We start from the raw sequence: 66,264 nt of genomic DNA, 5'->3' as shown, positions 1-66,264 counted from the left end.
CACAAATGTCATTTTTATTTATGATCATCCTTTTTTTTTAAGACTCGTTTATTAAAAAAGAATCATTATGCCACTGTAATATTAGAATAGGGTTGAATTTTTTAATTAATTTAAGATGTGTTATAATATAGTTAATAACCTAGTGCTGACTAATCAAAAAAGTAAGTGGACTCTTATTGGAAGATTAACGTTGTACAATGGATAAGAAATAATAAAGCAAAGGCTTTATCATAAAATAAAGATACAACGGAGTTAATTCATCAACAAATTCTGGTCGACTTCATTTATCTGTGGATTATATTTTTACGAAATAACTTAATTATTTTACCGCACAAAATAATAACATGTAATGTATTATAAATTATAAGCCATCGAATGAAACTGAGCGATGGTAAGTATGATAATATTATGTTCTTACTAATCTTACTTATTAATTATTAAAATACAATGAATCCGTTATTTGTTAAATGTTAAATAAGAAATTACCGTTTGTCAAAATAATTATGTGTGTTGTTTCACATTAAGTCATCATTATCAAAAAAAGAAATGACGAGCTAACATATCACAACTAGTCAGGCACGTATACAAGGGGGGGTTCAACCACTTCACCCCCCCCCCCCACCGAAATATTTTCGATTAACGAGGAAAAAATTGTTTTATTATGTTGCGGCATAATTTGTATTGCTAAATTTTGTATACTCCTCCGGAATTTTTTTTTGTGTACGTGCCTGCAACTACCTAGGTTTAAATATTATTGAGAAAATTTAAAATTATAGCTTACCATAATATTATAAAACTATAAAGTTCATGTTGTATCTATTTCTATATAAATAGTATTACACACACAAACACACAGGTATTATATTACAAAAAAAAAAAATCCATGACAACCAACTAAGGTATAACACTCTATTTCGATATAACCTTTACACTTTTTTGAACAGAGGTTTATACTAATATATTGAGTTCATTTTTCTAGTAAATTAAATATAAATAGGTAATTACTCCTAACTAACAGATACAGACATGCAACAGATTAATATCAATTTAAACTTTTAATTTTTGTTTCATAACATATTTTCTCTTAAGTTATAATTTTATCTTATTTTTCTTTCTTGAATCACTAAGTACGTAATTATAGAAATATAGGATGTATGACTTTGTTTAGTGAAATTTAAAAAAAACTACTCTACATAATATACACAGATGTGTTTTTTACAAAATGTTGTAACATAAATTTAAAAAAAACCTTGTCTCTAGAGGATGCAACTTATTTTAGTTTCTCACCACGAATCTTTTGAATTAAATTTAAAATTCTCGAGCGGTATTAATCTGTTTATATTTAAACATTTTAAACTCAAGTGAAATTTTTTTTAGAATATTTCATTAAAAAACAATACGATCATTACTAAAATAATTTTAATTATCAATGTATAGCATATTAGTTTTGAATAGATTATACGATTATTGATTATTACGATATCAAAATGAAATATGATACTTTATGGGTCACTATTAAAATATATTAATATTCATATTATATTGAACTTTAATTTTTTCAATGACAAAGTATCAGATGATTCAGTGGTTAAGTAGTAAATACGAGTATTCAATCTAAAATGAAATGAATAATTAAGTATTTAATAAGTAAGTAATAACTAATAACTGTTAGATTTTGATATTTTTTTTTATTTGTTTGTCTACATTATACCTACTTATGTATGAGGTACCACGTATATTATAATTATTTTTATAACAATATACATTCAATTATATTTGATTAGATTTTTATTTTTACACTGATTTTATTGTTATTGTTATTTTCATAATAATTATATTATGTTATAATATAGCCAATTATCACTGGGCACTTAGGTATCTATTAGATAATATTGCTATATGGCCTATTTGTTTTGAGTTAAGACTATATAAAAATTCCATCTACCAATAAAGATGGGGTGGGAGTTTGAGTGGCTTAAGTTCTTAAAGCGCTCATATAGCTATACAACGTTATTGTCAGTGCATGACGACGAACATTTGGTTTTTTTTCTTGTGGTACCTACCTATTCTAATTATTAAATACGATATATTATTATTATTTTTTGTTTAATTAATTATTCAAAAATGTATTAGGTTAGGCAACCTTACATAATATTCCATACTTAAGTACAGAAAAGCTTCTAAGATATTTTCCGGTACAATATAAATTATCTTCTCGATCGCTTAACTTGCACAACTTTTTGCGATGAATATTGTATTAAATGTGTTTTTACAAAGTTTTCAATGTACCTACATTGTATTTAAAATACCATTTATATTATAGGAGTGAATGTCAATATGACCTGTTTATTATGTAATACTTTATATATTGTAAAGCAGGACGTTTTGACAAACATACAACATAAAAGTGGTATTCTTGTTAAATATTTACATGACATATATAGGTACTTTATTTTATATTTTAAGATCAGCGTATGGCCATAATATATCTACATATATGATTGTGTTTTATGTAAATATGTTATTTTAGACACCCTATTAGTAATTTATGCCACTATTTGTGAACGTCATAAATCATAATTCTGTAGAAGTATTACGTTTAATAGGAATAGAAGAAGTTTTGTTTTTGTTTGTTATTAAGTTTGTTTTTTTTTTCTGAAATATAGATAATTTTTTTTTTACTTATCCATTAATAAGGTTATTAAAATTAAAATTAATGTTTTTATAATACTGCCTACTGGTTAATATATAAGTAATTAGTCTATTTAGTATGAATTATCGGTTTAAAGTGAATCACATAGTCAACTGTAGATATATTATTCTAAAAATTAAGAAAATTGTTTAAACAATTGTCGTTTAGAAGTGTCTTTGAATGCGAAGATTTATCATTCCTTTTATATTTATATTTATAACAATAAATCTTTATCTTGCACTGCGATGAAAGATAATTCGTGCCTATAACACCTGGATATCGGTATCCAATTAGTATCTTTTAAATGTTTGTCAACGTATAATGTAGAAAAAACCGTTACATAGGCGTAATTTAGAGGAGAGGGTGGGTTTCGGAGTTTCAGAATTGTTTGGAGTATATTCATTCCTGTGTATTCCAATGTGTACAAATAGTATTGCTAACACAATTTTGTTATACAATTTTAAATTATCTATTTATTGCATATGTTTAATATAAATTTACATAATTAACACAAAAATATTTAACAGTATTAAATGTATAATTGTGTGAGGGTGACTTTGTCAACATATATTTTTAGTAAAACTGTCAGGATTTTAAGCTACCTCCCCTCCGGCCAAAAAAAAAATGTAGGTCTAGTTTTGATAATACTTGTATAATATAGTATATACGTATAATGTTGTAATTTTTGTTTTTCAGTTGAATATAGATTAATAGCTATAACATTCAAATTCGCTTGTACACAACTATAATATGGTAATAGGCTTAAATTAACATTTAAAAATTTGATGTTAATTAATTTATAATATTATCTTGAATTTTTGTATAGCATATTAGCATAGAAATATGCTATATTTAAACCATCAACAGACATGTTTTTTCTTTAAAATTTATATGTACATTTTATTTTTGTTTATAAGCTTTTAAAATGTTAATTGATGACTACTATTTTTCTCGATTGAAAATAATAATTAATGAACTTGTTGCTACAACCTGATGGTACTGTTAACACTAGCTAATGATTTACTGCAGAATTGTACTTACTAAATGCCACAACTCTGAATTACTGTTCAGTATTTCTTGTTTTTGTATTACCTATATTTGCTGGTGTTTGGTAAATTGTATTGTTCAATTTTTGATGTAAATACGTACGTAATTTTCTTAGTGTGATTGTAACTAAAGTTTATTAAATTATATTGAATCATCTACTATGACTTTGAAATATTAAACATTATGTACCTACGTAAGCATGATTCATTATTTTTTATAATTATTTAATTTGATTTAGAAAAATTAAAAATGAGTATTTTATTTAATCTTTTCTATGATGTCACCCATTTGGTTTTTGTTATAGTTATAAATTATTATTATTATACTTTATAATTAAATTAGTATCAAAAACTGTATTTAAATATTGTATGATAGTATACCTTCAAGGTGCTATTATAATATTGTTTCTTTATTTCTTTATTTTGAAGTTATTTTAAAACATACATATTTTATATTATGAACATTTATAAGTTTTTATTTAATTTTTAAATGTAAATGTAGGACTATATTATTTTAATTTTCTTAATTGAGAAATATAGTAATTAATTAATTATTGTACAAGCTAATACCTTGATACGGGATTGATATCTGCAATGACCAGGATAGGTATATTATATTTTAGAATTTTGATATTTATGTATGAATTATGAAGCTATATGGATTTGCTCTAGATATTGTTTATAAAATTTTAATTTAAAATATAATATTCATATTTTTTCAGTTGTTATTAATCAAAGTTAAAATTTGAAGAATGCAGCAATATACTAGGTTTATTACAATTTAAGTGAGTTTATATAATATGTTTATTATTTTCTGATAAAATAAATAATAAATATTTTTTTCAAAGGATTATCTTTATTTCAGTCATAATTAATTTCATCTTAAATATAAAAATTATAAAATGATAAAAAATAGATACTATATATTTAAACTGTATTTATGATCCAATTTTCTATAAATAAAGCTAATAAACTTCAGTAAAATAGCTCAAAATTGTTAGTATAACTTCGAAATTTGAAGTTTTTCAATCCAGAAAGTCGCCTCAGGGATTTATCGACTTTTAAAAACTTTTATCCGTGTCGTATACCTACAGTAATCCTGTGCTCTTTTATATTGAAACTCTAACAAAAACTACTATATTTATTGTTTTATTTTTCATCTCTATCTACACTCTCTCTTATTTTTTACCCCCTGGAGTAAGAGAAAACTTATAAAATCGAAATTGGATTACTGTAAGCGGCCACCGATGACAATATAAACCGATATGTACTTAGAATAGAAAATATATGTAACATCTATCGAAAAACTATTGAATTGATTCCATAATTCAACCATTCATCATTGCCAAAATGTTAAACAGAAAAATAAACACATTTATTTGTTATCCGATGTTAAAGTACGTTAAAAATACTTGTTGCGATGGTACTAGTAAAAGTATTAGTTCACTCATAAAAAACTGTAACACTAAAATTATTAAGTGCTTCTTTTTCGTTTGGTATTTTCAATTTAAATAGAGAACATGTTTTTTTCTTAATTTTTATGTCAGCTACTTGTCGACTGCCAATTAAAGTTGAATTGTACATATTTTACATTGGATATATTTTGAAAAAGACTTCAATATAATTGTAATATCACGCAGTTGTGAAACCTTTAAACTTAAATGTTTTTTTCTTACTTGTGCGATTTTGATTCCATGTTAAATAATTTATTTTCCTTACATAAAGACAAATAACTTATGATTTCATTATAAAGAATTAAATGTTTGTAAATTTTTAACATATTAAGTACTTATATTAATTAAAAGAAAAATATATTTTTTATCAATTTTATAGGATATTCAAATAAATATTAAAGTTAATTAAACTTGGATCATAATTATAATTTATATGAGACTAATTAAATTAGACTTGATTAAATAAAAATGTATCTTAAAGAAGAAGAATTAATAAAATTCTATTAAATAGAATATATATATTTTTAAAAATATAATCCTTTGTTCTTAGTATTGTTTTGTCATTTTAATTTAAATGCTTCGATTTTTAAGCCAAGATGTTACTCATTATGTTTATAATAAATTACCTTCTTAAAACGTTATTTAAATAATATCAAGTTGATATTTTTATTTTATTTAAAGCAATTTCAACCATATTTTAAGTAGAACTGACAAGGAATAACGAGGATGGTATACATATATACATATATATATGTATAATATACATTGTATATATGTATACATTTTTTAAAAAACAACAATGTGAAGTAAAATAAATACACTTCAAATATTTATTGGTTATGAAATGAACTGTGTGTAATATTTCAATAAATATTTGAATGTGATTTACTTTACATATAATTTGGCTATACGTTTATATATATTTGTTGCTAATTTTTAGATATACAATACCTACTGTCTTATAATTTAAAACATAAATTATTAGTTACCAAAATTGCTATTATGTTGAAAGAAATTGTAAATTTTGATGTTAAAAAAACGTAGGTAACTGAAATAAATTTAAACTGATGAGTGATATATTTTTTTGAAATTTTATATTTAGTATTTAATTATATATGAATAATGAATTAAAGTGTAATGGATATGTTGTATAAAATAATATTGTTCTATAAACTATTATTAAAAATGAAATTATATGTATATGTTTAAAAAAAAATTAAAAACAATAAATGTATAGTTACAACTTACAACTCGTGCGGACAAAAAGTTTATTAAACAGTTTTGATAATATAACAAGATAACATACAATTTCGCATAATTTAAATGAAGGAGCCAAAATAATTGGATAACAATTTTTACCGTTTTCACGACGTATTTAGTAAAAACAATGTTGATGTTAATGTTATTAATGTTATTTTAAAGTTGAACGTTATGCACATCGCTACTGCTGATCCACGCACTGAAATCAAATATACAAAACGTAATTAATTAAACAATTTCAATTTTTATTTTCAATTATAAGCCATTTTTATTTTTTGATCAAGATTTAAAAAAATTAATAAATGTTTTATATCTAATATTTGATGTACTTACATTTCAGGGATTTAAAAACGTGAATTTAATTAACTTTAAGATGTGTATACTTTAAGCATAAAATCAATATGAAATCTTTTTTCTGTTTTCGAGTTAATTTATAAAATTGTGTTAATGCTACTAATGCTAGTTAGGTATACGTTACAAAAATGCAAGAAAATAAAGAAAGTACAAAGTAAAACGTTTAATACATAGGTCAGGTTAGTAATATTTTGTAATTTGTAAGAGCTTCTTTTATTTTTTTACACCATTACTATATTTTTTGCATTATTTTGTAAAGTATAAGTAGAGAATTAATGTTTGCGAAAGTACATTTATCTGTACAAAATTAAATTAGAATTTATGCATGCAATTTGACATTAATAATTATTAAATAAAACAAGTACAAAAAGGACAAAGAAAGGGTAATAGGTAGGTATATAAAAACATGCAAATATAAATAATTTACATGTTTTTTTTTCTAGGGTTCACACTATTATATTTGGTACGCGTTGTCCTCACGTATTATATACAGTTGTTTTTACTAAAGCACACTTACGTAAAATACACGAAATTAGTTTTATATGTATCTATGTAATATGTATTATCATATATCCTATGAGTAGTCTCGTTGAAAGAGAATAACTAAAAAAATATAGGTAATATATTAGTTGAACAAAAAGTAAAAAATAATGGTATATGTACATGATACGCATTGAAAATGAAATAGATTATTTGGTTGAACTAATATCATTTATTTAGTTTTCAAAAATCACTCTGTTGTATAGTAGGGGTGGAGATAAGGTTATTATTATAGTGACTATAGTGCATTATGCATGTGTTAAATTTGAATGCAATGATAGGTATCATTGAATACGAAAAACGATTCTGAACGGAGATGATTTGTCAGTCCAGGATAATATATTATATTACCTATATTTAAATTGTAATATATTTTTTTTTATACAAGTAATTTTTTCTTGTAATTTAAATTACATTTTCAATCCTAAGACTTTTATACAAAATTTTTAATACATTTTTAATTACAAAATAATAAGCAAATATTTGTGATTTTCACTAACTTTGTCAATATTTCAACTACAATAGCTTATATAAAAATAAAAATAGTTCATATGTATTTTTATAAGTATTGAATGATTATAAGACCAACTTTTGTAGAATCTTTTATTACATTTCAAGTACTTTGTTACAGCGAAAATTCTTTTATTTATATTTATAAAATAATAAATTAAAAAAATCGAATATTTCAAACGCCTATAATAACTGGCATAAAAATTAGTGAAATATTTTGAAAGAAAATTATGTAGAGAAAATGCCAATCTCAACTACTGGTAAAAGTTTCAAGTTTTTACGACTTATACTTTTTTAATAACAGCAAATATCATAAATCATTTTAGGATATATCGTTATTTTATCTAATTTCATACACTCATAAATTTTTTTCTATATTGATGCTCGAGTTTTTTTTTACAGTTATTTGAAGGAAAACTTATAGAGAACCTTGTATTGGTTTTTTCAACCTTTATGAATTTTAAACTTCAAAATTCCTTGCAAATTTTCGCGATTTTGACATATTTTGTAAACATTTGAACTTTAAAGTCACGATTTTTGATTTTTTTTTTTTACTACGACAAGTACAACTTATAATAAACCTTGTATTAAATTTTAAAGATTTTTTGGAATGCTAAATTTTTTTATCGGATTTTCAAAAAAAAAATTAAATTTAGAAAAATCGAAAATTTCAACTGTCTATAAATTGCTTAAAAAAGTCAAAATATTTTGAAAATTTAATCGTAAGCAGATAACGCTAATATAAATATTTGGTGAAAGTTTCAAGTATTTACAATGATTTGTTTTTGAGTTACAGCAAAGTAAAAACAATCGAATTTGCCGAAAACTGCTGGTTATGCGTGAAAAATCCCATTTTCTGTTACTTTTTTAGGGTTTTTTCTTGTTGCTTTTGAAAACTATATTGAAATTTTTTACTTTTGACCACCTAAAAGTATCAACTAGATTCAATTTCCTTTTAGAAACGGGGCTTAAATCAAAAATCAAATTACTATTACTACTACTCAAAAACGTGATGAGTGACACATAAAAAAACACACACACACATCATTGTAAAATTATACATTAATTAAAACTACTTAAATATCATATATCATGATATAATATAATACGAGTTAGCGACTTTTGTAATTCATAAAATATACTATATTTAGATAACATGTAACGTTTTTTGGTTGCAATAATAAACTATTATTATTAATTGATAGAAATGGTTATCCTAATATCTTATATATGTTGTTAATTATTATCAATTGGTATCTACAAGTACCTTAATTCTTAGATTACAAAATTTTATTTTTAATTTAATTTAATAATATTTAATTATTTTATAGTTTTATACTTTCCATAAAAGTAAAAATTCGTATAAACATTGGGAAAATATAATATTAGTATTTGCAATATAATACAAGTAGGTTGGTACATAGCTATCATTGATGTTTAATAATATAATTTAAGTACTAATTATGTAGTTGTAGTATATTTTAATAAAAAAAAAAAATAAACTACACGTTACTAACTTTTGAATAAAAAAAATAAAATAACCGTAAAAAATATTATCTCTTTTTTTGGTGTAGACAAAAATAATTTTTTCTGAAATTCTTTTTTTTTTTTTGAAAGAAAGAATTGCTGATTTTCATATTTTGTATTTATATGGTTTGAATCAATCAAAAATTACATGTTTCAGACAGAAGATTAAATTATATAGTTGTACATTACTGTCAGTTTCGGTTATCTTGTAATAGAACGAAAAAATATACTCCTTATTGTACAGTGGAGTAAAATTTTTTTTTTAGTATTTTGCAATTTTAAACCTCAATTGATCTATTAAGTGATGATTGACAATAATAAACAAATTAAAATTATATTTTTTAAATATTATTAAAAATAATAATGTTTAATAATGTCTTAGGTAAAGCATAAAATCGTAAATTCACAATTTTTGATGATCAACTTTACTGTATACATTGTCTGAACATAGGAAGTTAACAATGATCAATAATTAAATTTAAATGGGTAAAATAGAATATTATGATAACCAATAAATTAGAATAGATTTTTTAGATTTTACGTATTTTGTTTACATTGTAGAAGTTTTATATTAATGTTGATAAAACATTATCATATTAAAATCTTTTAATGGATATTATCCATTTTCAAACTTTTTTATAATCATTAATTTGGCTTTGTATTTTTCAATTTGTTTGTTTTTCATATAATCATAAAAAAAACAGAAATAAAGAAAATCTTGTTTATTTTCATTTATTATTCTTACTAAAGTGTTTTTTTTTGTTTTAATTTGATTTTTGTTACTGGTAGTTTTATTAAGTTGTATCAACGTTATTTTTTATAATCAATACTATTAAGACCCAATTTATAATAATAGTTTTTGCTTATTTAGGAATTTTTTGCTGTTGAATATATTTTTTTAAATGGAAATAATAAGTCATAATTAATAATACGTTTTTTGTTAAATTTGACAAAGATTATTTATAATCTTATACCTAATTAATTCTTCGCCATAAAAAAGTATTTTATGAAAATTAGGTTAGATTTGGTTATTTATATAGTTTGACATTTTTATTTTTTATTTTTTAAAGGTTTCAGTTAAACTGTCCAACTTGAATTCATATTTGTATTTTTATAGCTTAAAAATCTTATAAATTGTTATTGTCGTACACACTATATTATAATTATGTGGATAAAATGAATAGCTGTCATAGCTATAAATAATATAAATATTATTATAAACGTAATATATTATAAAATATATTAATATAAACGTATAGGTATTCAATATAATATACTCAAAATAATACGTATTATATGTAATATACTTACAAATTCATAATAGTGAGATATACAGATTGGTAAATGTTTATTTTAGATTAAACTAAAATAGATATTAAACTCAAATTTTAAAACTTATATCATGAATACGAAATATCAGCAAATAATAAAAACTGTGTATTTCTTTTTTTATTTATTAGAATTTATATTTAAAATATTTTAATTTTACTATTGGTTTGTAATGTACTCGTACATTTTGTATAATTTAAGTTCTGATCCCTTTCTATTCTGTACTCCATAGTGTATACTGTATATGTATATATTTAATCTAAATTGTTCTTTGAACATTTTATTAAAAATTTATTGAGTATTCTATTCACATTAGTAAAATTAAGGTAGATCATTAATATAAATCGATTTCATAGAAATTTCATAGGTATACTTTAATTTTAATTATGAAATACACTGTATTTAAATGAAACCAGATAATAGATCTTTACACTTACCCAAGAGTATTGCTTCACGTTTATATTCCTTAGGAGGTGGTAATGCCTTTGGACGACCTATATTGATGATGGATTGACATGTAACTTTCATTAAGCCATTGTTGAAGTGATCAGGAGATATTGATAAATTTAATTTGGATATGCTGATGTATAAACCGTTCCGTAATTTTTCTGAGCGGTCGTAATTAGAAATCACCTAACCAAAACATTTGTAATTTACGTTAATAATGTATTATTAATCAATCTACAATCATTTAAATTAAATATCTACTTTATTTATGGTTTTTAAATTACACAAGTGTATGAGCAATTTATTATTACTATATATTTAGTGTGTTTTGATTTTGAATGGATATTTCCATTTTATTTGTTTTTTAAAGCAAATATTTCGAAGAAAATTTAATCTTGATATTAAATAGTGCGGTTCCCAACTTTATTAGTTGTGCGGACAATCAATTTTGTAAAAAAATCTTTAAAACACACTATTAGTGTCTTATATATATACAGAGTGTCCCAAAAGAACGCTTTTTTATATTAGCTGAAAACACTTTATTTTTCAAAAAAAAAAAAAAAAATAATAAAAAAAAAGATATATAAGGTTTCGGTATAACATCCGGTTTACGTATGATAAATAATATTCGATTGTCCTCCCGTAGCTTGTCAGACCGAAGTGCGATAGAAAAAATTAACAATAACTACCTCTCAATTCTCTCTGGTGAGTTTCAGGAGGACACTTTAATACCTAACCAGGGCCCAGTTTTTTTCGATTTTTTTATTAGCCAACAAATAGATGACACATCGGGAGCAGCGTCCCATCCGAGTGAGATACAAAGTAGTCGCATAGTCTCCGCATCACTTTCGTTAAATTGATAAAAGGTCTTAACAACAAACACACGTGTTTCAATTGGAATTCGGTCTATGGCGACACTTGACAAAAACTGATTACACAACAACAAACCGGAATGATAGTAGATTAAAAAAATGATGAAAACAATTTTGTAAACGTAAAACCAAAAAAATGGCAACCAATTTAAAAAAGCGTTATTTTTGGGACACTCTGTATGTATACATATATCTACATGCATAAAACTATTGTTTATTAAGAAAAAAGCTGTATTAAACCTTTGAATTTAATCACAAGTTAAATAATTTAATGAGATTTTTAACATTGCTTGTATTTTATGAAAGAGTTAATATCTGGATTAAAACTGGACAGTTTAAATATTATTTTAACTAGAAATATATATGTTACTATATTAGTAATATTAATATTATATCATGATCTACGGCTCACGTGTGGGCCATACCAAAATATTGGGAACCACTGATATAGTTTACGAGAAGTATAATAGTTGTGGTGTTGACAGAATTTATTCAAAATGATTAGTTTCTGGGTCTATGTTTTTAAAATACATTTTTTAAAATTAATTCGTACAACTAATTAGAATTAAAATTATTCTATTTAATACGCTAGAATTTAAAGTTGCAAGACATTTTTTATTACAAAAGACTTCAATGTGAATAACTTTTAAAGGTCTTAAAATTCAAAACGACAATGTACTCTGTTGTAAGAACTTTTTTCCATAAATATTAGTTTGAATACAACTCATTAATTAAGTGTTGAATAATTAGCTACATTATTGTTGAAATTTACAGTATTTATACCAAATACTACATGGCTATAGTTTTACATAAATTCAGTTTTATTGATGTTTTTTCTTTTGATTTATAATATTATTAAGTGTCAAAACAAACCTAACTTACCATTTTGTCATTAATATACCACCGAAGTCTTGCGGCGGGAAATGATTCTCCCGACGTACAATTTAAATAAATAGTATCACTAGTCTGATAGACTCCAGAGCCTCCGTTGATTTTTGTTAAATCTTTTGGCTTTGGCAAACCTAAAATAAAGTTAATAATAATTAAATATTTTTCTAAGAATTTAATATAGGTAGTTAAAAGTTTAATGATTTTACTTTATATAATACGGTACATTGTTTTAATTAGTTCGTCAAATATTAGTTTATTTATAATTACTGAAACAAAAAAATCTGTACATTCAGTTTTGGTTTATTAGGTATTTAATTTTTTTTTTTTAAATATATTTATTTTAATAAAAATTTACAATCTATACGAAGTATAATAAGCAAATGAGTGGTAATATGATGTGAGGCAGTGAAAAATAAAACATTGAGTAGAAGTTTCATAATAGAAACTCTTGAAGATGAGTGGAATTTAAATGGTATATAATATAGATCATATAATTGTATAAAATTATTGAATTACAATAGTGCATAACGTATGTATTTACATAGTATACCTATGTTAATTTATACTTTATTTAAATGTAACGTGAAGACAAAACTGTTCAAATATTGAAAAACATTATTGTTTTAAGATATCTACTTCTCAATTTAATATTTTTATTTAAAAATATTTTCATTTTTCTATTTTATTTTCCATTTAAAAATTTGATTTTGTGAGTTAAGTTATCCTAATCCTCTGTTTAATAAATTAATTTTTCTATGCATTATTATATATATAGTATTTTTAATTTATTTATTTTATTATTGAAGAAACAAAATATATTTTTGTTAATATTACTGATGGTTCATTGAACAAATAGGTTATTTTGAGAGTATGCTTTTAGTATTCATATTATTAATCACTATTTAATTAATTAACAATAACCAATAGAAATAAGTGAGTGAAATGCATACGGTTTATTATTAATTTATTTAATAATTTGATTTAGATTATTATTGTTTCAATTCAAAAAATAATATTTTTAGATGTTAAAAATGTCTACCGATTATTTTTATTTTTAGTACCTAACGCTAACATAATACTATGAAAATTGAACACATTGTTTCTCTATTTTATAGACACGGACACGTTGTACCTATAAAGTTTTCACTGTTAGTTAAACACCCACAATGCTTAAAATTTAAATATCAGTTTGAAAATATTGAATTCAATACTAAAGACAAACTACTGTTTAACTGTTAAGTGGTTTGTATGTGACTAATGTATTGTGCGGAGAATTCAGTGGAAAAAAGCCCTGATCTATGTAGAAAAAAAGAGGCGTGTTAAAGTGTTTGTAATTCCCTAAAAAAAGGTAATTATAGTGTATGAAAAAATAATTATAGGTGAAACTCAAGACCTATAAATTCAATGTGGCCTATAGTTACGTGCCTTAGTTATGAATTTATATAAATTACCGTTATGGCCGATAGTAATAAAACGTATGTAGTATGTATATAATTAATAGTTGAATACAATTTATTTAAAAATTGTACGTTAAGATACTTAAATTATAATGCTTTCCTATTTTGCCAATTTGTCTATTACTTCTTTTGTTTATAGGGTTTTAGAATTATCACGTGGACATGGCTTAATAAGTATCACCATCGGTAATTAAATCTATGGTATATAATATATTATACTATACTGATAGAGTATAGACATTTGCACCACATCAAATTTGTTTATCGCTGCCAAGTATTTGTAATATACTATTATGTGAATTTAATTATATTTTAATGAAATAATCACACATTTTGTGAATGTGAAGAACTATATAAAATTTTTCTAAAAAAACATAATTTCTCAAATACTATTACAATAATTGAACTACATAAATCTTAATAGTTTGAGAAGATTTTTTTAAACCGTTAACCTACATAGCCTTACATGTATAATATAAAAGCAATTAAAAGCAAAATACCTATTTTATAAATAATAAACTCGTAAAATATTAAATAACTCTCGGCAATATTTTTAAAAACTGTTCATCGTTCATTCTTATTTGTTATCTAAGTAGAAATCTATATATTGCATTAGTACTACTGCTAATAACAGAGGAGATTCATGTTTATTTATTATCAATAATAATCGGATTAGAAAAATGAACATTAATTGTACCACACTGTGATAGTGTATTTGTTTAGTAATTTTAATTTTCAAACGCTTTGTAGGTATTTAATAATAGATAATAAAAATGTCCTATGATTATTTCAAAATTAAAATATAAAAATAATTCACCTCGGTTAAGCGTGTTTTTAATGCTTATCTATTATAGTCTGCAACACTACCTAGGTATATTCATATTCGGTGATACGCGTGCTTAAAACGGACAATGTGTAATGTGTACTACAGTAAAATACATATTTAATAGTTTGTTTATTTGCTTATGACAAGTTAACATTATTATGTTGTCTAAAATGTGCAAAAATATATATGTTCAACATTTTACAAGCTATTATGTAAACGACAATATCCTACACAACTCGTTTCATAAAAAATGTATACCTAAAATATACAAAAAAATAACCAAGTGGGGGTGGGAGTGTACCATGTGTGGCTTTAGTCAGGCAGGTAGACGGGATACACAATGAAGGTTTTGTTAAAGTGCAAAGTTACGTGTTTTTACTTAGTCATTTCGCCCATTTCGGACGTTTAATAGTAGCGCGTATACATTAGTTGTGAATGGGCTATTAAAATAATTGGGTAAGGGAAATCGACGTATTGTGTAGCGATGTTATGGCAGTGTAAGCCTGTGACCATTTTTCAAGGGGCCATCATAATAATAACAACGCTGTCAGGTCCCTATAGTAAGAAGGCGTCGCTGAAATACTTCGAGGACACACGATGTGTACACAGTGGAGGAGTACTAGAACATAATTAATATTAACGGCTCTATCCCAATGCGTTTTCTTCAAGACATTGATGTATTCGATTTCGCGTATAGCTTCCTTGTTTAAGGCGAAAAACTTTACTGATTCTCGTGATTAAGGTGAATCGTGTACATTCTTGTTTTATAAACACGGCTGTTATTATTTTAAGATAAAAGTAATACTGATTTTTAAAGTCGTTTTTATACCTATATATATATATTTATAAGGATTTAATTAAAAAATATTTAACTCAATATTAGGTAAAACTGTACAAATTATTGTGTGATCGTATATTAGTATGTAGTATGAAAGAAATGTATGAACAATATTTTTAATTCTCTAAAAGAAAATTAATCTAGAAATGCATACGTGTATATTATTTTTTAGTATTAAGTTTTAAATTAAGTGTTGTTTAAACAACTGAACCTAACATTTAGCAGAGGAACTTATTAATATGAATAATTAATAGTATTTACTTTATTGAAAACTATACAAGGACCAATCATAACTATTTTATTACCTATTTATAAATATTTTTGAAATTTCATACACTTTTGTTTTTTTTTAAGTATTTTATATTTTTCTATGTGCAATTACTTTAGTATTTAATCAATATACGTAAATATACACTACGTAAGATTATGTTGCTATGTTGTAGAAACATTTTTGATTGATTGATGAATTATTATTTTTTAATAATTGTTTCATTTATTTGATAATTAATTTTGCTAAAAATGCATGTTTATTATTATCGATGTATAATAAAATGTATGAATATAAACAGTAGGTTATAGCCATCCATAGACTTTCTTTGAAGCCAACATAATATTTATTTAGTTAAAATAAAAATAATAAATTTGGTTTATCTGATCTTAAAAATGTATAATGGCATTTTAAATTAATACCTCTATATTGCATCGTTTAGAAAATGTTATAATACAAATTAAGTGTTATTAGATTAAATATTTTGTTTTTGTAACTTTTAAAATGTTCCAAGTTTGTCAATTTAGATAAGAACAACAAAAATCTTTAATGGACCACGTAAAACTAATAATGACTTATCTCAATCAAATTTGAATAGATATATATATATATTATATTTTAGGTGAATATATTTGGCGTGTATTTATCATAAATAGTAACAAATTATATCTTAATTTGTGAAGGTCTTAAAACATTGTTAGCAATTAAATATTATATGTAAATACCTAGTTGTATAAGTTAAAAACTTTAGAATATAAATTTATAATTATTATTTATGCACATTTTTATTGTTCGAATGTATATAATATAATTTTATGAATAGCTTTAATTAAAAGATAATATAATTCTGTAAAGTTATGTAGGTAAAAATATTTACATATATATCAATATTTAAATATATATATATATATACATTTTGACCAGTTTAACAGTTAAAAATCGTTATTTGTTAATTTATACGTTTTAGTTTGAATTAAATAATTTTTGAAATTTTTGAAAAAAAATGACTTTTTATGTTTTACATTTTTATCAATGACAGCCTAATCGAAGAAAGTACATGTGTAGTTTAAAATAATGAGAATATTTACTCTTAATTGAGAATTAACATGGTCTATATTTGTAATATTACATCTTCCGAAAATTCTAGCAGAATAATAATTTAAATTTAATAAATTTTTGCCTAAGAATTTATTAGTTGGTGTATTAGTAAAAATATGTTAGTACATGTGGGTAAACATTTAATTCCTTTATATTTATGTATTTTATAAAATATATGAAAATAATATATATATATAAATATAAAATTTAAAACATTAATAATTATAAGTAATCAACTTAAGAGTACTTATTAACTATTTATTTATACGTAATGAATTTCATTTAAATCAATTAGTTAAAATTAAATTATATTTTATGAAGATATAAGGGAAAAGTGCACAAAATTATAATTGAATTCTGCAATTAATTTTTATCTAATCATTTTATATAAATATTTGGTTTAAAATTAATTAATTGACGTTTAAATGAGCTTACTTATTATGGCCATTTTGGATTCAGCGTGTACAGTCGTAAAGAACGGTGCTTCAGCAGATACTTCACACTTGTATTCGCCATTCATCAACAAATTAGCGTAACGTAAGGTGACTTTTTTGTTGTCCGAGTAAATATGCTGCAAATCATAATTTTAAATACCATTTAAGTATTTAGTTTAAAGATTTAACTACAGATTATAATTTGTGAAGACTAACATTAATTGTAAATCATCAAATATTCAATACATTTTTCATGAATGGACGGACTACGGATGACTCAATGTAATTAGTAATTTGATTAATTTTAATTTAGTTTACTATTAATTTAAACTTTGGAAGTCATTAGTACAACATTGTTGTCCTATTGTCATTGGATTTATACGACTTAAGTTATAAATTTATAAATAATAAAAAGTTATTTATTCAATAATTATTATTTATAATTTTATACCTTAGTATAATATTTAACTTAAAGTTATTTACTAAAAGTAACCATTTTTTTCCATTTCAGTTGTTGTTTTCATAAATAAAAAAATGTCCTTATAGCTTTATTGATCTGTACAATGTATTGATTAAAAACATAACATTTGTCGTTTTAGTATTTTATGATTTATTATTATAAAGATTATAATCGATACTATACGGCTAAGAGTTTTACAATGATATAATAAAATATATTATTTAAATGTTTATTTATCAATCGGAAATTAAAAGCTTCATCAGAAATATTTCTTTAAAGATCATGAAATAAATGCTATTAATCCTTTAACGACATTTTTAATATTTCAGTACCTACCTATAACCTATTTAGGTGTTAAATAATGTCACTGTTATCGAAACTGTAACTAATATGAAGTTATAAAAAAAAATACACTTGATAATGTTTCTTATTTTTTTTAGGTTTATTTTTGCGTTTTTGAATAGATAGTTCATTCTACAATGTGGATCCAGATGTTATCCAAGGAATGGGGTTGACGGAATTTAAAAAAATATAAAACGTAACAATAATGTTTTTCATGAAAAATTGTTTATTAATCTTGGTGGCATTTTTTCTATCCAATCAACATTTGATTTCCATTGCAGAAAAATGGTCGAATGAATACATGAAAATCGAAGCTGTTTAAATGTCTAAAAATGTGTGATTGAATAAACCTCGATATAAACACATAATTATTATGTGACTTATGTGCCTTTTATTAATTTAAAACCAATACAAGTAATAAATATTACGATAGAACTATATGTCAGAAATTAAAAAACAATAATATAAGTCTATTATTATGCATATTTTTTACTCAAGTTGAAAGCTCCCAAAACAATCAACCAATTCAGGTATTAATATAATAATAAATTGAGAAAGCTTAAAACGCTAATTTTTCTCTTGTTATTAATACTTACATTGTAACAATTTCTAGATTTTATTTATTAGATTATTTTTGCTTGATTTCATTATCATAATAAATTGATTGATTCACGGCAAAATTTAGGAATACGAATTTATTAAATACTTGTGATTTACAAATAGGTACCTAGTCATAAATATATTATATATGTAATTGCCAGTTGGAACATTATACTGAAAAACGATGATACTCTTAACGAAATAGTTTTATCGGTAATTGGTATAGTTGTAACAACCTGCACGGGTTAATGTGTTGAATTACATTGCGATGTCATCAGCAGACGTTACGGAGACGGAGTAGAGAGAGGGAGCCGTAATCACTTCTGCAGCAGCCCTCGTCATTTTAATATTATCACGTTGGTTTCTATAGTTAGGTGGTGACTAATTACACAAGCTTTGACAATTAAATTGTGGTTTTAGCCAGTAATAATAGACAAATAGATACCTCAGCTCTAGCTTCAGTTGCATAGGTTCAACTTGCATTAAAATATATTGATAGTTGTAAAACAAACATAAACGTTCGTAATTAATAATATAATTCCCTTGTTTCAGTGTTTTGTGCTATTAAAACTAAAACTGTATTCTAAAATTGAAACAAAACAACTCTCTAATGATACCTTATATTATTACTTATTCCATGGTTAGAAACAGGTAATACATTTATCATTATTAATTAATTATGGGAGGTAAGTAAACATTTTTAACCGCGAATTTCAGACTTCCTTTTGTATTTTTGGGGTTCGATTGATACGAAAATCAGTTTAAAATGTATTATTATAATCCAATAATCAAAGTGGATCATCTAAACAATTATTTACCTAGACAAAAAAAAATTGAAAATATACGTGTCTTGTGTGGATTTCATGTATGTAAATTTTTATTATTGGATAATATGTAGTCGAAGATCGCTTATAATAATAATTTATTTAGAAGACGCTATTTGACGTGTAGACGTATACCTATGGACGACGCGCAATTTATACAATGTTCAATCTCTAATTTATAATTGGTGAATTTTTAATTGAAGTGTATACTTAGCATATTTGATTACTGCGTCTTTTATCTTTTTACGCCTCATTGCGTTACCTATTATAAGCATAACAGTCGCTCGATCAAAATATAAGATATATAACTCATGAATGATGCGTACATCGCATGTTTGTTATGGTAAACAATAAAACCAACAAATACTATTTACTCATGTGAATAACTTCATATTCTATTTGTTTTTTTTTTAATCATTAATTTAATTGGTGGAAATATAACATTGTATAAATATGCGGGTAATTCAATACTTTCCAGAAATTAATTTCTGAAACGATATTAACAATATAATTTAAATTTTTATTACTACTCAATATTTAATTATTATGGAATACATTTATCAAACTCAAATATACCACCCACTAAAAATTAGTGATTGGGAAAATTGATTAGACTCTTTATGTACCTTACCATAAGTAAACCATACTTAAACATTAATTTCAATTTTTTGTTGTTTTGGTTTTTTATACCTATGTAAATAAAATATAATTGCTGTCATATCATTGATTTGTCATTTCTGTTGTTTCTAAATATATTTTGGTTTGATTTTTAATTTATTTAAGTTGTTAAGCTATATAAAACCCTCAAATTATTTGATCTATTTTAATGAATTTAATTTATCAACACAAAGTTATTAAATTTAATAAAATATTGATTTTTGTTTGTGTATGCACTGCGTCGTACAGGTACCTAACTAAAACTATTTACAAAGTACACAGTATATTTTAATATTAGTATTACCTAACTATGATATACAAAACTACACAAGTATAAGTTACCTTGGGCTATATCAACTGTTCGATTCTCACAACCGTTGCAATGTTAATTTAATTTACTGCTGTACAGGACATTTTACGAAATATTGAATACAATATACTATATTTATCATTTTTTGATTTTTAAACGTCAAACAATACTTATATTATTTTTAAATTCATAATCTGAAGAATAGGTAACAATTTTCTAAAAATGCTGCTTTAACTATAAATATCAAATATTTAACTAATAGTTTATGTTTATTTTTTGTATTTAAATTTTGAAGTTTAGATAGGCAAAGTTGTAGATCATAATTTTCGTGTGGTAGGTACTTCATTCTTTTCAACCAAATTTAAAAAAAATATGTATATACTTTATTTTTATATCGAATTAAAATATGTAAAGTACTGAAACAAATGGCACAAAGAGTTATTTATGATGGTATATATAAAAAAGACTTGAGAAAGCAGTAGGAATACTGACTTTGTGATTAATTTATAAAAATGTAATTTTTTCCTCTTATATTTTTTTAAATATTGAAAGGAATCTCTTCAATTCTTCATCTAGAGAAGATTTACAATGAGTGTAAGGGAGTAGAAATTGTCAGTGACAACATAAGAGCATTGGTATGTTAAGGAATTGATTATATTAAAGTTTTTATAACTGATTGTGGTATTCTCAATTAAACATTTTATGGTTTTGGGTTTTTTTTTAAGTATATAACATTTTAATTAATTTAAGAAAACTAAATAATCAAATTTATATAAGATTCCAATATCAGAAATACAATATTCAGTATAAAATAATTACAAACTAAAAATAAGTAAAAATATTGCTAATATAATTCTTGTATTTGCTAAAATTAACAAAATGATCGAAATTAATATTATATTTACGAAGCAAAGAAATTCCTTTAATTATTGGATTATGCGCTCTAAAATTAAAATGATTAAACGGTACGATTAAATTACAATTATTTTTAATTCATGTATTAAAACAATATGTAGGTTGAAATTTACTAATATTGACTTTTTACATGTATAGTAAAATCTGTCGTTCATAAGTTTGATTAAAAGTACGAACCTTAAATTCGGAATAAATTAAGTTAGAAGAATGTAATCTAGGTTTATTAAGAAATTAATGGTTATAGATAGAACAACAACTTCTAGAAGTAAAACTTATTACCTTTAATTATTCATGACTTTATGAGTGTTTGACTAAACTGATCAATTGAAAATAACGTTTTAAAATTTAATTTATAAATTTTTACTCTTTCTTTAAATTAAAAACTGTGAATATTGAATAATAGTTTTGGTTTTATTTTCATAATTAATGAAAATATATTTTAATGAATAACTATAATAACCGTTATTTATTGTTGGATGGGTACAGTATCAAAGGTAGGTATAGATATGGTATAGATATAGAAGGACGGAAGCATTGTTTAGTTATTTAAGTTTATTCACATAGTATCATTCAAATTGTACATCCCAACAATTGTGAACTATTTAAGCTATTAAAATTTAATATTCACTAATTTTGTAACTTTAAATTTTGAATGGCCATAAAATATGAAATACTTACATCAACTGTGATACCATCCATACTGAAACTGTGTTTGAGATGTTTAGATGTTGGAACGTATCGATAGAACTCTTCATTGTCTTTGTACCAGGTAACTGAATACAATTTGTCCATTTGCATATCATAATCACAAAATAACTGTACAGAGTCTCCCATAAATATATATGCAGGCACCTTTACACCAAGCATTTGAACTGCTTCACCAATGTCTAAATTATAAATAATAATAAATTAATTTTTGTAATCGTATCTTGACAATTCATTATCATCATATACATTGTGAATTTTCTAATTTTCTAATTCGTATTTGGATAATAATAATTAATAGTAGCCTTGCTTAAAGTGCAGTACCTATTTATATGAAGTTTTAAGTGATAACATTATTTTTGAAATTAAAATACTGTTAAAATCATTTAAATAAATAACATTTATATACTTCTATTCATTTTTCAAAGACGCTAATTCATGGTGAGGTAAGTATTTTGATAAATACTGGAGGCACATATTTTGCAAGTAAAATAGAACAATTTCAACGCGTAGAATGTAATTAAGTTAAAATCATTTTATAATTAAATATTGAAGTGTTTCTACCAAATAAATAAATATAATACTTAAATAAAGTAAACTACGTATTAAATAATAATTCATTATTTTCCTTCAATGACTACTGTAAGCTAAAAATATTATCAACTATAATTTTTATTCCAAGTATAAAATATAGTAATAAACATTAGATTTGTATTTTTGTTTGTATTTGTAGGTAATTAATTATTATTATTACTTTCAAAAGCTTATTAAAATAATTATAAGACACGTATGATATTTTTTCAAACTCTATTCTCGATAGTAATTTTGATGAAACATTATAAATTGTGATGCGTTTTTATGTTTGATAAATGTATATTGAATAGTGTCAAGTAATTTGTTTCATATTTAATTACCTACTTATTGTTATAAAAATAGGTTTATCAATAAATTTTAGAACTAATATATTACGAATAAAAAAAAATATGGTAGTTTAAAAAAAAAATCATTAAGCACAATGTCCAAGAACTGTTAATAACACCCATATTAAATATTTATAATATTAATTTTCTATTCATTATTTTATCGATTTTAACTTTTCAAATTTGATTATTTGTTCATTTTCTTAATATAAAATGTAGTTAAGACTTTAGATGATGAAATAATTGAGTTGTAACTCTGAGATAGGTACTACAATTAGAAATTAATATACAATTGTATAGATACTAATATTATATAAATATTTAAAATTTAAATATTTCAATATTTGTATGGTTTTAAGTTAATATTATTTAAAATTATGTCAATTGATAGTCATATTCTATGATTGTGTAATTAAAATTTAAAACAAATGAATGCTTAATTACGCTTTACGAAATTCGTGTAATTTGAGATAATTTTAATATTTATAATGTACAATGTTTAAGTATCTACATAGATTTTAATTAATATTAATAATGTTTTGATCATCTCTATACCATATTATAATTATTATAGTTTATAACTGATTTCAGTGTACTTTAAATTCTATAATACGAGATTATGAACTATAAAAATGTTTTTATAAATTATAACATCCACCATGATTTTCGTTTTGATCGAGTATCGACACATATTTAATTTTAATTTTAAATCACTATGAAATGAACTAATTGTATACATATTTCAATAATTGTATTAAAAATAATAAAATCAATGCGATACTTAAAAAATATTAATTATAAACGAGTAAAGGAAAGGAATTAGATCAGAAAACGGGCACGATGCAAGACTAGGGTGACTTGGGTATTATAGTGATGGCATCAGTGCGTCACCTAATGAGATGGCGTGTTCATTATTCGTTGTACCTGCGTGGGTAGAGGAAGTATCGAAATGAGAATTTATCAGCTCATTTTTACCAAAGAAGAGTAGACACGAATGTTCATGTGTCTTCTCATCGTCACGGTGCAGTGTGGGCATAAAAGTTCTTTAATATTGAGATGTAGGTGTTATTTACTTACTCATATTTAATTTACTATAAAACGTATTTACGTAAGAATTAAAAGTTAAGATATACTATAAAATTTAAAAGATTGTAAAACTATTCTAAAAGATATCTTTTATATTATAATACGCTGAGATTGAGGCTAGTGGATGAGTGGACGATACTATACATGTTAATATATGAAATATATATACATGCAAATAATATGAAAAGAGTAAATATATTTTGAAATTTATAAAATGTCTAGAAAATGCTAAGATTTTTAATATAAATAGGTATTTTTATATCCAAGGTTTCTAGTATTGACCGCTCTAAATAGATAGAATTTATTACAAGAAAACACTCACAAAGTTTAAGACTGAAGCATTTCTATTGTAAAAGTAATGTGACACAAAAAACACGTATCATTGTTAAACTAATATTTAACAGTGAACTAAGATAAATAGTATCATTAAAAAATATAAAATTAAAGTTGATAGTAATATATTTTTAATTTTTATTTCCAAAGATGATTTAATTCTTAAAAATTTAAAGTATATAATATTAAACATAAAAGTACAAAAAAACATTTATCTTAATACAAAAATGATATTATAGTATCTATAATATTTGACTTAATTTGTAACACATATTATAAGAAAATGTTTTAAATTGAGAATATCGAAAGTTGAGTGAAATAATAAAAATTTCAAATCACAAATAAAAAAAGTAATTTAGATATTTTATGACCATATTAAAGTACTCTAGAAATGGTAAATTTTAACTTTCCTATATTATAACTTTATTATAATATTATAGTATATTACACAACAAAATATGTATTTATGAAAAATAAGCGAACAATGATAGCTGAAATATTACCCTACGCTACATAATACCAATGTAATACAAGTTATGTATGGAATATTTCCTCAAAGTTTTAAAACAACATAATCATTGTTGTAAACTGAATTTGGTTTAGATTTGTTTTCAAATTGGATAAGTCACTTTAAAATTTAACATGACATACGCTATTGTATGGTTTGCCAAAAACGGTGGCCAATCCAGTAAGATGATGTAATGGCCTTCCTACCTTTTTAAAATGTTACTTTTCATCAATTAAAGTTATTGTTTTTTTGAATTATAGTTCACAAATATGTAAGGTATGTATGTAATGTATAGTATAATAATTATTTATTTAGTAGAATCGATTTTAAGAAGTTGGTTAAATTTTTTCTACGTATATTTTAGCTTAGATTTGATTTATAATAAATATTACCTAATAATTAAATGTTTATTCGAAATAATAAATTTTAATTGTGAATATTATAAGCAAAGAAATTAGGAAGCATAAGTTCTTAAGTATAATTAATAATTATTGAAATAAAGCTGTTTATTTATGAATTATAAGATTATTGTAAATTTATTTGCTAATGTTATCTAAATACTTTTGGTTAGTATAATTATGTAAGTACTGGATGTTTGCTAAATTTTAATAATTTTATATTAGTTTAGTTCTCTATTAATTTAAATTTTTAAATTTTTATTCTCTTTGTACGAAGGTAGGTAATTGATAATTTTCTGATTGACTATTTTAAATTCAGCATTCGTACGTTGAATCGTGTATGGAATACTATATGGTTTTCCAAAACCTTATGTGAATATATCAGAAAATATGAATTAATCCGACAATTTATTTTCCGTTAAATTAAGAAGAATTTTGTTGAAATACTATTTAATAGAATATTAGGTTCTAATGAATAGTATTTTAAAGATAACCCGCATGTGCATGTGTATTTAATTAATAGTAATACATAATAAGTAATGAACTTGAAAGTGATTATATAAGTACTTAAATGTATTTTATCGACAATAGTTGTAAATTATACTTTTTACTTACCGCAAGGATCTATTATCAAAAATAGTAATGCCATCATAATAGATGTAGTTTTTGTAGTTGATTTACATTCTCCCATGTTAATATTAGGTTTAAAATAAATTATGGTATTTTTATTCTCTCCATCGAATTTCCTGTAAAATAAAATATAATAAGATACTTATTAAATGATACTTTAGAAAAGTTTACTTAAAAAATAATACAATTATTAAATGTATGCTAATACTTTAGATGGGCAGTATTTATATATGTAATTATTATTTTTGATTATTTATTATACATTCATTTTAAATACATTCTGTACTTTGCGTTTAATTTTTAATAAGTTTTAAAATCATTTTACGCTTAAAATGTATTATATATGATTTTTTTAAGATTTAATAAAGTATTTCATTTCGAGTGAATCAAATATTGTATTTGGTTCTTTCTGCGATGTTGTTTAAATTTAAATTAATCTCAACTCGAGGACACTTTTTGGGTAGAAGTGATACCTAAAATATCTGCCTACAAGTACAATTTTAAATCGATTGAAATTTAAGAATATTTCTTTAAACGTTTAGATATTTAGATTGGACTGTTAAAGACATTTTATCAAGCACCAAATTTGGTTTCAAATTGATTTTTTAATATGATGATTTATTAGTTTGAAGATTTAACATCATAATATTAATTTTACGAAAACCAAAGTCACAAAATTCTAATTTTGATAAATAAAAAATTGTGTCATGTATTTTAAAATTTAAAAAGATAGGCAACTGGGTACCGCTTTGCTGTAAATTAGGTTCCCAGATGGTCATTATTGTTGGTATGATAAATTTGAATTCATTGATATATCAGTGTATACGAAAAACGATAGCAGAAATGATGGTCTCACATTCTTTATAACGAAGTTTATTATATTATGTTATGTTTTTTGATAAAGCGATTAAGTAATTTATTTTACTTTTAGTATTACGGTTGATTTATAACATTTTTTTCTGAAAATATTGCATTTATTAAATTATTAGAATTTAATTATTATAGTAATATGTATTCATACCATATTACATCAAGTCATCAACTTATAATATAGCTTAACATTTAATAACATCAATCTGTAATATCATCAAATAGTATAAATAGATATTATTTTAAAATAAATCAAAAATGTTATAGCGTATTGTAAAATTAATATTAATTTAACATTAATTTAACATACGTAACATTTTTAAGTAATTATATGATTCACGAATAATGTTTTAAAATTATAAAAAAATAATTTATTAATCGTTATTTATCGTTTAAACTAAGTATACAAAAATGAACTTATATTGTCTGTAAAATAATAATTGTCTTAATAAATTATTCAGATTGTATGATTTTAGTTTGATCTACTTTCGGGGAACTTAGTATTACATTTTTAAAACTTAAGTATAAAAATATTATTTTTTATGAATTTCAAATTTCAAAATGACGAATTTCGTTAAAATTCGAACTTCAAATACATTTAAAAAAATGATACTTATGTAATTTTAATGTATTTTTATATAGATGTAAGAAGTAATTTATGCGAAATTTTGAATTACATTTTCAAGAATTTTGCACCAATGAATAAGTTTTAATTGACATTTCTAAAAAAAAAAAATTGAAATTTGTAGGTATAAATGACACAAAATGAGTTAAAATATTTTGAAAATTTTATTGTATAATGAAAATAATAATATAAAAATTTGGTGAAAATTTAAAATATCTATGGTTATTCGTTTTGGAGTTTAATAAAAAAATAAAATCGATTTTGTAGAATATTAAATTTTCATAAAAATTGCTTTTTTTCTATTATAAAAAAAAAATACTGATAATTTTTAATTTTGACCAGTTTACATCAAAAAATAGATTTGATTTATAATTCAAAATCACCCTCGAATTTAAAAATTGCAGCATTTTGCCAACTACTGCTTTATCGTGTAAACAGTAAACACACACATACAAACAAATAATAAATAAAAAAAATCACACATCATTGTAAAATCAATACAATTCATCGCTCCACGCAGAATTTAAAATAGGAATATTTAATACATAAAAAAAAACTTAAAAAATAAGTATTAGTTAAACATTTATTCGTTAAGTTATAATGAAAAATATATTTTAATTTACCATTGACATGATTCAATTCATGCAATTAGGTTTAACTAATAAATTGGAAAATATTTTTTTTAATTTAGTGAATAATATATGTTATTGTAAGCAATTTATTGTTTATAACTCTAATGATTATTTTATCTACAGGTCGTATTCATATAATTTCACAATAATTTAATAGTAAGCTTAAACCAGACAAAAATGGTACTTTAACAGTTAAGCAATAACATTGTCCCTAATATGAATAAAAATTATTTTACCGCATTTTTTAAATTTTATTTCATATTTTGTACTCAACGTGTAAAAATTGCTTATTTCAACCATCCCTAATTACAGTATACAATATAAACGTTCTTATCTCGAACAATAATTAAGTTTCTTTGTTCCAACATCTTCGAATGACTTTATTTTTCTTCCTAATCCTCTATTTTAAATCTCTATTTGCTCTCCTTTTCTCTCATTTATACCATCTAGAAAATGAAAATGAAAATATCAATTGCGCAGAGATCTTTCTAAGAACACAAATATATGATTAATTCATAAATAGTTTACAAATAACTTTCTTTTTTCATGATCAATATAAATACTTTGATTGGATTACTCGTTTTTGTATCACTTAAGTTTACAGTACAGTAATATAGTAATTAAACTTTCTTATTTTTATAACTTATTATAAATATTGTGTTTGATTTTTGATTTTCACTGAAAAAATCAATTATGTATTTCTAGAATAGCTCGAACTTTAAAAGGTTTATGGTCCTAAATTCTATATTTTTAAAGTTTAAAAATCGAAATAATCAAATTTTTCAGAGACTAGTTATAAGCCATATTAATAGTTATTTATCAGGGTAGTCAGGTAGCAAATTCAATAATAAAAAACCTTTTAATGTATTTTGCAAGACTTTTCAAAGATATCGATATTTGAAACTAATACTTGGGATTTAAAATAATACTTATTTAAAATAAATTATAAAGTTAGTTATGTACGATGGTATATGCTTCATTGCTTAATTGCTTTCAAGTATTTCTCCAAGGCATTTATTTATATATTAATATATTAAAAATTAAAATAAATATATTTAATACAATGAGGTAAACGTAGTAGATATAAATGTATGTTATCATTTAAATATATCATACATATATAGACCTTGATCATAAAAAACGAATACAAATAATTATAATAATAAAAGCATAAATTAGATAACTTAATTCAATTTTGAGTAATTCAAGTTTTGAGAAAAAATATAATGACACATAAATGTATAGCACTATAGCCCATTAACTTTCAATCTATGTAATTACTTCCCTAGTAATATTCCATTCAAAAATATCATAAGCTCTTGAGTATTCCTCTAATTTTGAATGCATGGACGATTTATCATCAGTATTAAACCACGCCTATGGTCGGTTTGAATATAGGTGTAAGGTGTCGGTTCGACTTAATATTAGGTGAAATACCTCCAATAAATTACTCGGGTTAGCAAAATTACCCCTCGCCGTGCACGTGAAATGATTTCCTTCTACTTTTTTTCTTTTCATTGTTGGGAAGGAAAGTCTGCCTTAAATTTCCACCCGTCGGCCATTGGTTATGTAGGTGCAATAGTGAATAGGGTGTACGAACACTATACTTACTGGCACGCGACCGGTGAAATGCATAATAGCCGTTGTTTTTAATGACTTCACATCTACGCGACTCTTGTTTTTGCCAATCTCTCCCTCCTTTTCCACAACCTTCCCTGGTAACCTAATGTCCTACAGCTATAAACACGAACGTCACCTTTACCGCTTTAAAATAGGCCGCTTTCGTTCATATTTTTTTCCTACTTCAATGGCAATTCAACTAAAATGGTACTAATATAACATGGTAAAACACGATACCTATTATTTAATGTTTAATTTTAAGTGATATTTTTGTTGAGAGCAGGGAAATGGATATGACTTTTTAACAAATTTTAGGTTTAAAAAATATTTTGACTTAAGGTCATTTTAACAAATAATACATATTATGTGGTTATTACTCAATAATATTTAAGTATAAAATAAAGGCATATCAAACAATAAAAATGATAGAGCTGGAAATAGCAGTTTAAAATATATCCAATATTTAAAAATATTGTATGTAATATGATTTTCTAGATCTTAAAAATAGTTATAAATTATGATGTATTGATATGGTTTAAATATTTAATATAAAAGTAGGTTGGTTATTGGTTAATAGGTATTTAATGTTTTATTATAATTTAATATTACTGCAAACATTTTACAGCCTGTCTTTATTTCTAAAAGTTATCTAATAGATAATATGATCACAGCTTTTTATACGAATTATGTTAAGAATAACATTTGATTATTTTATTACCGAAATTAATTTCAAACTTTGAAACAGTCTGTTTCAAACAATTTGTGTTTTTAGAATCTTAGCAAAGTCAGTTTTACGCCAATTTTTTAAACAATAATTTTTGGGATTTTAAAGTTATTTCAAAAGCTTTGTATAAATTAGAAAAAGGAAATGGATAGTAATTATTTGCACTTACACATTTTTCAAATTTTTAGCTGTTTTTGTAATTGAAAACAGTATAAGTTATTCCACGTTGTCCTTATATTTATTTTATATTGAAAAAATTAAGTGTTTTTAAAAAATTTACTCCGTGTAAAATTCAATTTAAAATAAAATAAATAGTAAGTTTATTATATTATATAGTTTGAATAATGTATAGGTAATAAATAATATCTTATAATTGATATAATTAGTAATATTTTTAATAATATTTTTTGTATTCATCCACAGCTTTGTTTTTTTTTTTTTGTGATAAGTGGTTAGTAGTTACGTTTATTATAAATGATATAAAAGCGATTCAATTTTAGTAATTAATTTCAAATTGATATACATATTTCCTTGTTTTGCTCAGAAATTAGAATAATTATTAAATTGTAATTTAACTATTGAAAAAAAAAATCTGCAATATTGATACATATTGATTATATTCTTACATAAGTATTTATTTATTTTATCATTATTTTAATTAATTTCAATTTTCTTTTAAATTGGTAAATTACACATATTATTTACTTTTATATTTGTTTAACCAGGTTTAGTAGGTTTTAAAAATATATTTTATCTAAGATGTTTTTTAAAAATTGTATTTATGTTTTGATAATTAAAATATAGTATAAAATAAATAAACAGGATTAAAATTGAAGAGTATTGTTATTTGTTATTAAAAACAAGTTAACGTTTATTATTACTAAAGGCTCTAAAATTGATTTGTTTAAATTTATAAAATATTGGTTACAAAATGTCTTACCAAAAACACTATTGGATTATTTTGAAAATATTTATGTATAAATTATCTTGTAATTATTGATGACAAGTCATTTATTATTAATTTATATACTTTTAGGCTCTAATGTATAAATCTCTATCCATTATATTACAAGTTGAATATTTTAAAACTACACTAATGTTCGGCGTGTAGGAGCTTACGAAATTGTCTGCGACCACAACATGTCCTTTATTGTAGCCATGTCATCAGGCTTTAATGGCATTGCTTTAAATCTCTTTCATTCTATGTGGTTGACAAAAGCCTTTATAACTTCGCTGGAAAATACTTTTTGGGCTAGTGTGCAATTCTAAAAATGGATTTATGCTGAGTGCAATTTTAATTATACAAGAGTGTTGCGTGTTATTTATGCAAATCCTAAAAAGGGACTTACGAAATCTATAGTATGTTCGTAATATCATTGGCTATAGTAAACGTATATAAAATACATAGACACATAGTATTCAATCGCTACTTTTTACGTAAAAAAATTTTCATATTCACATTAATTTTTGATATTTATTTTTCTGAGCTATTTAATTTAGAATAAATATTGATTTATTATATTGTAAGAAATGTAAATAATTAATTAAGAATAAAATAGTTTTATTTTTATGAACTAAACTTTATGTATTTTGAGTATTTAAAAATGTATTAAACAATCAATATATTGAAGTTTAAGAATACAAATTCAATATAATATATTTACTTATTATCCTATTAATTATTTTCTAATAACATAAAATAATAAAAGTTTAAATTGGTTTAATAGCTGAATTTTTTTAAAATTATTTTAAAATTATTCTAAATTATTAGATCATTAAAGTTTTCTATAAAAATATATATTGTACTAAAAAATTTATTAACAAAATAAATCACTGTACATCAATGGGGGAATGTATATTATGACATATCAACAATATTTTCATTTTAAATTAGAAATGTTAAGTGAGCATATTATTGAGGTTTGGTTAAACAACAATAATAAATAGAAACACAGAAAAAGATCTAGAAAAGAAAGGATAATCCATCTTCGCCCCCTCCTAAATATTAGTACTGCAGTATTGCAATATATAACAATTATTTATAAATTAGATAAGGTTTGTTGATTATAATTCTTCTCATATCTACAACGTCAATAGTATTGAACATTGAAATTAAAAGTGAAATTTCTATAAAACTAAAAACAGTCAACTTAATTTGTATTAAGCATGTCAATTTAAATAATATTTAAAATATTTTACAAACATGAAAAATTAAAATAAAATATTATTTTTACAGTAGATTATGTAGTCAATTGCAGTTAAGTATAGCCGATTAATGTAATAATATAAAAATAAGTAGGTATTTCACTTATTTTTTAAAGTTTTAGGATTTTGTTTAAAAATAATGATAATTTTGTCATATTCTTAATGAAAGAGATAGACAATTTTAGTTTCCTGCTTCAGATTGTAAAACTTCATCACGTCTTGGTTTGATAATTTCATTAAATTTGTCGTTTTTACTTCATACAAGGAGATCCCTTTTCTACTATAATTTAATTTACAGTTTGAAATGTTTTGTAAATTAAGAATTAAAATTAATCATCAGAGGAAAAAATGTAATGATTTAGTTTAAATATCTAGGAGTATGCATTTGTATGCACTAAATGTATTGCTTTTAATTGATTAGAATTTTTTTGGCATTCAAGCGGTTTAATTAAATTAAAAAGAATGATTTTAAATTGGAAAATAGTCAACAACAATTGTATGTAGTATTTAAATCAAGTGTTTATATTAAGTTTCTTTTTTATAAAAAAAACTTGTTCATTATTTTCCTAAAAAACATGAAAAAAAATGACAAAAGAATCAATTTAGAACAGTTTTAACTGGTTTAAGAATTGTATAATAATGAATAAAGTTTATACGAATTTTACTGTTTAGTATTGTAAAATAATCATTAAAATCTTCTTCCAAATTCCAATAGTTACGTAGGTAGCAAAGACAAAAACTAAATTAACTTTCATTATTCAAGAAATATTTATTTTTTTACACAATATTCTTCTTTCTTCATAATTTGAGTTACTACCATATTATGCATTATTCCGAAGAGATAAATTACTACGAACTAAGTATTATATACGTGTTATTTATATAAATAATTTAATATTTTACTTCATATTAGGAGATGAAGAACATCTTATATTTTAATATTTTTAGTATTTACATAAATTTAATTTTTGTGTTACGGCAGTTAATTGCCTACTAATATAAATTTGTATTTTGATTTTGATTATATTCCATGTTTGTGTTAAAAAAACTCATAGTTTATTTTATTTAGTTGTTTTTTAAGTTTATAATCAATAACATAATATTATTTTTATTATTATTTCTTTAAGAATGTATTTTAAAAATAAAAATGTTTTTTTCTTTTTATGTGCTAGATATATACATGAACAAATGATTTTTTAAATGGTTTAAGCATACTATAATTTTAATAAATTATATAAAATATTAGAAAAGTATAAAAAATATATTATTTTCTGAAGGAGTATGTCATTCTTTTCAATCAACACTCGTCCTATCTGTTTATTACACTTGTCCCCAGAGCATACAGTATGTATCCTGTTTTAAATTGTAGTCCATTTTCTACAGATTGTCCTAAGTTACTATTTATGATATAATTTTTAATCAGACCTCTATCAATACCTCTATCGAATAGTCGATCAATGTATTGATAAAATCTGTGAAGAAATTGTTTAATCTAATTTATGAAAATTCGTTGGAAAAATTAATGAAGATGTAGAACATATAACACATAATACTTTTAAGCTCCTTAAAAGTTTTTAACATTGAAAATATGCATATTTTAGTTAGAAACTCAAGTGGGTTCTTTTAAATTATCTAGAAGTGAATTAATTTTTATCTTGACCATTATTATATGAATTTTGGAAGACAGTTGTACGTTTAAGAACATGCAATGACGTGTTGCTTAAATGCTTGCCACTCATGCAAGAACAAATAACCGGAAAAGCGACTTAATACTAACGTCGGACTGTAAACTATAAAGTAAAGTATGTCCACTCTACTACTTCCTCCCAGTAATTTGTATTTTAGTTACTCTTGAATGATAAATTATATTATTATTATTATATTAATTGTTGAATCCTAAAGTATTTTTTGAGATCATAAATGGTTTGTAAATAATTGCATTGTACGTATAAAATGCTTAATAACGCATATTTATAATATATTTAGTGTTAGATGCTTTTGTTCTTGATATGAATTGACTTGACATTTGAATTTTTTTACACTTTTAGTTTTTTAATTGTACTTATATTTTCTGTATTCCATGTTTAATTCTGGAGTCTTAGGGGTAGTACGAATAGATCAAAAATGGTTTTATATCAAAGTTTATAAAATTTGTCATCATTTTAAATTCTAATAAAAAAAAAATGTTATCTTTTACACTGCTATTGGTTTTGTATTTTGAAATTTATTGAGTTATTTATAGTTAGATAATATTATTGTTGAATAAAAGTAATATTTTAAGATTTATTTTAAACTACACGCTTAATTAAATTAAATTTTTTAGTAAAGTAAATTATTGTTAAGTCACATAGAAAAAAACACTGTGTTATGAGTTTATGACACAGCTTCATAAGGAAACCCATAAATATCGTATTACTCGTAATGGTTCCGCAGTGCACAATTGATATCTTTAAATTAATATTTGTGTGCTCATTTAAAATTACAATCAATATTGATCGTTTTTATGAAACATACAGAAGAATATATTTTTACTGACCCAAAAAAAACAATTTTCCATATATTTGAAAATTTAAATAAATTACATTCGTAGAACTTGCCCTAATTTGAACATAATATTGAAACCATTGTTCATTGATCATAAATTTATTAAATATTTCTGTACAAAAAAATATCAATTATGTATACGTTTATAATATACTATAATTAATAAAGATCAATGGATATTACAAAAAAATAATTAAACGATTAATTACTGATTATTGATTATCTATTAAAAAAGTACAGTGATCGCTCAGTATGACAATCCACGGTATAATTCATCCAGAAATCTATTTAATCGAAAAAAAAGTGTCGCTATAATAAAATCATTGTTATATAATTATTTATCAGCATAAAATAATAATCTTTATTTTCGGTCGATATTCGAACTATCTGTAGCACCCTCACTCCGATGTTTTTCCCAGAACATTAATTATGTGGTTACTTGTATAGTATAATAAAGCACCACGACAGTTCACAATAATCGTTATTTTGTGCTATGTATTCCATAATAATAATTATACAGCGTTTAACGGACATAATGAATTGTATACACAACTCGATGATTATACGCTATTCGAATAAGTATGGTTAGTAAGGAGTCTCAAAACTCGATGAAATGAAATATTATTGTTGAAGATTTACTAGAATATTATAAAATAAAGAAGTTAATAAAAAAAAAGAACCAAAAGTTAATGATATATATTATATTGAATTCAAAAAAATGATACTGAAAGAAGCTCGTTAAAATTAAATAATAAGAAATAATACACAATAAAAAGAAGACATTGTAAAACCAATAGCTTTTCCGTTTCTCTCAGAATTTAAAATACAAATGTTACATTTAAAATAAAAATGTGTAGGTACTTGGAAATACGTAAGCAGTGGGAAATATTATTAACTTTAAAAGTATGATGTCATACTGAATAGCTGAAAAACATTCTTTATTATTAAAAAAATGAATACATTTATGATTACACTGACCATATTATGTAGTTTATTTCACACAATGATTAAAGGTACATACATTTTAAATTTTAAAAATGTTATCAGTTGGCTATTTGATTTTCATATTACAATATTGGACACGTAGGTAATTCTGAAATACACATATAGACAATTATCGAACAATCATCTAAAGTATCTACTGAACTAACCAGGTTAGGTTAAATTATCATAGCTCCATATCTTTCAAACCAATGATTAAACGTCAACAACTATTGTTCGATTGAATTTTAATTTAGATACATAGAAATTTCCAAACATATCAATAATATCATCTAGTTAACAAATTATAAAAAAGAGTGATTTTCGTTTGATCAAATTGTGGAATAATAGTTTTCTATTATGGTACTTGATATTCATTTTGTGTAAAGTATATTCATTATTATAATATTTATTCGATGTAATATTTAAGTGTTTTAATATTCTTGACGTTTACACAATAATTTACAATATATTTTAGAAATTTTGTTTAATTTTGCACTCAATCATACATGTCTTTTATAATAGACAAATTAATAAAAATATGAGTAAACTATAAAATAAATAAAATAAATACAATTTCATGATGTAAGAAAAAGAAATCAAAATAAACACTATCAGTCAGTATACTAGTACTCATATATTATTAATTATTAAAAAAGTTAAAATGATTTTGAAATAATGAGAACGATTTACTGACTTTCAGTTAAAATGTTGTCACAGTTTTTGTCCATCAAAGTATTTAATTATCTTACGTAAAACGATTTAATGATATTTAAATTATTAAAATTAAATAAACTCAATTTATTTATTATTCATTGAACATACCTTTAACATTACTTATGTATAATTCAGATTGGAATGTTTCAAGTAACAATTTTATAATTGTATAAACGCTCGCCGTTTTATGAAAATAGAAGGTTTTAAATTGTATAAAGTTAAAAAAATAATTCATGTTTAAGAAAGTAAATGTTATTCACATTATTAAAAAAAAAAAATTGATAAAAAACAAGAAATTGGCGTTTGGATCTTTCATTGTTTTGTTCACCTGTGTACAGGATAAGATGTGAATATTTTTTTACATTTGAATGCGTCGATTAAAAAAAAGACTTTTAGTGAAACTAATTTCAATAAATAATGTTTATATATTAAAAAAATTGAAAAATACATTGAATATATTAGATACTATAATATAACTATTATTTACTTGGTGTTAGATGTTTAAATTAAAATTTTGAGTTGTGTAAAATAAAAATGAAGAAAAAAATAATCTAATTTGGTTAAAAAAGTAACTAAAAACACATCATCTTGTAAGACTATGTAATAGCTTCTTCATCCTTTTGATAATAACACAAAATAAGATGTTTGTTAATTAAAATATACATAAACTAAATTATTGTTCTATTTGAGTCTCTAAGCGATAAAATGTCATCATACTATGAACTTTTCCCCCAATATATAATATATATATATGTATTTCTTAAAATATCTAATTAAAATTATTATTTATCATAATATTTTACTTTGTATGTTAAAAACTTAAATAAATACAATTTAAATTCATCTCTAGCAATGGTACCATCATTATATAGAGTAATGATCAAGGAAAGGTTTTAATTATTATACGAAAATATTAATTTCCTCGTAATTAATAATAAAAAAGCAATAGCTGACTGAAGTTTTCTACATAAACAATAACAATGATATTATTTCGTCTGTTTTCTTTCCGTATCTTTTTTTGGATTTTCCATTATTGTTATTATTATTACGTTTTAGCCCACCTATTTTAAATGTGAGCCCATAAATTGTTTAACAAATCCCGAAGACGGTTTGGTATTAAATACGACAAAAGAAAGTAATTTTTGTATGAAACAAAAAAAAAATGAAATACTGTAATAGTAGTTGTACAAGTATAATAATAGTAGTAGTAATAGGTAATGGAAGATAAACATTTCAATTTACGTTTTGATATACAATATTATATTCTTTTTCATCAAGATTTATGTCTAAATATTTTTAGTTTTAATTTACAATTTTTTTTATTGGAATTTAATCATAATAAGCTATAGGATCTACAACAAATAGAGCGAAAATCGGTCAACTAATTGTTGGAATGAAATCCCAAGTGGTTAAATAATGGCGGGACAGTCTAGTTAAACGAAACTGAGCGATGAGATCTCATGGGAACGAAACCATTGCTTACTGTTAATTCTTTCCTATTATTTGTTTATTTGTTGTAATATGATGTGATATTTAATGCACAAGCGTATTGGGAAAATAATTTTTGGAAGTATGAACTGTTTGGAGTTTATTTGTAATAAAAGATTAGTAAAAAGCTGTTCATAAATAATTTAACACTATCAAAAGAAATACATACCAGCATAAAGCCTCGAAAAACAATTAGATTTACATTCGTAATTTATATTTTCCGTTGATGTTATAATTTAAAATCCAAGTTTTGAGATCAACGCAGTCATTCGTCATACTTAAAAATTGAAATTACTTTATTTATATTTTTGGTTCTTTTTTTTGAAAAGCTTCATGTTATTGATGTCTTAAATTATATTTAGTCAAGTAAAAGATGAAAAACTTAATATAACCATATTATAAAATTGAAATATAACAAACGAAAAAGGTACTTATAAAATAACTTAAGAGCACCATAAAACCGATGCAACTATCACATTGATAAAATATGAACAGCAAATTATCATGCGGTTTTTAAACTATATTTAAATTTTAAATATATTATCTTAAAAATAATTATTCTTTGTGTAACCAGCGTACCAAATAACCAGTATCTAGACAAGTACACTTAGTAACTAAAGGTGGGTTATTACTAATTACTACTTTATGAATAATTTTAAATGTAATATTTTATTCTAAATCAGTTGGAATGGAAGAAAACTATGTATTGTAGCGTGATCAATCATAGATTTAATGATCATAAAATATATATGATATATTTTTATTTAAAAAATAAACGATTTATGAGTTAAATGTATAAAGTATTGTACATGGCTTGGTAAATCCTTGCTTTGGAGTTTAGATAGTATAAAATATTTATAACATACATAGAATATAGATTATTTATATTTATTCTTAACCCTTCTTATGAGTACAATAGAACTCTGTAAATCTTCTGCTTTTACGATTGTGCATACCGTAAATTATTATGGTTCAACATATTCGAGAATACATAAAGTGTTTCAGTTAAACTAATTCAATAAACGATAGGCGCAGTTCTCTCAAATTTAATTTTCACTCCTTGCAGGAACAAAAGTTTTCTTATTATTAACTTTGTTTGAATTAAATTCATTATTATACTTTCAAATTACACTTTAACATTAAATGAGCAAATTCAATAAATTAAAAAAAATGTTTAATAGTGAGTATATAATAAATTATAAAGATTTTATAAGAAGCTTCACATGTTAAATAAAGTAAAAATATGTATAAACTTTTGATTAAATTGTTGATATTATTGAAATAATTTAACTGGCTACATTATTTGTAGAATTTGTTAGTTTATACGAAGTTACAAATAATTTTATTATCCTCATATTTAAATATTATATATAATTATTATGAATATATAAAATATGAATATTACATATTACTATGTAATACTATTAATACTATTAGTAGTATGAATTAATTCTATACATTACTAATATGTACCTATTAGTCTATTATAAAAATTAAATTTTTCTTTTGATATCTTTATGGCTTGTGATATATTTTAAATATCTATAGTTAATTGTAATATTATTTCAAGCATTTTAATGAAGACGGTAAATGTTGTCCTTTAAAAATGTCTATAAAAAGTCCAGCTTTGATCGAAATGTTTTAAAACTTTTATAAGTATATAACGTATATAAAATGCCTAAATAAATATATTTAATCAAAATTTGAGGTTTTTTGAGTTACTGAAAAAATAAAATCGTCAAAAACTACTGTTCTAATTAAATACTTATTCTACTTATCATAGTTTAATAGTTATACTTGTTTATCATCAAATACTCTTCTGGTTTTCTACTACCTAGTCCAGATATTCAATTAATTGTGTACTGAATATTAACTATAACTCTCTTTTAATTTTCCGTACATTTTATGATTATTATACAATTTTTTTTTGTGACGTCTTTGTTTTTATTCGGATAATATTGTTATTTTATAATCAAATTTATTGAAATAAAACAGTATTTTATTTTACTCCTATTTTTACAGTAGTTATACATAGTGTATAATTGTAGAAAAGATAAAATATTTTTAAATATGAACTACATTAATTATTAGAGTACATACTTACTTCGAAATGCATGAAAAAAAATTCAACACTCGATATTTGGCTGAGTATGCATATTTAATGGATCACCCGATATATTAATTATATCATGGTAAACATAGCGGTTCATAATAATATTCAAATAAGTATACAACAATTTTTTTCAATATCGATTCGTCAAGTCTATTTATAAATTTTAAATTTGTCGTAGATATTGCAAATCGGTTGACCAATTATTAAGTACGTAATTTTTTACTTACCCAGTGGAATAAAATTACATAATATATTATATACTACAGTGGTACAGTGTTATGGGTTATATTGTTTTACAATATGTTTATTTAAACATATAAATATATTTATTTTTTTATTTTTTCCTGTAGCTAAATATGATGGACAACAGTTATGGATAGAATAGTAACTAATTAAATGGATTATTGTTTATTCATTTGAAATTTGATTATGTATTAAAAGAAATGCAAAATTAAAGAGTTCAAAGATGTTTAAATAATATAATATATTAAATGTGGGGTACCTTGACAGTAATTACACCACCTTTTTAAAGTATTGCGCAATCAAAATTATGGTCGAAGATATGTTAAAAAATGTTTTTCATTTAACAAAAAGAAAATAGCATGATCATTATCTTGCGAGTTGTGGTTTATATTCTGTAAAAATTATGTTCGAAAATATCATATTTTCAATAATAAAATATTTAGTTATGTAAAAACAATTCGATAAAATCAAAATAAAGTTTAACACTTTTTTTTTGAAAATAAAAATGTTGTTTTATGACCATTATTCTACGAGTCATTATACCGATGATGACGTACAGAAACATGTTTTGACAGCTAAATTTATCAGTTATTGTGGCTTCAAACGTGAGCGCATATTAAGTTGTATTAAAAGAACAAAAACTAATTAGATTTAGTCATTTGATGTGATAGTTTATAATATTTTAATAAGCAAATGTGAAAGTGATTATACGTTATACTTAATGTCGCAAGTTACAAATTAATAATAAATTAAGTTTTTTTTCCATCGATTACTAAATAATAGTCCTCAAATATTTTTCAACTAAATGTACAGTTATATGATCGAAAAAAATTCATCGTTTATATCAGCACTTTAAAAAAGTCGTGTTTCAACTTTCACTACTATTTGCTATTCACAAAACGTTTCGCTCGTCTCAAGTGGTTAAGTGCAGTTTTCGATTAATATTAAACACAAAAATAATTATGTCGGGACATGAAAAGTAATCCGAGGAGATGTGCTATGTAAACACGTCAAACATGCCTTCAATTAGAAACACTATATTTTATCCGGTCAGTATACTCTTTTGGAAAACGTTTTATACAAACATTAAATGTCTGACGTTCAGGTAAAGTGTATTGTGTACAGCAAGTGAAATCATATTATAGACTAGGAGACGGAGACAGGAAACTTTTCATCGGCTAGCTGTTATACGAACATATTATTGAGTTATCGATTCGTGATTAATGACTGTCAGACGAGGTCCGACGATTGACCGTGCGAATTGTTCTGTGAATTGATTAACGACATCGTGACAGTGCCAAAATGCGTATTAGACACTGACACGAGCCGCCTCCATATCGCCCCTTCCTCATCCCCCATCTATTCGCTGTCACGCAATTAATAAACACTATAATGTAGGTGGATATCCCTTTGGCGTGGCTTTGACATTAACCTCCGCGATGCCACCGGGAGGATTGTCTCGACGATGACCTGTACCGATACGGACGTGTCTCCTACAAAACTGACAAATGCCTAAATCTGCAGGTTCATTCGTATATACTCGTACGTATAAATACGTGCACTTCGATCCCAAACACAAATCGACTCCGCCCCGTTTTAGAACTCCCACCAGGTACGACCCTTTTGGCTTTAACCCCATGACACACGTCCCCAAAGTCATAGGTGTTGAGGATAGACCACAAAATTTTTTTTTCTAGATACAGGTGGAGATCATTTTATAAAAACATAAACATAGATATTAAAGTAAGAGTTACGTTTTTATTTTTATCTAGGTAGATAATGATACCTTTTTGCCTAAACAATATTTTTATTTTTTTATATAACAACAAATACATTTTAAACAAATAACGAGACCTAAGTGTGTACACGTGGATTTGATTAAATCTAATAAAAAAAAAAATAAAAAAACTATTTTCAGTTATAATTATTTAAATTATTATAACAGTTTATTTCCTAAAAGGCTAAAATTAGTATTTGTATTTTATGCATATAGCAGCAAAATATAATTATCAAAACAATAATGAATGACAATTTTTAACATCGATAATTTTAATTTTTTATATTTTTACTGCCATTAACTATAAAAAAATTTAAATATAAATATTCATTATCAGAAAAGGTGTAATTACTATAATAATAGTTAATAACATTTTATTCGAGTATAAACATAATACAGTTTATACGATTTAAAGCAATAGTAAATAAATAATTAAAATAATTACTATTATTGGTGGACAATTTAATTTTATTTATTTAGATGAGTTGATGAGACAAATTAAAGAATTATAAAGATAAATTAGTTTATATTTAGATACTGCTTAAATTATATTCCGATTCATTGAAAGTTCTTATTTCATTACCACGGCGCGATAATGTGGTAGATCGTGTGGAACTGTCTATTCGGTTTTTAATCACGTCGCGTACCACATGTTTCTAACACCTTGATCGTGAAATTTTTTAAATTTCAATATGAAGATAGAAAACTTTTAGCCGGTCGTGTTGCAGTAATTATTCTCACTTATAATATATATATATATGAGTATGTTCTTTATAAATGTATGCTACCAAACATAGTTCTTCGTTTATTGTGATGTGTTTATTGCAGCAATGCAGTTCTATTGAAAATAATGGAATGCAAATAACCATTCAGTTTTAACGTATAATTTAAGCATTTAAATAATTAAAATCTCTGCAAGTTCACATACCTATTTACATTTTAAACTTGGAATATGGAGTACCTATACTATATATTTGTGTAGGACATGATATGTTGCATGTTTAGTTTAACCAAAATATAATGACTATCTATTTGTTCAAAGTCATACATTCATCAATATTTAAATATTAAAAAAAATATCATGTGTGGACGAGCACAATGATAATATATACATAAAGCAGCGTACGTAGGTAGTAGGTAATTGTAAACTTTATTTTATACACTGTGATAAATGGGTGACAATTTACATGGTCCAACTATAATATATATATATGTTTACACACGGTGTATAATTTATTATATAGGTGAATTTAATTTACCTAAAAATGAGAGTAAATTCCAAGTACTGTTGAAAATTTCCATATTATATATTATAGTCGAATTTAATTTACTTAAACTAGAAGGTGCGTATATATACATAAATTATAGATAAATTTCAACTTAAATTTAATATAAATTTATAAATTATTTTTTTTTTATTCTTATTACTGTTATTATTATTTATATTTTTTATTTTTTTAAATAATATTTAAAATGGTTTTATATTATTTTTTTTTATGTTTACTGTAGAACGAATACTGCCATAATATCGATTAAATATTAAAACTTTAAAATTTAAATGCATTATGAGTAATTTAAAATTATACAAGAAAATTGACGTAAAATATATGTAAACTTTCATCATTTAATTGCACGCAAGAGTGGTAAATATAAAAATAATTTTAAATTCATGCACTTCAATGCCTTATGGTTTTTAGGTTAGGTATAATATCATAGTAGGTATTTAAAAATGAATTAATAATAATATAGGTACGTAATTATGTATAATAATATAACTAATTTTTCAATAAGTTTTAAGTATACAAAACTAAATACTAAAAAAAAAAAATCTTAAGTTATATTTTAATGACAACTATATTATATTTTATGAATAATGGCATAAGCATGATATTAATTATTATTAATGATGTTATTGTATTTTTATATAGATAATCAGAAGATAACGATGTTAAAAAAAAATATGTTGATTTTTATAATTTTAAGAGAGCACAAAACCAATAAATTAATGTCTTATAATGTTATAAATTTATAATTATTGAATAATGTATTGTATAATTTTGTTTAGTTCAAAGATCTAAAGTATCACTGCACAGCTCAATTTATAATTACATAATGCTTACTGTAATTTGAAGAGCCTTTAATTTGAAACAATAAAACCCCAACTCGAAATTAATTTATTCACAATAAATGATGTTGTATTTTTATATAATAATGTTAAGAGAACATAGTATTATCATCTTATTATTTTCTTTTAAGAAGAACTCCGATTTACAATGTGTCCTATCCTCGAGGGCGTGTTCGAGTCAGAAGTTGTGATCAAACTTTCCAAACCATTTACAAATACGTTAGTTGTATTACAATGCATGTATGTATATAAGTCAAAGTATGTTTTCTGAAATGCTTACGTATTATGTTCTACTATGAAATTTAACTAAACATTTACTCATAACTTTACTTTAGCAGCGTCATCGCGTCCGTGCGCGCGGTACGGTCGGTCAGTATCTACCTAACGCTGTATGATAGAAAACTCGGCGATGATGAAATTATAAAAAAAAAACCTTCATTAAAAATCCTGCCCTTCGCGATTCGGTCTTGTGTTTAGGGTGCATAAATTAATTCAGAGAACTATGCTGGCTGGAATAGGTACTATAACCACACTTGCACTAGCGGATAACGACGGTCAAGAATTAAAAACAAAAACTTTTTTTTACGCTGGAGTCCAATAAAAATATTAAGTAGTCTACCTTTTTTTTTTGTAACCCTCACCTGTTATTCAGGATTACAAGTAGGTCTTTATATCTTCCCACGTGTAATTTAAACTTTTGTTTATAAAGTTATTTAAACGGTGCGACTAAATTATGCGGCGGCAGTTCGTCTGAAACATGACTTATTTCATAAATCATTACCGTTTTTACTATATTGAAATAGTTAGGTACTTTTACGCAAATATTTGTAATATACTATTAGAATATCGGGTTTAATTTACATTATGTTTCGAATTAAAAGAAAAAACTGTGCAATTACTGTAGTTGTATCCTAACCATAATATTATATTGTTAAAGGTTTTACATTGAATTGCACTTAAAAAGCTAAAAAATGTTTAATGATTTTTACATTTTAGACTTATGTTATTTGAAAAAATTCGTTATTATCATTTTGTTTAAATATAAAATAATACAATTTTTACATATGGGATTTTTGGCGTTGGTTTTTTAAAAATTAAAAATTGATTTTATTAAAAGGAAATCGGGAACCTTTCATCATTGAATTGCACTTTACAAAAATAAGTTTTTAGATTGTTTTGTGACCAACTACAGTATCACCAATTGTATAGGTACTATCTCCTTCGGGTTTCAAAACACTATTGAATTGTATCTATTCTGTAAAATGGGAAAAATAGACAAAGTTGTGGTATTACAAAAGGTCTCGCTTAACTTTGTGAAATCTCTTTGTAAAGAACTTTGAGGGTCCACCACCACTGCTATCGGAGACATCGTTATTTTGAAGCGTTTTCTATACCAGGCAAACGGATGTACGGTAGGGCGGATGTCAGTTCACATTAGCAGCGTATATGCTACAAACGTTCACTAACAAGATCATCGAATATATCGAAATGTTCTCATAAAAAACATCATTTCGTTCACGAGTTGTGTCGGACTTAATCATTATTATTATTAAGCTCATCAATACTTGTAGTAACGTTTCATATACCTGATTTGTATGTGTTTTTTCATCGACGAGCCAGGACATCGAATATTGAACATTTACCCAGCGTTTTTCATTTTATATATCTTCTGTGTACAAGTGTACATTGTAAATAAAATGTATATTTATTATTGGTAATAATGATATTTTCTTATGACAATACAGTTCGGATAGAAATGGAGTAAAAAATTATTTGTCACTTCGAAATAACTTGGCGTGAAAGACGAACTATAATGGAAAAACAACCCTTAAAGCGTCCGACGAGGGTGCGTTGGGACGGTAATACACGTGACTACTGCGAGCGGCGCTCGTCTTATTCCTACTTATGATGCCATGCCGCTGCAGCGCTCTCCGGACTTGCGCCTCCCACTGGTTTTACTGCAGTTGCAAAGCGTTGGAATCAAACAGTAAATATTTATACGTAAACAATAGCCCGAGTTTAATATAATAATAATAATAATAATATTTATGATATTTTATTTCGGCCAAGGTATAGTGTTGTAAAATTTGTTAACTTATTTTATGTAATAGAAAATTATTTTGATAATTCTTTGAAAAATGTCATTAGTATGATGATAGTTGCATCATAATATATTATTACATAATTTGATGTGAAAATTGTTATTCGATTATATGGAACGCGAAGCCAAAATGTGGTGACAACTGATGCGTATGGAATGTACTTATTTTGAGAATTATACATCAATGTCAGTTTTCATAGAATTATTAGAAGGGATAATACGCCATTAGGCTATGTAAATAGGCCCTAAAGCTAGACACGTATAGACGATATTTAGATGGACATGTTCGTGATGCTATGTATACAGTATATAGATAGTAGAATTCAATATGATGAAAATTTGAAAATTTTATTTTACATTTAATTTTCAGATGCAAATTTATTTACTATAACTTCAAGCGAAATTCATCCGTTCAACGATTGTTGATATTAGCGCGCAACAGTACCACGCGGTATTAAAAATTTTAAATATTCTTTGTTGCCGCGATAACGGTTGTAATAATATGCATGGCATTATAATACAAATAATGCCATAATAGCGTGGAAATAAATTTTTTCGAGTTTCATAAACGTGTCGGATACTCTTATGTCATATCGCGATACGGTTATATTCAATAAATCGATAAATATTGATATATCTAAATTCTAAATCAAAATTCAAACAAGTGGTTAATATATTTTTTTATTAAATGTATTTACTATTAATTACTAAAATGTTCAAATAATTACTGTAGTCCTCATATCTTCCAAATAAATTATCATAGACCTATTAATCCAAATAGATACATACAATTAAATACGTTAAAAATTGTTCGTTCAAGTTTCGATTTAGATATACATAGACATTTCCAAGAAAGACATTTGGTTAATACTTTATGGCTAAAAGAGTGATTCTTATTTGTAAAAAATTGGTATCCTTTTTTTCATCAAATAAGAACTTGACAATACTTATACATAATTAAAAGTTATAAAAATCAAATTAATTAGGTATTTATTCAAAGAAAAAAGTGGACGAGTTTGCTTGGAAAATCACTGTGTAATGTGTATAATAAAATATTAAATTATATTATATTTAATGTGATATTTAAATATTATATTATATGTATGTTAATATAATACTTGGTAATACTATTATCCATAACTCAAGTCGATACAAAATCGAACAAACGCTCGTATAACAGAAAAAAAATAGCTCTAAACCCATATACTATTTAGTTAAATACTGTCATGATAACAAACATTTTATTTAAATAAAATAAGAATGACTAAAGCATAAATGCTATATTAAAATAAAATTTTTCAGTTTCATGTGCTGGTGGGGCCAGCGGGGAAAGTTATTGTCTCCTTTCGACACGCTTAAACTCACTTCTAAGTGGGTGAAATGAAATAAGTATATAACATTCATTAGCTCTCTATATTTCAGTCTGATTATTTTTTAAACATAAATAAATTATTGATTATAAACATGTACAAACATTAGTTTTGATAATATTCCGTAGTTGACGAATGAAGATTAATTGAGTACATTCATCAAACATAACATTACGTATAATATTGTGGATTCATACATACATTTAAAATAATATACTATTGATAACTTAATTTTTATTTTATTTGATGTTATTTAAGGCAGGTTATTCAAAGTTATTTTATTTTATTCAATTTAATCTCAATGTTTGAGTGTATAAATAAGGTTAAACTTAGTGTATGAACTCTAATGAATCTACGTTAAGCAATTGAATATTTATAATAATATTACCATAAATTACTCAATTTTGATACCAAAATATCAAATATATTATAATCATTTGCAAACCATACTGAAATCAAAGATTTAGGAAAAATTGACATTAATATAAATTAAAAATAATAATGTACAATATTGTTTAGATAACCTTACATATTATATAAATAAATACATTTCTATTACTAAAATGTGGCAAAAGTCTGTTACTTATAAAATATTCAATTATTACGAGTAAGCTCTGTGAGAAAATTGAAGTTTATTTTTATGTAAACTAAATACTTATCTTAGTCTTACTCTTAAATAAATCTATAACATTTTTGCAAAATCATTGATCTTATCGATTTTAGATTATTGATATGTCATGTTATATAATATAACATAATATTATCTAGTCTTTACATTACTTTTGCTTAAATATTCCACCAATCGTGCATTTATTGTATTTATAATAAAAATATGTAATGGTATGAATTTTAAATATTATGTAAAAATATCCAAAATAAAAGCTATGTCGTTTGTGTCAATCATTATCAATTTGTGAAATATACAGTTTGTAAAAAATGCTGCAAAAACCATCCCAAATACTAATGTACATAATATAAAATCTATTTTATTTATGAGTATCATATTATTATCATATTATTTCACATTAAAGAACCTATTTAAATAAAAAACGATATCAAAAAATGTCAAAGTAATCATTATGTAAATTATCTGCTATATAACTCTGACTTATTCGTGTGCCAAGTGTTCTACAACTAAAGGTCACGAAGAGAAACTACGAAGATTTTTAAGGAAAACCTTAAGAAGAATACGTGGTCTAGTATTTAAAACTGAAATACAAGAATGGGGGATTGAGAACTGAACACTGCTGAAAAATGTATACAAAAAGGTAAATGTTGTACAACTTAAAAAATAGTATCAGAATGCAATGGGTCGGACATGCGTAGCGAGTAGACGGATGACTAAAAAAAGAAATAATAACTTGGACGTTAATGGGGAAGAGACCGAAAGGAAGATAGCGAGAAGAAAATAGATATACAGCGTAAATGAGTTATGGAATGCGATAGCCTAAGAAATTGGAACAGATCGAAAAAATTTAACATATGATAGAGAAAAATGGGAGCAGATAGTTTTGGCGGTAAAGATCATCAATGAATCGTAAAGCCGGGAAAAAAAATCGAGAAAGACTGCACAATGTACATTGTGTGGCTTACCACACCAACAGGTTGGTTTTATCTCCACGGAGTTATAATATGTATGTTTGGAAACCGGCCAAGAAAGTTAATTAGTGTGATTGTACAAACGTTCTCCTTTTGTTGGACTACAACACTACACTGGTATCGTAAATGGCATGATGATTTGAATTTACTAAAGGTAGGTACTAAAAACAATGAACGGCGCTCACATAGTAATTACCTATATTCGTATGTATGTATGTATGTATGTATGTATGTATGTATGTATGTATGTATGTATGTATGTATGTATGTATGTATGTATGTATGTATGTATGTATGAATGTAAGCATGTAATGTATGTATGTATGTATGTATGTATGTATGTATGTATGTATGTATGTATGTATGTATGTATGTATGTATGTATGTATGTATGTATGTATGTATGTATGTATGTATGTATGTATGTATCATGTATGTATGTATTGTGTATACCTATTATCTATATTGTACAGAAACTTTAATTTAGAGCCAGGTAATCCGGTGAACACTGCAATGTATTATCTTTTAACTATTGTTCAAAGGATATATTACTATATTAGTATTTCAATTTTAATCATACTGACATACTGGAAGTGATTCAAAAGCTACTTCCACAAAATGGAATTTGCACAAAACATTACGAATAAAAATAATAAAATAGACACTCATCATATATTACGAGTATATTTAAAACAGATAAACAATTTTTTTAAATCATTATACAACTTTTATTTACTAATTACTATACAAATATAAATTTATAGAGTTACATCTAATACTGTTACATCTATTCTAGCTCATAACTTTTGCCTCTTAGGTGTTCCATCCTACCAAACTTCAAATATTTTTTTCCGATTATCATGAAACTCTATTATACGTGTTAAATCTACTTCTGACAGTAACATTTTCCAAAATGGTCTCGTATGTTGGTTTCTCGTAGCGAGCTTATAAGAATTTTGTTTAAACATTCCCAAGTGTTTTTGACACGGTTCATTTTTATACCGTGTATTTTATTTTCGCACACGCATAACCGCCGAAACGTAACGCGACGACGTGGCCGGTACTCTGGTTTTTGTATTCATGAAACTGTAGCGTGGACGCTTAGGAAACTATAGAAAGTCCAAACTTGTTTTAAAATATTTGCTATAGTTAGCAAGAATTATAACCAAATAATCATATTTGAATTTTCTAGACACGATATTAACCCATCTAATTCTTTGTTACATTGGAGATATAATACCTAAATTATAGATATTTAATAAATACCTATTATTATATAGTGATATTCAAATAATAATAATAATATATAAATATTAAATACATAATAATAAATCTTGTTAACTGTAGGGTATTTTTTAAAAATGGTTTGGGTAAAATTGAATAGCCCGTTATAAAATTATGAAAGCTTGTCCTGACAGAAAAACCGATTTGTAAATTTTTGAATTGGACATGCAACCTTTTGTTAACTATTCTTTGAATTTTTTGAGTTGACATTAGAGGACTGCATAAAGTTGATTAAAGTCGAACAGCAGGTTCGAACATCGCCGAAAAAATTTCAAAATCTTTTGAATAAAGTTAAAGCGCTAATATCGTGGACATGTCGTGTGTGCTTTAATTTAAATTAGGCTCAATGTACCTACAGTTTATAATAATTTGACTTAACATTTTTAAATTGTTAATACCCGAATTTAATTACAAAAATATATTATAATATTGATACTGTTTATTAAGTAACTATGTATAATTATTCTACTTCATAACCTCTTTAAACTAGTTAGTCTTGGATATATTAGTATTATAATATACTATAATACATTTTTATTAACTTTACTTTACATTTTTCGAGAAAAAAAACGCCAATAAACTGTGATTTTATTTTTTAGTCAATGGTTATATTTTTATTTTCTTATTTAAAATAATATAATACATTTTTTTTATACAAAAGATTTTTGCGTTAATATTTTTTTCCATTTAATATTATTTTGTAATTTCTTATCTAGTCGTAAATTATGAAGTTGTGAGTATTATAATATTTTTTATATTAATAAAAAACTAAAATATTGTGAAATATTATTAAGTTTAATAATTATTTTATTAAATTATTTAAATTAATACTATTTTCAAAGAGTATTGCACATATTCCTTGAATAATTGAATAAACAAATCGTAGTTGTGTCCATTTATTGCTTTTAGTAAAACTAGTTTATATTGATAAACATATGAATTAAAATTTATATATATATATATAATTAATTGTTTTAGAAACATTTTGAAGCCTTAAATAAAATTTGAAATTTTTATTGATTTGTTGAAGTTTGACAACTTGATGTTCTTAAATTTGTCAGTCACAAACACAACAAATTCGTGCTAAATTTATAATGTTTTTTTTTGTATATATTAATAATTTATGCACTTAAATAATGTAAGTGACAAATGGTAGAATAGAGACTCGAGGGTATTGTATAATCCAAAAGTCATTTGAAAGATGCATTTCGATATACAGGAAATGGAGGATGTTTATAACATTCGACGAAGACTAGTGAAATAATATTTAAATAAGTAGAAACCATGGAATTAGAAACGTACAGACAGACTGCGCAATGGGAATCTCAATGTGAGTTTGTGCGAGCGAATTAATATTATTATCCAAATTGGTTTCAGCTGGTAGCAGTATGCACAATAAAATACAGCATCGTCTCGAGGACACTAAATAAGAAAAGTTCCGGCACCGTCCTGACAAACTAATCTGACTACCGGCACGTTTACCTCCATCGCCTATACCCCCGAGGACTTGGCCCATCAACGATGTGAAATATTACGGTCGGTCGAATTAAAGAAGAGAGAGAGAGAGAGTGAGAGAAAAACCAGAACACGTCATCTTATTTTTTTTTCAATTTCGAGAATAAATCATCGTGGTAAAACAGGTACCGAAGGGATTTCATAAAATGATTATTTTTCTAAATGCAATATTGTTTTATTTCTTTTATTTTTTTACAGTCGTAATCAAAAATGAATTTACAGTTGATTAAAAACATTATAAGCATAAAAAATTTCAACAGACAGTGGATAAAGTATGTTCTCAGATCTTTTTGATTACTTGAGAAACAGTGAAATCCACTGCAGTATTATCCTGTCAAATAAAAACATTATGTTTATAATGCAATATTGGTTTTATATATTTATGCGATGACTTATGGTGTGTTCTATCGGTATGTTGAATTTGGGTTTACTACAAAAACTACGTAAATCTGTAGATAAAACATAAATAATGTAGGTAACTAATTCTATTATTTTATGTGAACTGTTCGAATAAACTGCAGATTTTGTTAAGTTAAGTAATATAGTAGACAAAACTATGAATAATATAAATCTTTAGGATCAAAATGTATAATGACTTGGTAGCATTGATTTTGTTGCAGTGAGAGTAAGATTTATTATGATTAAAATCAAAGAATCGGTCTTCAAAAAATGATTTTAGAATAAGCAAGAAAGATTGAAAAAGACTGATATTTTTTTCTATTAAAATTGTCCATAGAAAAGTATTTATATATTTTCATAGTGAAATAATGATAAATTACTGAAAAAAATTATTTTATGATCTGCTTGCGTGAATGAAAATCAGCTGATGTTATTAAAAAAATATGTAACTAGAAACCATCGTCAATCGCCAGGATATATCAATATAGTCTACAGATATTGATATATACATAGGCATAAAAACCAAGTTATCGTAACAATGTTTTATTTTGCAAACGAACTAATAACATTTTTTTGATCGTATTTATGGGTTTTAAAATTTGTAATCCTCCTTGCATCGAATTATGTGTATCCAATTTTCTACCTCGTATATATGTATATGTTTTATAGACACGAGTATATAGAAATAAGTTATTGTTTTGTTTAGCTTGGCATTCCGTGGTTGTAACAATTGGTTCAGGAAATTCTTTGTAATTTTTTTACAAAGAATTCCAGTAGGATTTTATTTTGTATATCTTACTTAGCAATACATATCACCATCTGTTTCTTTTGATTTAACTCCTAAGACAATTGATTCAAGAATAAATGTACTTAAAGTTGATCTAACGCGTAGCACAATGACTATAACAGTAGTTCATGCGTAAATGAAATGATTAAAATACATTTTGTAGTTATTTCGTTTTTGTGATAAATATATTTTTAAAAAAACCATATGTTAATTATGATGTGTATATGTCTGTAAATGTTTCGTGTGTCACTAGTTCATCGCCTTTAGGAACAAGTTTGAAATTCAAATTCTGAAAAAATATTGGATACCTATTCATATGAATCATACATAGATAAATAATAAAGGTTTATCTTCAAACAATTTTGTTACTTTGTTATAATTAAAAAAAATATAATTGTATATGGAAAAAACGTATCTATTGCTATCACAAATATTATTATTATTTATACATAAAATTAAATTTCAAAATATATAAACACATTTCAAGCTATTTATATCTGCTACTACCAATTCAGTATTCACACTGGTAGGTACATGGTTTAATATAAGTCAATTATACTTCTAAGTTAAACGTAGAACTAAGAAAAATAATAAAAACAATTGTAAGATATACATATTATTTTAGATTCTAAGCGAAGCGATGAAACTATATTGATTTTACAATGATGTGTGAGTGTGTTTTTCTTTGTCTATCACCGCCATTTGGGGCAATAGAAATGCATAGATTTGGACCTTGGAAATTCTGTTTGATGGCAAATTGGGTTTTAAATGTAAGGGGTTCAAAAGCAAAATTTTCAGTACTTTTCATAATAGCTAAGAAAAAACAGAAATTTTTATGCATAGCAAATATCCGAACAAACTTTATATTCTTGAAATATCAACAAACGATTATTTTAAAAATTTCTATACATTATAAAATATCTTGATTGTATTTATGCTAATTATAGATATTTGAAATTGTTTTCTATAAATATTAAACATCGATAAAAAATGTTTTGTTTAGTAAAATACTTGAAAACTTAATACGATAGGTAGCCGTTTAGTCATAAATTGTTATTATAATTATTTAATAAATTAAAGAAGTAAAATTTGACACACCATGTTCACTCCAAAACTAATCGTTTATTTATTTATTAGTGTTTATTTTGATGATTAATTATCGTTGAATTAAAATTTTTACACATCCATTTACCACGAAGTACGCTAGACTTTTACTACAATACACGGCAAACTAAGTTCCCAGTCTTATAAAAAAAAAATGTTATTAGCTTTTATTATATATATATATATATAGCTAATTTGTCAGTGGAATTTATTTTTAAACTGTTTATATAATTATTATACTTTCTATGAGTATAATATAAACTATAAACTATCGATGACGTATAGTAACTTTTTGGATTAAATATAAAAATATAAATAAACTATGAATAGATATCATAGAAAATTGTGTATTTTCTTTTCGTTAATGGCTATTAGATGAATATTAGTAGTTAATATATATAATTTATAAAGGAGAATAATGATATTTTTAAATAGTTTTTTAAGAGCTGATAATTTCTCAAATCGTATGTTTCCGTAAAGAAAAACTACAGATATGCGTGGAAAAATTAAAATTTCAAACAAATGTGTTTTGATGGTATTTTTATGAATGGATTTTCTTATAGATAATATGCAATTGTATTGTTAACATTGTATTAAAATTTAATACGAAACACTCCATTAGTCTATGCTGAGGTAGTCATTTTCGTTTATCCTGTGTCTGGTTATTTTTAGTTTGTGATGAATAAATGTATTTTCATCGATTTACGCTTCATCTATCAATATTTAATAAATATAATAGGTACTAAATTTCATATAATAGATAAGTTATTAAATATTTAAATATTTTACCGGCAAGTAGTTACTAGTTTAGTAACTAAATTTAGTTTGACCAAAATATAAATATAAGCTTATAATGTATGGTTTGCAAATTTACACAAGTAAAATAATTATATAGTGGTATGAGACAACTTGAAATGCGATATGAGTATTTTAATTGCATATTGAACCGTCTTAAGATTAAGTTAGTAATTAAAATAAACATGCAAAACGGTCGTATTGTCGGAAGAGTTCTATTTGAGTTCATCGCCGATACCCGGATTATTAATTTTAACTTAAGTATATTCCTTTAGCTAAGTAACAGATTGCGTAGAGGTCAAGTAAGCCTCTTAAATACAGCAATATTAATTGTTGAAATATATATTAAATAATTTAGGTAATTATTACGTGAAAACTAAGTTTAAACCAGTTTATAACAGAGAATTATATATACTTACAATTTATTTTTAATGTTATGTCTCGTCCCTCTAAAAAATAATAATATGTGTTTTGTACTACTATGGTTTATGGTTAATGAAAATATTTTTGAATATATACAAAATATAATAATTAAGATAACACAATGTATTTCTTAAAAATAAAATAATACAGTATATAGTTAAATAATGAAAATAAAAATATAAAGTTATAATAATAATAAAGTTTTGCATGAAATCAATGTAAGATTTATCTATTTGAATAAAACTTTTCACTATAAAAATGATTGTACGTCAGATATAAAATATGATAAAAAACATAGCTTTTTATAATTTAAAAAATAAAATTCAAGGGAAACTCAATTTAGCTGTGTAGTTTCGAGTGTAACTCGATCGTCATTGAGCATTTTAAAATTTGAAATTAATGATAAATAATTGTGAAAGCAAAAACGATTTTAAGCAAAAAACATAGAGGAGCGTTATGTTAAATTGTTAAGACTTTTTGACAGATATATAAATTTCAAATTGTATTAACATAAAATCAAATATTTATTAAAAATGTTAAAAATGTATAATCTTTATAAATAGCCCAATAGAAACAAAATTATTTAAAAATTATATAATTTAATCAAAATAATTATTTTAATATTAGAGGATAAAAATCAAAAAAATTACTTGATCGATCTCTTGTATGTATTACGTTGAATACAAATCTGTTTCTATAATATTTATCGCTTCATTAGATAATATTTTCCTCTTTTATAATTTTGTACATTTTATTATTTTAATTTTAAGGACCTTAATTTCTATCATAAGGTTAATAATATTTATATATGATATATATATTATATTATATATTTTTAAACTGATTTTACAAATCTTTTTTAATTTCAAAATGTAAAACGTTCTTTAAATACTATTCATTGCATCACCGCCACGCGCCGTCGTTTGGCGAAACTATTTTTCAAATGGTTTATCTTCAAAAAAAAAATAGGAAAAATATTATACATCACTTTTTTGACCTAAATAATTGAAGCGAAACGAGTACCTTTTTCATTCGATTTGTTTACCTACGTCGAAAATAATTCAGGAAACTACTAGTTAATATGAAACTATATAGTTTTGGATTCACATACATTATTCATATATATACGCTGCGCGCACTGTGTATATCTACGCGTATTACGTACTACGACGGATTTGAAAGAATTATAGACCGAGAAAATCCAAGTTCGAGCGGTGGTCCCCTGAATAACCGCGGATATCTCTGAGGACTTTTGGAATAAAAATGTACCTGTATTTCTTTTAGGACCAGCCGTGCGCTCGGGGAATATAGCCGGCTTGTCGGTGCCCAGTGGCTGGCCGTCGCCCGCTGCAGTAGCCGTTGCATAATACGAATACGAAAATAACTCAATACAAACGAAATTCAATAATTCTCCGTACTTCTCTTACAAACTTGTTGTAATACATTTTTAGTGAATGAAAAAATAAGTGTTGTTGATTTATTAGCAATCATGTTCGACACACTTATTCGCAAAGTATTTATTTTATTATTATAATTATATTGTGTTTCGGCGGTTGTTTCGTAAAAATGGCAGTAAAATAATTTTTAAAAAATAGTACTAAAATATTATCCATAGCTTAAAAATGTATACGCATTCAAATTGTATTTGTTGAGATTATATAATATTAACTTGCAAATTATGATTAGTAGTGACGTATTTACGATTTTTTCTTTGACTTTTTGGATGAAAGGGAGTTGTAATTATGAAGAATAATTTTATAATTATATGATAAAAAATAAATAGGTTAAAATCTATAGGTTTTTTGTTACCAGGATAAATATTATCTAAAAAGGATGGATAAATATAATTATAAATTAAAAATAAATTCAAGTGTTATACTTAGTTTTTTTTTTCTAACTTATTAACTTATGTGATATTCAATAAAAACAATTAACAACAAGGCATGTTATTTTAACTACAAAAAAACTAACATAATTTTTCAGTTATCAACATATTTAGCGCTGTAATCGTGTAATTATCGCAATTATAAAAACTGAGCAGATCAAACAATGCTCAAATAAAATCGACTATTTATATAATCCAACAAAAAATTAAAAGTACTGCGGAAAATAATAGATCCTCAAAATATTTTATGTATCTGTAGTCTATATGCATAAATTTTAATTTTTATAAAATACGTTAACTACATCGTTATAATACCAATTAATTTAAGAAAATAGTATCTTGTTTTCAAACAGTATTATAGTTTATTTTATTTTTAAATTCAACAAAATATATATTAGTAGGACCTACGTAGATACAATATATTCCTTGTGGTGAAAAACCTAACTTTACTATCGCATAAATACGCCACTATACGAACGTGCAATTACGTTTAGGACGTAGGTATTGGTTATTTTATGAGTAATATATGTATTCAAATTAATAATTAATATTTACTCATAAGTCATAATTTATTCATATCCATTAACTATACAATTTTAAATTCGAATATTTTATAATTTTGAAGCATATTAACATGATATTTTACATCGATTATATTAAGTGTTCACAATCTGTATGATTATGTTTTAATAATTTTCAATACATGAATCGTTATATTGCACTTAAATGAAAGATTAAACAAAGGTTTAAGTATTCATGGAAGAAAAATGGGCTTACTTTAATGTTCCACATCAGCAGTTTATATATAAGACCGATTTAAATCGTTTTAGAATAGAAATTTTTAAGTGGTAGATCATGTCTTCAAAAACTTTTCTTCTATAAAATATTGTTATAGTGTGGAATATTTTAAGTTTGTACCATAACTTATAAGAGTTACGTTCAACAGTTATATAAGATACGTATCATACAAAATAAATGTATATTTATATATGCGTAATGTATCTAAATTAAGTATTATTTTTTTATTCAGAATAGCTACCTTGTTTAGACATTGTCTAGAATCTAGACGGGCAAAAAAGTTTAATATATTTTTTAACATTTTAAAAGTTTAACGTCCGCATGAAATCATTTTGAATGAATAAGATACAATATTTTAAAAGTAATCATCCATATTCCTACACATATTATATAAAATATATATTTAATTGATATTTCAACTTGATGTTATTTCTAAATTTTTATATTAGAAGTGTTTAAGGAAAAATCTTTGCTACCAAAAATATGAAACTTTAATGGAAAACATGAATATCTAGATAATAATTGATTCGAAAAAACTGAAGCACGTACGTGTAAAAATACTACATATTTTATGCATCGTTAATGTAATAAAAAATTATTTATGACATGGATAAAAGATTATGTTTTATAAAAAAAAAAAAGGAAAAGAAAAAGGAAATAATAATAAAATAAATTATAATCAAACAAACAAAAACTAACCCTTAAAAATAAAATGTTGTTCAAAGGTTATGTAATGTTATATAGGCATTCGAGTAATTTTTCCCACACAGCTACCATTATTTAAACACCATTAAACCTCTCGAAACATTTATTTCAAACAGATGGTTTACCTAAGACTTTTTTAAAAAAAATATCGAAATTTATTTATTTTGGATTTTTTTCTTAAGATAATAATAAAATGCTGTGAATATTTTTCTTTATAAATATATTAACTATGAGAGAATAAACATAGTTTTTGATTAATTTTATGAGATATCTACTTTATCTTTTAAATACACTACATGTACGTATTAAATTAACATATTTTTATTAATCGATGTATTCAGTTATGTCTTAAAACTTTCTAAAACCTTAACTGTAATAAAAAGATAACATTTTGTTTACCTAATATTGTATTTATTGTATAAATATTTGATTGCAATTACGAATACAAAAGAACTATAAAACACATTTTTATCTATCTATCCAACAATTAAATTCATAAATAAGATTATCATATAATGATGCATTGAAGAGATTATTTTAAAATAAACAAAATTTACTGTAGTAAAAAATCATGTTGGGCCAACGAGTTCGATACGTATCATCTAATGTTCGTATTTATGTGGTTGTAATATAAAATATAGCACAACAATAAAGAGAGAAACGATAAAACGGTCGATTTAAATAGGACAAAAATAATATAGACATATTGCAGCATAATATTGATTTGGGTTTCCGGAATCTGAATGGAATAAGAACGATTTAAAATTGTTGAAGTTTGACCTGCTCGGATATTTCCCGCACCGACACATGAATTTGCGCACCACGAGTGATTTACATACCCATAGGGACGTTCGAGTTTCTACGGCAACTGCAAGTGAATATAGTCTCATCGACGACGATGTTGCGTATACATACACGGTCAAATTCTTATACATACAAAATAAACGTATAATGTACATGGTTATTATGCATCACGTCTGTGCGACCCTATTCCAAAAAGGCTGTGTCGAACAAAACTTACGGACATGGCATAATATACAGGGCTATTCATCAACTATAATAATACTCATTTATATTTTATCCTTTGATTGTGTATTTAATTGAATTAACTCTTTAAGAATTATTAAGTGTATTTGACATTTTTTAATAATTCAGAAACTATACTTGTTTAAATTTCAGTTTAGGTACAAGTATCTAATAATAATATATACATACATCATATATATAAGCAATATATTTTATGATTTTACAAAAAACTTTTTTAGTGCACCTATACATCATAAAACAAAACTACTGACCAAATTTTATACTTATAATTTCAGTTGTTCCGGTTAGGCGACGATGAACTAGTGAGTCAGGACATATTATATATCAGCTTAAAAAATTAAAGTAAAAAAGTGTTAGTACTGATTTGAAAAACATCTAAGTATTTGATTTTTAAATAATAATCCAATATTGTAATAATCAACATAATATAATATGATCAAACCAGTAAAAATTTTGGTATATTTAAAAATTACAAAAATCAGAACTTTAATAAAAACATAATTAAGGTATATATTAGAGTTGATTAAGGTCAAACCTATAGGAAACACCTTTTATACACATACGCATACATTTGATTTACTTAGCCACTTTATCTGCCTTGTGTTTCCTTCCATCTGTGAACCGAAGCACGCAATGACGAGTTATAAATTTATGTTGTATTATACTATGTTGTTATATTGTATTTAAATGTACGGAAGTCCAAACGATATTATATTCCAAAACGCATTAGTATTTATTGTGTTTTTTAACTCACATTTTTAAAGTAGACCGCTTATTATTGTGAATTATGATCTGTCTACGGTGGAATTGACGGGCAGGGTAAAAACTTTTATTCGAGCTATTCTAGTCTGTAATTAAATAAAACGCCCAAGAACTTTTGAGTAGCTTTTAATATTTTGATGACGGTTTATAATTTAAAATATTTTAGTATTATCATACAATTGTTAGCGTAGAATTTAGTGATTTTTTTTTATCTCTGTTATTTTGGCACGTTTTATGTCACTATAACTACATAATGTGCATTATATGTCGAATACCAATATGGCATATTAATATCATGATTTAAATTGTTCGTATTTAAAATTTATGTAATCATGACTGAATGTAACTCGAAAAAACTTAGAGCATTTTTATTTTTTTGATGACGATTGTTTTTTTAATTTATTTATTTCATAATAGATGATAATGATAAAGGTTTAAACGTGAAGAAAATAATAATTTTATTAAAAGAGTAGGAAATTTCTTTTTTTTACTAAACATTTTTTATAACATTTGAAATCTGTACGTAGTAAAACTATATACTATAAGCAAATTCATCGCGATACTTAGAAACTTTAAGGATTTTTTTTGTTTTTGCTAAATACAAATAAAAATATGATAGCAATTTTGATATATCAACTTTTGTAATAATTTTTAAATCATAATAATTATATCCAATATAATATATTATACATTCAATACACCTCACCTCACTGTAAACTTTGTGTTAAAATTCAGTTATGTATATATTACCTAGTTGGGTATATTTGATAAGATAAACTTTTTATTGTTCAGTAACGTATGTGATAAATAAAAATAAAAATAAAAAATAGCATTAAAGATCCTATTCCACTCCTCTTTTTATTTTTATCTCCAACTTCGTAATACTTTCCAAAAAAATATTTATTATTCCAACACAAACAAAGACTTTATTTTTAATATAATTATGATCTAGTGGCATATTTTTCATCTTAACATTTTGTATAATATGTATATTCTTAACAGTTCAAGACCAGAAATACAACTTGTAAACTAAAAATTACTAATAAAAATGTATGGCTCAAACATAATATTTTCATTATAGATAAACTATGGTGGAAAACAATCAATGATATCAATGACACTATGTATGTTTTTGTTTATCTTATTAATTTAATGAATAGGAGTTTTTAGGAGTACACATATTTAACATATTGCATCAAGTGTACAGCATACAAATTTATATAGGTACGGACCGATGGCTCGAAAAATAAGATCCAATAATGTGTATATGCAATGGTATAAACTATAAGAAATACGTCGTTTAAATCGGCCTTTGTGAACACTGCTGAATGCTTTGGGTCCCGAAGGCTTTGAAAATAAAGCCCGTGGAAATAAATAAAAATGTTCATAGTTTCATACATTATATGCTTGCTATTTTGATGGGAGAAGTTTAGGTTCCATCAGATTTAACTGAACTGTTTTTTTTTTTTTTTTGGTTGAAAAAGCATAACCATATTATTATGTAGAATGATATATATTTTGTTCATGCATGTGTGTGCGTGTACTCGTATGTATAAATATATTTATATTTATCTAAAGTAAAAAAATCATATTTAATGTAATAAATTTAGAATTTTAGAATTCAACACATTCAATAAAAGATATATATATATTATAAAAAAAGTTTAAAAGTTCAAACTTTTTGATTGTGATCATAAGGATGCTTTTAAATTAAATCGATAAAACTTTGTCGTAGTGTTGTTATTATAATCCTATAATTCAATATATTACAAAATATTTCATTGAAATTATAAAAATGTAGTATTGCAACATAATAATATTTTATGTATAATATTATGAATACTAATTCTGAATGTCCCAATGTCTATTCTAAACCGAATTACTCTTGGGAAAGATTGTTTCTACGTGACCTTAAATATTATAAATAAATTACATAATTTATAAAATAAGGTCGAACTAAATACTAATGTATACTTTTTAAATAAATACAATACTATATCACTTACAGTGCAGTTGTGTAAAAGTGACCAATTATATTATCATATACCTATACAATGTAATATATTTATGTTGAATAATGGGTAGAGACGATTGAAAGTCTATATGATGAGTATACTTGGAAACTGAAGTATAACGTTATGAAGAAATGAACTCAAATAAGGATAAACGGTCTTATTATACATTCTCATCTCGTCTTTATAATTTTCAAAGAGAAATGGAAAGAAGAGCAAAAAAATACATAACCAGACGAAACCCCAGATTGTACACCTAACAAAAGGTAATTGGACCATTTTCTTTGTCGATCCTTGTGAATATTAAAATAGCGAACTATATTCAGAATGGTCCTTGCCGGTTGAACATTTCTACAACCAGTCGATGGATGGGTGGGATGGTTCACGGGTGTGGGGGGAGGGGGCGCGAGGGAAAATTAATTATACTTTTTAAATGCAAAAAGAAATAATAACGAATTCAATAACCTTAATATTTTTTGTTTCCATCATGCTATTCACACTCCTGGTGACCCTCATATATTTTATAACCAACATGTAGTTGTTGTAATTCTATAAGAGTTTATCAGTGCAAATATTAGCTCAGGGTTCATCTCTGTATATTTAATCATTGTTGACAATCCCCGAGTGATGGATAAAAAATCATTGTTTAGAGAAAAAATCCATGCAAAGAAGTAGGAATTCAATTTTTTGTAGTTGTTATATTATATGACGCTATAAAAAAAAATATTTATAATTTAATTGAAACATCTTTTTTTATATGAAAATGGAAGTTAATAAATATTTGGAATTTACTTTGTAAATACTGACAATTATAATATGACAATCAGTATTGGCATAGCATTTTGTATTTTAATAAATAATATTTTCGTAACATTTTTTATTCGTGATAATTATTTTATTGTTGTAGATTTATCTTAAATTGCCAATTTGTCATAAAAAAAGTGTTATTAAAAAATATGATTGTATAAATAATGTAAATTCTTAGATTTGGTTTAAAAGGATATTTTTATTTTCAGTAATATTTATGTTTTGTATTAATACATTTAGTAAATATCAATGTATAGTTAAATTACTTTTTATGATTTATTATAATTTAAAATACAAATAATTAAAAATAAACTTTACTAGGAAATACAAAAACACGTTCATAATTTATTATTGACAAAATAAATTGTGTGTTAATGGTGAAATTATAAATAAAAAAACTAAATTTTATTTATAATTATAAATAATACTTATTACTTATATTTTATACCTTTTTTTAATACAAAAACTTAATTTATAATTTAGATGGTGTTAATGAAAAAAAAATATTTTATAAGCTACGAAGAACAAAATATTATTGTATTCATTGATAATTAATTTTACTATAGTTATTAATTATTGATTATAGTAGATATTATGTACGATAATATTAGGTAAACTACCTATTTGTATTATTTAATTTTAATTTTAATTTTTTAATATATTTTATTATTTTATGATAACATTAAAATATTATTAATTACTGTAATAGAACTGTATAATTATTAACTAGTTTACGAATTTAATTTTTAAAGACGAATAGTAATGTTACCGAGAAAAAATTAATACTATAATATAGAATTTAAATGGTATACATAATATATATTAACTTATAAATAAATATTATATAGTACTTAACAACTAAAATGTATTATTTTATTAGCTTGTTGGTAGATAGAAAAATATATTATTTATATATAAAACATTTAAATAAATAATGATTTGCAAACAGAAAAATACTCCATTTAAATTGAATATGTATTATATAAAATATTGAATTAACTTAGGTATTCTGAACGATACTGAATATATTGAATTATTTTAATATTTAAACCTAAGTAAATCTATTTATATTTGTAGTTATTACTCTAAAATGTCGTAATTAACCACAAAATTTGAATTATTTAATAATTCATTTTTGGCTTATTTTAAGTAATATATGTACCTATTGATAATCTATTAGGAACAAAAATTACTCATGGAATAATTATTAAATATTATTAATTACATATTGAATAATATTCAGGTAATATAATAGTTAATATTATACACATATACATAATTATATACCATAATTATATCTTTTCACATAAAAACAATAAGAATTCGATTTTAAAATATATTGATTTAGTAATTTCAAGTTCGTGATAGATAATTAACACACTAGATAACCTTTTTTTCAAATAAAACTCTTTCCGATAAATAAGCTATCCAAGAACTTCTGTCTAATTTCTAAAAGTCTTAATATCTGGTCGTTGTGTTGTTCTTAATCTACTTCCACGGGATTCAATTCAGGGTGAAAAACTCCAAAATCACTGTTGTGTTATTTGAATTGAATTCTGTAGCGTATATTATACTTAAAACTCATATTTGAGTTTTAAATAAGAGTGTTGTACGTTATCATACCACTGGTGAAAAATATTAATGTTTAAATTCGCAATAAAAATAATTCACTATAG

The 66,264-nt window shown here is 24.1% G+C and overlaps 1 protein-coding gene and 1 long non-coding RNA gene across 2 annotated transcripts; one reads left to right on the top strand and one right to left on the bottom strand.

The window, feature by feature from the left end:
- Positions 1-6,269: 6,269 nt before the first annotated feature.
- On the bottom strand, positions 6,270-47,076 carry LOC132918042 (uncharacterized). The gene is made up of 7 exons (XM_060979096.1): positions 46,782-47,076; positions 26,517-26,647; positions 22,630-22,838; positions 17,845-17,980; positions 12,914-13,053; positions 11,150-11,345; positions 6,270-6,651 (listed from the first exon to the last, which is right to left on the bottom strand). The coding sequence occupies exons 1-7, from the start codon at positions 46,832-46,834 to the stop codon at positions 6,557-6,559; spliced, it is 960 nt and encodes a 319-aa protein (XP_060835079.1). The 5' UTR covers positions 46,835-47,076; the 3' UTR covers positions 6,270-6,556.
- On the top strand, positions 17,974-19,125 carry LOC132918044 (uncharacterized). The gene is made up of 2 exons (XR_009660371.1): positions 17,974-18,125; positions 18,744-19,125. It is a non-coding gene; the product is annotated as an uncharacterized LOC132918044 (long non-coding RNA).
- Positions 47,077-66,264: the final 19,188 nt, after the last annotated feature.

Source organism: Rhopalosiphum padi, chromosome 1 (genome assembly GCF_020882245.1).
Source record: "Rhopalosiphum padi isolate XX-2018 chromosome 1, ASM2088224v1, whole genome shotgun sequence".
Taxonomy (NCBI): Eukaryota; Metazoa; Arthropoda; class Insecta; order Hemiptera; family Aphididae; genus Rhopalosiphum; species Rhopalosiphum padi.
This window is presented reverse-complemented; position numbering and strand designations above follow the sequence as displayed.

Coding starts and splice junctions, on each gene's coding strand:
- LOC132918042 (XM_060979096.1), bottom strand. CDS start 46,834: ATGTTCAATATTCGATGTCCTGGCTCGTCGATGAAAAAACACATACAA. Junction 26,648..46,781: donor AAAAAACACATACAAATCAG/GTATATGAAACG, acceptor TTTATTTTACAG/GAAATTCGATGGAGAGAATA. Junction 17,981..22,629: donor TGGATGGTATCACAGTTGAT/GTAAGTATTTCA, acceptor TATGATTTGCAG/CATATTTACTCGGACAACAA.